The sequence below is a fragment of the Heloderma suspectum genome, chromosome 5, assembly GCF_057233095.1.
Source record: "Heloderma suspectum isolate Gila_16-S chromosome 5, 16-S_ref, whole genome shotgun sequence".
NCBI classification, from domain to species: domain Eukaryota; kingdom Metazoa; phylum Chordata; class Lepidosauria; order Squamata; family Helodermatidae; genus Heloderma; species Heloderma suspectum.
The window spans coordinates 13,605,078-13,677,166 of record NC_139462.1 but is presented as its reverse complement, the minus strand read 5'-3'; the positions used below and the strand labels follow the sequence as shown (position 1 = coordinate 13,677,166).

At 46.8% G+C, this 72,089-nt stretch overlaps 1 long non-coding RNA gene across 1 annotated transcript; it reads left to right on the top strand.

The window, feature by feature from the left end:
• The first annotated feature begins 13,857 nt into the window (after nt 1-13,857).
• Nucleotides 13,858-39,960, top strand: LOC146343595 (uncharacterized). The gene is made up of 3 exons (XR_014792559.1): nt 13,858-14,017; nt 17,142-17,271; nt 38,312-39,960. It is a non-coding gene; the product is annotated as an uncharacterized LOC146343595 (long non-coding RNA).
• Nucleotides 39,961-72,089: the final 32,129 nt, after the last annotated feature.

The window sequence follows — 72,089 nt, the reverse complement described above, 5'->3', positions numbered from 1 at the left end:
CGAAGATCACAGCATTCTCAAGAAGACAGCCAGTCCATCCTCAAAAAGTGCTGATAAAGCAAGGCCTTAGATGGATCATGATCCAAGTCAAACATGGCAAGGGAAAGGCACCCTCCCTGGAGATGGTGAAAATTTAAGTTCAGTTCAGTTTTAATCAGACTTTACCAACAATTTGCAATGTTCTCAAGGCTTGGGACAAAAAGGACAAGAGATTTATTAAATTCAGTTGTGGGAGAAACTGAAACTGACAGATCTGGCCATCCAGGCCCAGGGTTTTGAGTGCTTTGCTCTTAAGTCTAGGTCTGAATCCCTGTGTGTCCAACCATGTTAATGCTTAATTAGGGTCACCACCTCTCCCCCCCCTTTCTAATAGGCAAATCATCTGTAACAACTGTATGGCAGGCAGGTATGTCATGAACCTCTCCATTCTAGGAAGAGCTGTACCTCTTGAATTTGGCTGGTGGAGATAGATGAGAATGTTATTGCAGTTCATTTTTTTATCAGACTTTTGAGGGAGGATGTGCACCCGATGCACTTGGAAATATTCTCATAGGGTGATGAAAAGACCTCTTCTTAAACTGGGCACCAAGCAAGGATTTATGGGAGAGATTAGAGTTTTGCAACTCACTGGAAGTTTCACCTGCCAAACCTTCATTGTCTCCAAAGGGCAAGGCCAACCCTTTGCAGAGCCTCACTTGATTTCTGGAAGAAGCCATGGATTCCTTGACATTTAGGACCCTTTTTCCTGTTACCTCAGTGGAGCTGAAGCTGCTTTTCTTAGGGATGGTGGAGAATTCTGCCACGGATTTCAGTGAGGCCGAATGCACTGGCATTTGGCCCCCCGAAATCCATGGCGGAATGGCCTCCTGCACCCCCCGCTGCCCCACGGATTCCCCCCAGGATGAGGCTTACCTGGGGCAGATGTTCCAGATGGCGGCGGCTCCGGCGGTGGCTCTGGCGGCAGCGGCTGGTCTTTCAACTGGCTGCTGCGGCCACCATTGTTGTCCTGGTCTTTGCCGTGATAGGCTACGTAAGTATTTACATAGCCTATCATGGCAAGCCAAGCAAAAACAAAAAAAAAACATCGTACGCAAATGGCGGCGGCTACGGCAGCCACCATTTGAGTTCCCTATTTTTCGCTGTTTTAGTCTACGTAAATATTTACGTAGGCTATTACAGCAAAAAAAAGGGGAACGCAAATAGCGTAGTGGGTGCTATTTCCATTCCTTTTTTTTCTTCGCCATTTTAGCCTATGTAAATATTTACATAGACTAAAACAGCAAAAAATAGGGAACATTGCGAAAAATAGGGAACGCAAATGGCGGCTGCCGTAGCCGCCGCCATTTGCATACGCTGTTGGTTTGTTGTTGTTTTGCCCAGCTGTGATAGGCTATGTAAATACTTACATAGCCTATCACGGCTGCCTGGCTGGATGCAAATGGTGGCCACTACGGCGGCTGCCATTTGCGTCTGCAGCAGCCCGTCCGTGGCTGGAACTCCGGCTGCTGACGAGCCTGGCTGGCTGTGGAGCAGAGCCAGCCAGGCAGGATTCCAGTGGGGAGGACCGGATTGCCTCCCCCCCTGTCGAGGATCCCAGAGGGAGGGATGGAGTGCCTCCTCCCCACCACGAACACAATCCACGAAAAGGTAAGTGACTTTCGTACATCCCTAGATCTTCTAAGATCCTATTTCAGGAGTGGACAACCTGTGGTCTTCAAACTAATTTCAGAAGCTCTCAGAAAGCAATCAGTTTAGATCTTGGGGAAGAGTGTTCCATCCCTTCCTAGGAAGCCTGCTGGATAGGGAAGATGAGGGAGGGAGAGAGAGAGGGAGAGAGAGAGAGAAGGGGTGATCCCACCCACTTTTGTATCTACCATGTCCACTTTGGCTATGGCCCCACCTACCACTGGCATGGAGGCCCCAATAGATTATCAACTATGAAATGCAGCCCTCAACAGAAAAACAAAAACAAAAAACAAGTTTGCTCAAGCTTGTCCTTCATCATTACAGTAACTATCTGTCTAAGAAAACCCACCCAAGAAGATGTTCAGCATCTGAGTGGGGAAACCCCATGAAATTGGTCCCACCCACAACATCATGATATGCATGCCACAGTCCCATGAGTTCTCATAGTGAGGTAACAGCTCCCATGCACCTTACATGTGATGGAGCGAGTAGAGTAAGGCTGGACTCAAACACTCAGTAGATCACCATTTTCTCTGGTCCTCTTAAATGCAACTGCCTTCAAAAACTCACTGAGACCTGTGGGGCTGTTAATCTAACCTTTGGTCTCAATGGCTTAACTATGTCTTATGCAGGGAAATTCCATCATGTTAGAACAAGTCCTTAAGAAGCATCTGTGGCTGATGTGGTGTTACAACATGATTTGGCACTCAAACAACATCATGTCAAGTTAAGTTATATCAAGAGGTGGATGTTAAACCTAATGCCGGAAGGAATGAACGTTCAAAGCTCAGTTGAACATGGACTGGAGTTCGGAGTTCTTGAGCACAAATTAAAAATTGACATAGCATTTGCAAATTTGTAGAGGTGCAAGTTAAGGTCCTTCTGCGCTAGGATCAAAGGAAAAAAAACTCTGTGTGTGTGTGCACATGATGTGATTCCTTGTATGCCACATGGGATTACGGATGGGCAAATTTACCATGGTCCAGGTTGTGCACCACTCTCCTTACCCCCACTGGCCAGCCACCCCTTCTTGCTGTGCACAGGGGTCGTGAGCAGGGGCTCCTACCCAATCCCTCGTGGCTGCCTGTTCCTTTGCTGAGCTGCCATTTTGCATAAAAATGGCAGCTTGGCCTCTTTTGTAAAGGCCAATTTTACACAAATTGTATCCGCAAAGCCGCCATTTACACAAGATTACAGCTGTAAATGGCCTTTTACAGAAGATTACAGGTATAAATGGCTGAGTTGGGGCAAGTGTGGGGATCTGTGGGGTGGCATCTGGGGGGCCGATCTGGCGATTTGTTGCCAGGCCTCAAGACCCAGTTGGAAGCCTGCAACATCCCTATATGGGATGTTCACCTTCTAAGAAGGAGGCTGCTACTGCTTAAGCTGCTAACAAACCATAAACAAGAAAGCTGTACATTGAATACATGAATATTCATGGAATATTCACAGGACATTTGGTATCTGTATTTGACAGCCAATTATGGGAAAACAGTAGGGCTGTGCAGGGACCCCCTGATCAGACTTGGAAGCCGTTTTGCGGCTTGTGAGATGGGCCTGATCCTGCTTGGGCAGATTCAGGGGGCAACCTTCCTTGGCCCCGAACCCAAAGCAGGGTTCACCATGCAAACCCTGCTTCAGGCCCCCCTGATGCCCTGACACCCCACGCACCCCCTTGCTCCTTACCTGGGCCACACATCCAGGCCTCAGGAGCTGGCGGAGGTTAGTGGGGATGGTGGTGGGCGGTGGTGGCGTGCTGCTCCTGCTTTTGCCACTGCCGCCATCGTCACCACCATCTCCTGAGGCCTGAACCATGGCGACTCTTCTTGCATGGAGTCGACATTTTTAAAATGGCAACTTCCTGGAACTTCCAGGAAGTTGCCATTTTAAAAATGGTGATGCCCCGGAAGAAGACCAGTCATCGTGTGTCCAGGCCTCAGGAGGCAGTGGTGGTGGCAGTGGCAGCGAAGAAGACAACGACAGCAGCAGCAGGCAGTGGTGGCACAATGGAGAAGGCAGTGGTGCAGTGACAGAGGCAGTAGCAGAGGAGGTGTAAGCCCAGGTAAGGAGCTGAGGGGTTCTGTGGGGGTGTCGGGCAGGGGGTCTGGGCTGGAGGCTGAAGCTCCAAAGCGCACCAAGCTTGGTGAGCCCACAACCCACTCCAGACTGCTTCGTGCCCCCTCTGTTTCACCTCAGAAGGGGCACAAAGTGGCCTGCTTTGACTCAGGGTTTGGGCCTCAGGCCGAAGTGGTGCACAGTCCTAGAAAATACCTCAGTGGTAGAGTGTCTGCTTTGAATGCACAAGCTCCAGGTTCAGTCCCTGGCATTTATTTTATTTTATTTATTTATTTCATTTCTATACTGCCCAATAGCTGAAGCTCTCTGGGCGGTTCACAAAAATTAAAACCGAACAACACACAATAAAACAATTTAAAATATATAGAACATTAAAACCACAATATAACAATACAACCACAATAAAACCTAGCAGCAGTGCAGGAGTTTAAAATACAGATTTAAAACAACAAAGATAAAAATTTAGAAAGCTAAAATGCTAAAATGCCTGGGAAAATAAAAAGGTCTTCACCTGGCGCCAAAAGGAATACAATGTAGGTGCCAGGCGAACCTCATTAGGGAGCTCATTCCAGAGCCGGGGTTCCACAACAGAAAAAGCCCTCCTCCTAGTAGCCACCCGCCTCACTTCCTTTGGCAGGGGCTAAGATGGACAACTAAGTTGTCCTGGGCAAGATGGACCATGAGGTTGACAACTAGGTTGGCTTGCTTCTTGTGATGTTTGTTTTCAATATCTTACATTTGATTTCTGTTTTTGATCTCATGTCTGATACTTGACAATGCAGCTGACATCCAAAGGCATTTGATATACAATAGGGTTTTTTTGATAGCTGAGATGCAACAGTGTCTAATATTTAGCAGGACCTTATGAGATTTCATTAAGGATGGCCAAGAATTCTGCCACAAACCCCAATGAGGCTGGATTATAAAGAATCCAGCCCCCTGGAGTCTCCCTGCGGAATCCTCTTCATCCGGATCCTCCGGCTCCAGAGCACCAGCGATACGGCCACCATGCTGTATCGCTGGCTGAGGGGGGATTGACTGCAGACACAAATGACTAGGACACCATTTACAGCCCTGTTTCTTCACGCAATAGGCTACGCAAATATTTGCATAGCCTATCCCATGAAAAAATAGCAGGGACGCAAATGGCATCCAGAATGCCATTTACGGCTGTAAAGGTCTTAGTTTAAGCAAAATGCAGCCATTTATGGCTGCATTTACCTTAAACTAAGACCTTTACAACCGCAAATGGTGTCCTGGATGCCATTTGTGGCTGCAGTCAATACCCCTCAGCCAGCGATACATCATGTTGGCCGAATTGCTGGTGCTTCGGAGCCAGCCAAAGAGGATTCCCAGGGGAGGAATGGATTGCCTCTCCCCAAGGGTGGATTCCTGGCCGGACCAGCAGGCAGGGAATCTGCCCATCCCTAGATATCATCTTTGATATCTGGCAAATTGATCCAAAGATTCCAACCAGTCTAAAGCATATACCTTTTGAGGGAGAGAGACCAAGACAGAGAATCATTCAAAATGCAAAAAGAAACATTCACACTCAAAATTTGGGTGAGGGACAATGGGAAATGGCAGCAAATTTTGAATGTTTGGAAATATTCATTTCAGTACTATTGGTGGGCTCAATTCCCACTAGGGATGGCGGAGAATTTCTCCCTGAATCTTCGGGGGGCCGAGCGCCAACGCATTCAGCCCCCCAAAATCGGCAGTGAAATTCTCCACCCCCCCACCCCCCCGGGATGGGACTTATCTTTGGCGAATGTCCCTCCCGGCAGCGGGTCCCGGCGGCGGTTCGGCGGCAGTTCATCGCAGGTGGGGCAGCGGCCGGTCTCCTGACCGGCTGCCCCCGCCGACATTGCAAAAAAAACACACTAAAGTAAAAAAAAAAACAAACACCCGTGCATAGGCTATGTAACGATTTACGTAGCCTATGACAGCTAGATTTCCAAAGTCAGCCGTGATAGGCTACGTAAATCGTCACGTAGCCTATTATGGGTGACTTTGGGGAAAAAAAAGCGCGTACACAAATGGCGGAGGCCCATGGGCGCCGCCATTTGCGTTCTTTATTTTGGCATGTCTAGTCTACGTAAAGATTTACGTAGACTACGGCGAAAATAAGGGCACACTATTTGCGTTGCCCTTATTTTTGCCGTAGTCTACATAAATCTTTATGTAGACTAGACGTGCCAAAATAAGGAACGCAAATGGCGGTGCCCATGGGCCGCCGCCATTTGCGTACGCACTTTTTTCCCCCCCCAAAATCACCCGTGATAGGCTACGTAAATCGTCACGTAGCCTATCACGGGGTCTTTTTTTTTTTTACTTTTTGCTTCACGGCCGGGGAGACAGGGCACTTCTCCCCGGCCTGAATTTCGGCCGGGTGAGGCGGGAAGCCTCCCCCCCAGCCTGAATTTTGGCCGGGCGAGGCGGGAAGCCTCCCCCCCTTCGCCTGAACTTTGGGGGGGAAAGCGAAGCGCCTCCCCCCCACCACGAAGCCAAGCTGCAAAAAGGTAAGTGACTTTCGTACATCCCTAATTCCCACCCCCAAGCTGGGGGGACGACGACAACAACAACAACATAGAATAGAGTTCTTCCTGTGGGTTTTGCCCATAACTTCTCTACTTCTTCTGGAATTTTGTTTGCAATATCCAGACATAAGCCGCACTGCATATGCGACCTCCAAATGCAAGTTCATAGAAGTGCTGTCGCTAGCAGGCTAAGGAAGCAATGAACATTCACTTGCAAAACTCTGCAGAATCTAGGGATGTACGAAAGTCACTTACCGTTTCGCGGATCTGCTTCATGCTGGGGGGGCGCTCCGTCCCTCCCTCCGGAGTCCTGCCCGGCCGGCTCCGCTCTGCGGGGATTCCGCGGAGCCGCCTCACCTTCCGCTGCCACCCCTGCCCCTGCCGCCCCCACCGCCACCCCCGCCCCCGCCACACCTTCCACCACCCCTGCTGCCACCACCCCAGCCACTGCACCTTCCACCACCGCCACACTACCGCCGCATCTGCTGCCGCATCCGCCCCAGGTGGACTTCGTCCCGCGGGGTTCCGCAGGGCGGGGGGGCAGGAGGCCGTTCCACCACGGATTCTGGGGGGCTGAATGCCAGTGCATTTGGCCTCACTGGAATCTGTGGCAGAACTCTCCGCCATCCCTAGCAGAATCATTTCTCTGCATTTGTCTGTGTAACTTGTATCACTTGAATGATCTCCCCTCTCTATTCTGTAGTATCCCATTTTATGTTTCTTCCTATCTTGTAAGCATCCAGCAAAACAGAGGTAGATGGTACTTTCAATTCTGAGGAGTACAGTTAAGTGCCTTCTTTGAAATCCAATTGCAAATCAGTCATATGTTCTGGAAATAAAATATTGGATAGGTATTTTCTTTAAAAAGTCTTCTGCTTACAAAAAAGCAACAACTAGCTGACACCAATATCTTTTTTGAAGCTTCCACATAAGCTCACCAGGGGTACAGAAAAGCTGGAGTATTCTGAGATGCCAGCACAGCACCTTTAAGAGAGGGGGAAGACTGTTAACCACAGGCTAACCACAGTTGCTCCTGTCTCTGGCTAAGACTGAAGAGCTGAGACTAGAAGTCCCACATATTTGGAGGGGTTTTATGAGGGGGCGGGGAGCCTTCCTACCTTTCCATTCATAATTTATCCAGGAAATAAAATACTGATTCATTACTGGACATCCAGGGGTATGTGACCTATAAGTATGAATCAGATCTGGGGGAGGCAGGCCCACCCTTGACTAGTATGGTAAATAAATAGAGTCTGTCCCACTCTGTCCTGCTTCAACTAAGTTATGCTCTTTGCTATGCAAACACAAATCTAATTGCAATAGAGAAGTCAAAGCGCGGGGGGGGCGACACACACACACACACACACAACAAAAAAAACAAGCACAGTTTACCAGACAAACATGGATTTTCCAGAGAAGTCAGAGGCATACCCAAAGTCAAACTCATGAGATATCAGTCAAGTATAATCAGAGTTCCAAAAGGCAGCATCAGGAAGAAATCCAAAGGTCAATAACACAGAGGACCAAACACAAATCAAGGCCAGCATACAAGAAACAGAAGCTGCAGAACCAACGTTGTTTCCAGCAAAGGCTAGACTAGGCATACAGGCTTATGTTACCAGAGCCTCCTGAGCCCCACCAAAGGCTCAGCTGTAGTACATTGCAATCTGTGCTCCTGGGGAGTTCCCTCCTCTTCAGGAATCCTTCTTGGAGTTGGGTGCTTCTTCTTACAGCAGCCCTAGTGATTTGTCTCTTAAGGTGGCAATTCTCTCTGGGACTGGGTGGTCATTCAGCCTCTGAAGTAGAACTCCCCTCTTCCTGTGGGGATGGGCCAGTGGTCCTCTCCCATGAGGGCCCAGGCTCCCCCAGATCTCCTGATATAGGTGGTTCCATGGTGTTACCTGTCTCTAGGAGCTCTAGATCCTTGGAGGACAAGGATTCTTCCTGCCAGGGCATGACACAATCTGGTCATTCTCAGTCAATTTTACTGGAATACTTCTCCCCTTGGGAGTTGCAGGAGGACTTTAAGGGGTAAGCTGCATGCTATGGGAGGGAAGTGGGAGGGAGAATCCATGCGAGGGGGGTGGGGAGTGGGAGGCCGTTCCAACATGGATTTTGGGGGGCTGAATGCCAGTGCATTCGGCCTCACTGAAATCTGTGGTGGAATTCTCCTCCATCCCTAATGGGGACTGTTCCAAATGTTGTAATGAACATGCAATCCCATCCCCACCCCACCCACCATAAGTGTTCACCTAAAGCCTTATTAGCTCTCAGATCTACCAAATCTTTAATAAAGTGAGGGATGGGATTAGGGATGTCAGAGAATTTCTCCACGAATCTCTGGGAGGCCGAATGCCAACGCATTCGCCCCCCGAAATTGGTGGAGAAACGGTCCGCTCCCCCGCCCCCCCGGCATGGGACTTACCTTGAGCGAATGTCCCTGGCGGAAGCGGCTCCCGGCGGCTCCCGGCGGCGGTTTGGCGGTGGCGGCGGCCGGTCTTCCGACCAGCTGCCGCCGCCGCCATTTCCAAGTAAAAAAACAAACAAACAACAAACGTGATAGGCTATGTAAAGATTTATGTAGCCTATCATGGCTAGATTTTCAAAAAACACCGTGATAGGCTATGTAAATGTTTACATAGCCTATCACGGCTGACTTTGAAAAAAAAAAAGCGCGCATGCAAATGGCGGCGCCCATGGGGGCCGCCATTTGCGTTCCTTATTTTGGCATGTGTAGTCTATGTAAATATTTACGTAGACTACGGCTATTTGTGTTGCCCTTATTTTCGCCGTAATCTACGTAAATATTTACATAGACTACCCAGGCCAAAATAAGGAATGCAAATGGCGGCGCCCATGGGCGCCGCCATTTGAGTATGCGCTTTTTTTTCCTCCCAAAGTCATCTGTGATAGGCTATGTAAAGATTTTCATAGCCTATCACGGCTGACTGCAGGCCAGGGACGCAAACGGAGGCGGCTACGGCCGCCGCCATTTGCGTCCCGGCAGGAGAAGAGGTTTCGTGGCCGGAGAGATGGGGCGCTACCCTCTGGTCAGAATTTCGGTGGGGAGGAATGGGGCGCCTCCCCCCTGGCCAGAATTTTAGGGGGAGGGATGGAGCACCTCCCCCCCACCGTGAAGCAAGCTTCGGGATCAGGTAAGTGACTTTCGTCCATCCCTAGATGGGATACTAGAGATGTACGAAAGTCCCTCACCTTTGACGAAAGCTGATTCGCGGTGGGGCGGAGGCGCTCCATCCCTCCCCCCAAAATTCTGATCATGGGGGGAGGCGCCCTGTCCCTCCCCCCCAAAATTCTGGCCAGGGAGGAGGCGCCCTGTCCCTCCCACCATGAATCCTTGCCGGCCAGGACGCAAACGGCGGCAGCTGTAGCCGCTGCCGTTTGCATCCCTGCATTCAGCCATGATAGGCTACATAAATGTTTACATAGCCTATCACGGCTGAGTGAAAAAACAAACAAACCACATGTACGAAAATGGTGTTGCCCATGGGTGCCGCGATTTGCGTTCCTTATTTTGGCACGTGTAGTCTATGTAAACATTTACATAGATGACGGCGAAAATAAGGGGAACGCTATTTGCGTACGTGCGTTGTTGTTGTTTTTTTCACTCAGCCGTGATAGGCTATGTAAACATTTACGTAGCCTATCACAGTGTTTTTTTAAAATCTAGCCATGATAGGCTACATAAATGTTTACGTAGCCTATCACGGCTTTTGGTTTTTGTTTTTTTTTACTGGAAATGGCAGCGGCGGCAGCCGGTCGGAAGACCGGCCGCCACAGCTGCCACTGCTGAACCATCGCCGAACCGCCGCCGGAACCGCCGCCGGAACCGCTGCCACCAGGGACATTCGCACAAGGTAAGTCCCATCCTGGGGGTGATGGGGGAGTGGCAGACTGTTTCGCCACCAATTTCGGGGGGCCGAATGTGCTGGCATTCGGCCTCCCTGACATTCGTGGCAAAATACTCTGACATCCCTATGGGATATAGCTTAAAGTACAAAAGTGGGGGTGCTGAAATCTGCCTCTCAAAATCACCCCCCCACACACACACACATAGATACACAACCCTTATACCAGGGTTTTCAGACCTCATCTGGGTGATATTACTTTGGGAGACTGTGAGGAGAGAATGATGGGTTGAAGGAGGGATCAGTACCCCCACATGCTTTAAATAATTCCCACCCCACACAAATTTTGCACCTGATTGGGGCAGACACTGCAGTCACATGCAGTTTGGCCCTCAAAGTTGATACATTTTTTCATGCTCCTGCAATATTCACAAGGAACATCAGAAGAACTATGTGTCATGGGGTGGGGGGTGGATAGGATCAAGATTATTTAGTTCTTTACTCTTCTGCATCTTTATCGCTCTCCATCTTTAACAGATTTTTCATCATTTTGACATTTTCATGTTCACCCTTGTAGGCAGCTGCTGTAAGTGGCTCATTCACACAGATAACCTTGAACAATTACATGGTTATAAAAAAGTCTCCCTTCCGTGCAGGTTGCAAAGCGTGAGGCTTTGCCTGCAAACTGCCATATGGGTATTTATTTTTGTTGGCACTCTCTGCTTGCTTCAGTTTAGATCTTATAAACTCAGCAATAATTGCATTACGAAGTCAGAAAACTAATTCAGCAGTGCTCTCTCTTTCTCCCTCATACACACTCTTTCATTCTGCCTCCCTCAGATGTAGCTCCCTGAATACAAATTCCGGAAAGGAGCCTTGTTGTTTGCAGAAGAAGGATGCATTGGCATGAACATGGTTGATGTAAAAGAGGGGCAGGTAACCTGGTGTCCCCCAGATGTTTTGGACCATACCTTCCATTATCCCCAGCCAGTCAATGGCGAAGTATTATAGGATATGTAGTCCGAAACATCTGAAGACCACCAGGTTGCCTACTTTTTGTCTAAAACCATACTTCTCTTAGGACTCCTCCTGTCAGGGTGGACACTGAGCCCATAGACTCCCAGAGTAGTTTTGATTCTGAGAAAGAGCAGTCACTCCTGGGAGAGGAGTGCGCTCCTCTTTCCCAGGGTCAACAGCTGACAGAGATTCCTTCCACCCTCATTCCTAGCTTAGATAGCAGTCCAGGGAGTGACAGAGTGCGGATAGCAGACTTGGTGGACGCGCAACGCCGATGCAGAGAGCGGCGCCAAATGGAGGGCACAGAAAGGAGGCGTAGTGCCCGGTTGGAGTGCAAACAACGGCTGCGCCCAGAGGAATCAAGGGAAAAGGGGAGGGACTCTCCCTAGTCCTTAAGTTCAGGGGTCTGCCAGTAATTCCCTTTCAAATGGGGACCAACTGTTCCAACTTAGAGCAGCGGTACTGTGCTGCTCAGATCTAGTTGCAAACGGTAGAGTTGTTAAGTTGTAAAAGAAGAATAAAGCTTTGAAAGGAATCCCTTTGTCTGTGTCTGGACTTGGCTACTGGATTAGACTGAGAGAGGCCTCCAAGGAGCCCTTGACACCTCCCTGCCCCAAAATTAACCTTATGGCAATGGCCTTGTATGATATGCTGTAATTAGGGATGTCACAAGAGTCTGGTTGGGGCTCAAGTCTCAGTGATTTCTCACTGACTCAACCTCCTGGATGCCAGCGCATGCTGAGTCAGGCAAGTGCAGGGATCTCCGTTTGTTCATGAGATGCCATTTTGCGAAAAATTGTCAACTCAGCTATTCACATAAGTAGATAGACCATTTATACCTGTAATTTTGTATAAGTGGGCTATTCACAGCCACCATTTTATGCAAATGGTGACTTACGTAAATAGGGTAAATAGCGGAGCCACCATTTTTATGCAAATGGTGGCTCGCAGACAACTGGGGATTCCCAGGCTTGCCTGACTCAATGCATACCCACGGACCATCCAGCAACTTGTGTGGCATGCCGAACAGGGGTAGGCAGCTGACATGGGTCTGGCAAGCAGTGCCTGAAGCAGGATCTGGTGGTGAGCGTGCCCATACCTAGCTGTGACACTATTTTTCTTCTGTTAAAACTAAAATAAAACAACACAAAAATAAAATGCTTGATACGCAGTTTCATTTGAATTCTGAAAAAAAAGTGGCCACTTTGCAAACAGATGTGAAATTCTGTTTCACGCTCTTTCCCTACTGATTTTCCTTGTCTATCACATTTCAATTAATTCCTCACCCCCTTTAAATCTTCTGGATTGAGTGTGAGTCACAAAAAAATGGGCAAATAGAGAGTTGTCCCTCTAGCCCACCCTACCTGTACCAAGATTCTGATGATTACAGAAATGAATATTCTCAGCAGCAAATATTACAGACCACGCTGCCAGGTCACAATCCACATCTCTCTTTTGAGCAGTGGCCACAAATGAAGATATAACTACTACTACTACTACTCCCAAACCCTTTACCTACTCTCTCCTCCTGTCTGCAGAACAAGAAGCAGCACCCTTGTGCAGAACACCAGGTGGGAGGGGGGATCAGGCAAAAAGTGGGGGGGGGGAGAAGAAGCCCAGTGAGAATCTTATTTGGGGGATCCAGGGAAGATACACAGACAGGGGAGCTCTACAAGTTACAAACTAATAAAACCATTGCTACCAGAACTACAACCTCCTCCTTGACTCCCTTCCCCAGACCACCTCAAACTGCCCTTTTATTGCAAGAGATGAGGATGGATGCTTGTGCATAAGTAACAGATGGGAGCAAAGGTTCAACCTGCCTGTTTTTAGAGTCACCCTACAAGGGGGTGACTCCACTTTGTCCAATACAAGTATTAAGCAATAGATCCAGGGTGCAGTAACTCTTCCACCTTGAGGGCTGAATTACAATTTGGAAAAGCTGCTGTGTGTGCTTGTGGGGGCGGTGATGCCAGTGGTGGGAGGGGCTGAAAGAAAAAGCGGTGAGGACAAAATACCAAAAATAACAACTTGTTTTATCTTAAAGCTCTTTCTGCTACTAACTAAACCTTCGGAGAGGCATTTCAACCTTGGAAAATGGGGGGGGGCAGAAAAGGGGGGAAACCACGGAATGATTTCTGGTTGGGGAAAATGGGGTGTGGCTAGTGGAAGGGGTGTGACTTTCTAGTGAAACCCCAAGGGCCAGATTTTCCCCCTATGCCTGAAGTTTTGCATCCTTGTAATAGGTACAGCCCATTCAATCTTCCTGGTCCCTGTCCAGGCCATCTGGCACTAGGGTTGGCGGAGAATTTCTCCCCGAAACTTCGGGGGGCCGAGCGCCAACGTGTTCGACCCCCCGAACAAGTTTCGGGGAGAAATTCTCTGCACCCCCCCACCCCCCGCACCACCCCGGGACGGGACTTACCTTCGCCGAATGTCCCTCCCGGCGGTGGGTCCGGCCAGCGGTTCGGCGGGTGTTCGCCCGGGGCGGGACGGCCATTCCAATCAAAGAAAAAAAAAACACGCCCCCGTGATAGGCTACGTGACGATTAACATAGCCTATCACAGCAAGATTCGCAAAGTCAGCCATGATAGGCTACGTTAATCGTCACGTAGCCTATCATGGGGGTGTTGTTTTTTTTTTAACTTTTGAGTTCATGGCCAGGCGAGGCGCCTCCTCCCCGGCCTGAATTTTGGCCGGGCGAGGCGGGAAGCCTCCCCCCCCAGCCTGAATTTCGGCCAGGCGAGGCGGGAAGCCTCCCCCCCGGCCTGAACTTTGCGGGGGGAGCAGCGAAGCGCCTCCCCCCCACCGCGAACAAGCTTCGAGGACAGGTAAGTGACTTTCATCCATCCCTATCTGGCACTAGCAATAAAGGTTAGCTGTTGCCATGGTCCAAAAAGTTCTGAAAAGTCTCTGGCTGGCCTCACTAGGGATGTATGTTGCTGGGAAATCCAGTTCTTTTTTGACTCAACAGAGTTCCACAGTGTGTATATCACTGACTTTGCATATGCGAGCCAGGCTGTGGGCTGTTCCCCAAACTCTGAAAACTTTTTTGTGCATTGTTTTTGCAAATAAGGTTCTACAATTTGCACAAATTTGCACATTAATTTTTGTGAACCACCCAGAGAGCTTCGGCTATTGGGCGGTATAGAAATGAAATAAATACATACATACATTAATTTCTGAGCAATTTGCAGAAATTACTGCTGTATTTGCACAAATTATGCAAATTTGGCCGTAATTTCTGCAAAGTTGGTTGTAATTTGAACAAATTGCTTAAAAATGTACACAAATTGCAGAACCTGCCCCAATAAATCTGCAAAATTCCTGGAAAAAAACAAGAATGGGCCCAACTTAATGCTGATTGAGTTGGTGCGACAGTGGGAACTGAAAAAAAAAGTTTTTTGGGGGGTTGAGTCTAGGAAAAGTGATTGCACTCCACTCCCCAGACAGATTTCTCCAACATCTCTAGGCCTCACTTCTTCTTTCTGCCCCACTGTTTTGGGTAGCGATGGTTCAGCACCAAGAAAACACTGGTACAGTGACCTTGCACTTCTTTTGGGGGCCAAGACTGAATTCCCCATTCCATCAGTTGCTGGCCAGTTCCATCAGGGGTGTAGAACCTCAGGCATGGGTCCCAGGTCTAACCATCCAGGAGTCCCAGCCTGTCCTTCTGGGGTTACAGAAGGGCACACTGTCTTCCTTTGGCTCCACCCCCTTTAGCCCAACCTCTAATCATGGTGGCTTTCCAGTTTTTGTGCAGTTCGTTCCCCATTCTTAAGAGGCTGAAATGCCTCTCCTAAAGCTTAGCTTCCATCAGCTAGAGCAGTCTCGGCAATTCATCCCTGGCATGGACTTGCACCATTAAGTGTGAAGGAGAATTTTCAGGACTCTGTAATTCCCTAATCCAATTAAGCCTTCAGCCTACACAGACATTGAACGGGATCCTCTCTTTCTTGCAATGACTTATTGTTCAGTATCTCATGGAGGTACAAGTCCTCTTTCCTTATCTGAACTCCCCCCGCCCACACTGATATTACTACTAGGATCTAGAAAGGGATCTACACATACTCCCTTGACCCACTGAAAACATTATATTTACACACACACACACATATGCAGATGTACACATATATACTTTGTTAATTACACACAGACAATTGCACAGGTGTTGAAGGCAACAGGGCAAAGAGATGGTGTCCCTCTGCCCTCTTGTACCAGTTCCCCCCACATATAGAGAAGCCCACAAGAATCCTTCTGCCAATCCATGCCCTTAGCTCACCTCTTTTCACCTCTGTTTCTCTCTCTCCCTCCCCCTCCACCTGCTTTCTCATTACCCCTGTCTCCCTCCATCAGGGATGGGAAGGAGGGCAGATGGGGCAGGAACTTCAGGCCAAGCAGACCTGTCAATCAAACCCCCAATATATCAGAAAACCCTGTATGTGCCCCTCTGAATGCTCCTTTCAGCATTCCAGAGACTTTCCCCCATATGCCTCCAATAGATGAATTTTGGCAGATATTTACTAGGAGCAGGGCCTTTTCAGTTGTTGCACCAACCTTATAGAATACTCTCTTTACAGAGGTTTGCTGACCCCCAACACTTTGGTCAGGTTAAGATCTGGCTCTTTAGGAGGTAGGGATGTATGAGAATTCATTTTTTGCTGGCAAAACATGCAAGCATGCACCACTCAAAGCTCTGAACATGAGCACGAACATATGTCCATCGAAAATGTTTGTGAATTGTCGAACACATGCTCATGTTCATCTTGTTTCCACTTCCCAGTTAGATTTGTGAAAATTTCCTGATTTGCACAAATTTCCTCAGTAGACTGAATCAGCCCCGCTGTTGTCTGTTGAGGAAATTTACACAAATTAGGAAATTTGCTCAAATTTGGGGGAGATTTGCACAAATCTCGCATTCAATCTCTGCTCGATTTGAACAGTTTTCCCATTTGCAGAGAGCAAGCAGTGATCCCAAACACAAATGGGAATTGGGCACGAGATGTAGGAATGGACAGACTCATCTCCATCCAGGGCATGGGGGAGCTCGACGAGCTGCACCCCCTCTTGTATGGCCCAGACCCGCTCGACGAGCCTCCCTGGTTGCCCCACCTGCTGAGCTGCACAAGCCGCCCCTCTATGGCACCAAGGACTCAGGCAATCAAACCCTTGTGCATTATACGCACAAGGGCTTAACTGCTGGTGTCCTCAGCATGGTGCATCCCGTAGCACTCTAGCCTTCTCCTCCTCCCGAGGAGGACAGGACTAGAGTACTTGGGCGCCACCATGGCCCCTCTTGCCCACCCCAGTTGTCAAGGGCTTCCTTGACAGTCAACAGAAGCAGGATGAGTCCTCAGCTCACCCCCAGCCTCTTGCTGAGCTCCAGGGTGCTCGGTGGCAGGGCCTGTCACTGCCCCAAGGCTCAGCTAGCAGGGTCTGGGAGGCTGGATGGGGGGAAGTCTGTCAGAGTCGACCCTCGCCTTGGACTCCTGCACCCTAACGAGAAGAGTGACGAGGCGATAGTTGGAGGATCCCTGTGATCTCAAACATCACTTGTTCCCCCAAACCTATTTGAGAGACCAGTGGGCCTGATCAGTGGGATGCAGCTTGGTCTTTCTGTGAGCTGGAATTTTGTTTTGTGTTGTTCCCAACCCTTTGTTTACTTTTATTTATTTGTGCTTTCTATTGTTGCTGTTCCTCTTCTACTTTTAAACTGGATTTGGCTATGGTAATTTAAAGGTAAAAAAGGTAAAGGTGTCCCCAACCAGTCGTGTCTGACCCTAGGGTGCGGCGCTCATCCCCATTTCTAAGCCAAAGAGCCAGCGCTGTCCGAAGACGCTTCCGTGGTCATGTGGCCGGCATGACTGAACACCGAGGTGCACGGAACGCTGTCACCTTTCCCGCCGAGGCAGTGCCTATTTATCTACTTGCAATTTCTTGCTTTCGAACTGCTAGGTTGGCAGGAGCTGGGACTGAAGACGGGAGCTCACTCCATCACGCAGCACTCGGGTCTTGAACTGCTGACCTGCCGACCTTCCAGTCTACAGTTCAGAGTCTTAACCACTAAGCCACCGCAGCCCCTATGGTAATTTACTTTCTATTTATTGTCGGATATTTCTCAATTTCAACCACTTTGTTTCATGCCATCAGAAAAGTGGGATAGGGTTAAAAATAAATGAATGACTAAATAAACAAACCTAGCATATTATGCTCAGATGTTCCTGAAAAGGGGAACTAGGTGGTAGGAGGTAATTTGACCATCCCCACATCCCCCCCGAAGGGCAACAACAGAGACCATTTTATCCTTGGCTATCGAATTGTGGACCGACAGAGTTTGGAAACAGGTTATAGTTATAGAATTTAATATGATATATAGCATTTAATATAATATATATAATTTCATATATTCCAGTGTATCTTTGGGGACATGGAGATGCAGGCTTTAGGCCCCACTTTCATTTTCATGTCAGCAAAAGATGTAGAAACCTAAAGTTGCATGCTTTGACAGATTCCACTGCCCACAGAGTTCTCTTGGTTTTCCCAGTAATAGATGATCCATGACTCTAGTTTGTTTGGGTATGAAAACAATTGCACAATTAGCTGCATGAAGTCTCTTAATTGGACCCAAGGGTTTCATTAGTTATAGTATGCCATACCTTTGCAACAAGAAGGGAGTTGAAAATAAAATAAAATAAAATGAAAGAGTGAACACCTGATAAAATATTCTTGTGCAACGTCTCTTTGCACATAGATACTTTCTCTTACAGTGCGTGAAAGTCCTCTGGGCCAAATAATGATGCCTCAAATCAAAGCTAATCATAATGAATGCTAAATTATTAAAGGGGGTAGAGAAGATGAACCAAGGACTTCTGTGTCATGTAGGAATGTATGAGAATTTCATTCATGATCACAAATCATGTGAACACGTTCGTTTCCAAACCCGAATGCGTGCAGGAATATAATGGTTGGGAAATGTTTGCAGTTTCCCAAGCTGTGATCTCCCACTTCTGAAAATGCCCCCCCCCCCGCACAAATAGTACTTTCACACTTTAGCCTATGGGGGGTGAACATCTGGTGTGTGTGCTTGGAAAAGCATGCATTTTTCATGTTCAAAAATGCACATGTTCCTTGTGAAAAGAAAAGAAAAGAAAAGAAAAGAAAGAAGGACACTTGCATTCAGGAGTGAGAACAAGGTGAGATGAGCACTGAGGTAAAAAATGAGGAACTTCAATCAGTTTGAACATCACTCATTCTCCCATTCCTAGTTTCCAGATCAATGGAGGACATTCAGAGTTAGGGAATCTCTGGAAGATGGCTGTCCACCTTCTACTCGAAGAGAGGGAAAAGCCCACCACCCTCTTGGTCAGAGGTCGGCAACTTTGGGGGATCTCCCCCCATCCCAATGCAGGCTGCACTCCTGTCACTGCCATATGGTTCGTGCAGCCTGGAGACCATATGTTGTCTGCCCCTGCCCTTGGCCATTGCTGAGCATTGTCAAACTGCTGTTACCATCAATAAGTTTCTCCTAATATTCAACCAAAATATACCCCCTCCCCCTTTATCTTAAGACCATTACATGTATTCCTGACCTCTGGAGCAGAAGATAACAAGCCTTTGCTCTCTTCTATGTAACAACCCTTCAGGTATTTGAAGAGTATAGTCTGAAAGGGATAAGGGTATGTTGGAAATAGTGTTGTCAGCCTTGAACCAGGGAGGCTACACTTAAAGTCCCTGCTCAGCTATGGAGCTTCTTGGGTCGGGTGACCTTAGGCAATCATATTCTCTCAACCTAATCTACCTCCAATGGTTGTGAGGAGGTAAAATTGGTTGTCACTGTCCTGAGCTCCTCGGAGGAAGGCTGCATTACAAGTATAATATAGAAACATAATATTATCCTACAGTTTTGGAAAGTATTATGATCGGTCATTTCTACATGGGTTTACAATCTTATCCCTCCTGAACAGAACTGGTAGTAGAGCGGGTTAAGTAGGATATGGACTTTTAGACACACTCACAGGTCAGACAGACTGCTCCAAATTCTCACAGCTCAGACAGACTGCTCTTAGTTCGAGCTTTGGGCCTGCTTTGTTATTTTACTGACCACTATTGGAAACAGAAAACTGGACTTCATGGGATTTGGCCTGATACATCAAGGCACTTTTGTATGGCCCAATATCTCCCCTGGGAGTACTTCCCAGTTGAAGAATGTATGACATAGAGCCAACACTGCAGTTGCACAGCAGCTTTTCATTGATGGGTTATTTTATTCTTTTAAAAGTTTTGTCTGTCAGCCCGTAAGCAAGAGGACCGAATCAAAAGGAGCACCAGCTTATTTTTCTGCATTTAGTTGCATATCACAGCAGCAACTCAAATAGTCAAGGTGGGAAGGGCACATTAAATGTCCAGCAATAGAAAAGGATGGATGGTGGGTTATTCTCAGAGAAGCCAGGAAATCTCCCGTGGACACTCCCTTCTGTTGGATAAGAGAGGCCCAGGGCTGTGTGTGGGCAACAAGAGCCTGAAACACAGTACAGAAACATGCCCAGCTGTGCTCTTTGAATAAAATGGTGCTCATTACTCTTCAGCACCAAAGGATTTCCTCCTCCATGCTCTTCACTACTCTTTTCATTTCAGCTTGGTCAGCAAAAGATCACTTCAGTACCAGGTTGCAGTGGAAGGTGTCAGAATCAGGGGGTGCTGAGCCCAAATCTAGGCCTTGAGGATATGTCCTGCAGCCCAGGTTTCCTGAGAACTTGTGCTAGTGGATCGAAAGCCTGAAGTTCAGCCAGCCAAACACACTGAACTGTTAACAAGGCAATCACAGAAGATGAGGCAGGGCCAGCTCCAGGTATCAGGGGTCTCTTCCTAGAAGGGTCCATGCAGAAGGTTGCAAGTTCAAACCCTGGCATCTCCAGGCAGGGCTGAGACAGACCCTTGTCTGAGAGAGTTATGGTCTGTCAGCACAGTCAGTACTAATTTACATCGACCAATGTGACTATATATCTCTAAGTTGTGGACTTGGAGACAAGCTTGATGGATAACAGTGTGGGGTAGCTACAGTTCTTCATTTTAAAATACCCACAGTGCCCCAGAGCAAGAATATATCAGGAACATGGTAGGGAATTTAAAATGGTGGCTCACAGGCCTGCTTGTTCAGTGTGTGTGTGTGGGGGGGGGGACTCAAGAAAACAATACCTCTAAGGGATTGGTAACTGATCACACACACACACACACACACACACACAGCAAAAAGAGAAACCAGAGAGTAGGAGCAAACAGACAGCATAGAACAATAAACAGTAAAGCTTCTTTGGAATATGTATTGGAACTAGTGCTACTCAGGCATATGTATATATAACTATATTCTCACATTATTTGGAGTCAAGAATGAACAATGAGGTAGCCAGGTTTGCAGATGACACCAAAGTATTCAGGGTGATGAAATCTCTGTCAAAAGTGGGAGAGTTACTGCTTAAGGTTAGCACAGTGTAACAGCAGAAGTATTCTGCTCTGTTCAAAAGCTGGCACACTCCAAAAATGGGAAACATTTCTGGGAAATTCCAGAAAGTTAGTTTAGAGCAAGGATCCCTGTTTGGTTGGGATATGATCCTATTGTGCACTTAGAATATTTGGCAACCCATACACTCTACAAACCTTAGGCAGTTGCAGAGATGAATTCTGAAACAAGTAGGGATGTACGAAAGTCACTTACCTTTTCGACGGGGTGATTCACAACGGGGGGGAGGTGCTCTGCACCTCCCCCTGAAGTCCTAACCTGGCCGGCTCCGCTCCGCGGCGACTCCGCAGAACCACTGGCCGGGGCCACCCGCAGCCGGACATCCGGCTGCTGGGCAGCCTGCACAGGGATGCAAATGCTGGCCACCATAGCCACTGCCATTTATTTCCCTGTATTTTGCCATGATAGGCTACATAAATATTTACGTAGCCTATCACTGCAAAAAAACCCACAGCGAACGCAAATGGTGGAGGCTACAGTGGCTGCCATTTGTGTTCCCTTTTTTCCCCGCCATGATAGGCTATGTAAATATTTACGTAGCCTATTATGGCAAAACAGAGGGGCGCAATTGGCAGCCACTACGCCATTTGTGCCCCTCTGTTTTGCCGTGATAGGCTACGTAAATATTTACGTAGCCTATCACAGGAGGAAAAAAGGGAATGCAAATGGAGGCCGCCATAGCTGCCATTTGCGTTTGCTGTTTGTTTGGGTTTTTTTGCCGTGATAGGCTATGTAAATACTTACGTAGCCTATCACGGCTTCAGCAGGGATGCAAATGGCATCCCCGCATTAGCCGTGATAGGCTACATAAGTATTTACGTAGCCTATCATGGCTATATGGAAGAAGTGAATGGCAGCCGCAGATGCGGCCGCCATTCTCATTGCAGCGCGAATGGCAGCAGATAGGTGCTCTGTTCCAGGCCCATTTCGTGGGGTGGGGGGGCGGGGGGTCTTTGTTCCACCACAGATTTCAGGGGGCCAAATGCACTGGCATTCTGCCTCACTGAGATCCATGGCGGAATTCTCTGACATCCCTAGAAACAAGTTTGTCTATCTGATATTTCTCCAGGGCCACTTCTCTCCATCCCTTTGTCCAGCTCAGATTCCAGTGATCATCAAACTATCACACTGGAGAGCCTTGTAAATATAGCAAACAATACAGACTAGGCCCTTTGAGAAGTAGGAGGATTAAATACAAATATAGTTCAACTTTTGGGGGAAAACAAAAGAAAACAAAAACCTTGAAGTTGCCTTTGCACTGTTGTTCAGCAGCGATGGAAAGGAAAATACATATCCTTTTTTCTGTGTATCATTGCATTTCTTTTGGTTCCCTCTGCAGATTTTTTATCACATAGCCATGGGGCTAATAAGATGTTTAACATGCACCAGTTGCAGTGTAGATTATAGATGACTTTATCATAGGGATGGTATGACATACTGAAGTGGAGCTAATTATTTTTCATAATTCAGCTGGGGAATACACCAAGACTTAGCCCATGCAAGTTTGGCTCTAGGGTTTTCTCTAAAAGAAAATATAGGGATTCTGGATTAGGGATGGATGGACTCACACCAGCCTGCCTCATGTGCCACTTGCCAGACCCCTGCCTGCCAGCTACTCCTGTTTGCCCTGCTGCGTGAGCTACTGAACAGTAGGCAAGCACCCAGTGTGGGGCGCATGGCTGCCTTTTCCCTCAGTGAACCACCATTTTGCATTAAAATAGCAGCTTATTCTTTTATGTGAAGGACCTTTTACACAAAAAGAGGCCATAAAATGGCCATTTACACAGGATTACAGGTGTAAATGGTCCATTTACCCCTGTAATCTTGTGTAAATAGCTGCTTCACAGCTGCCATTTGCATAAAAGGTCCTATTCATAAAAGAACGAGCCACCATTTTTAGGCAACATAGTGGCTCTGCAGACCAGTGGGGACTGCCGTGCTTGCCCAACTCAGTGCTCACCAGCTCCAGCAAGCATGGCAGTCTACAGACCGGAGTCTGGAAGCCTGAGCAGGGGATAGCCCTCCTGCAACATCCCTATTGTGGATGACATTGCTTTGATGTTTGTCAGTAGTGCTGTGTTGAATATTTCTCCCACATTTCCCCCCCCAATCATTCTCATTCAATAAATTGCTTGCAGAAAGAAATTCAAAGGAGAAGAAAAAATTGGAGAACTTCTCGTGGGCTGGGTTTAGATTTCTTGTGCTTACCTTACTTAGGAGGTGGGCAAAACATGTGAACAAGTGTCCTGTCCTTACTTGTACAATCTTTTCTCCAGCCAACCATAGCCACCTCAGATTCCCAGAATTCAATTAAAGCCCAGCAGAAGGCATCATGTGGGAATTCTTCCCTCTGGGATTTTTCAGCTCAGGAGGTACAGGCTGACCAGGGAGGGAATTTCATCTCCATTATCCAGTTACTTCCCAGTCTCAATTCCTGCAAATCAGGCAACAATTTTGGTAAATGGGATGGGCAGGGGGTGGATCTTGAAATATGCACAAATGGGGTTGTATTTTGTTTTAAATCCCCCTAGTCTTTCACAAATGTGCAAGAGAACAGATTCAGCTGACAGATACTTGCAGTCTTGCCTTGTTAATTCCCTTGTATGTTTCATATGTCAATGGGAGCCCTGAGATGGAGTAGGTAGCTGTGACTATCATCCATCCACCACCTGTGATTATATCATCACCACACCTCATACATATTTTTACAACACCAACTACTGATTCAAGCTCCAGAATTTCAGTACCTCTATATTCTCTTAACCTCTCCCTTGAGGTAAGACCTTAGAGCAAGTGTGTGTGGAAGGAACCCATCAACTATAACCTCAGCAACTACTACTGTTGTGTTTGTCCCCATTTAAAAAATAAATAAATAGAAAACCTTTTTATAAAACATTATTAGGATGCTGCCACAACCCTCCTTCTCATGAAGAGAGAAGCTTCCATTTTGGGGTGTGAGAGTGGATGTAAATTCATAGACTATGGGTTATTTCTTCCACAGTTTCGTCTAACTCTCTTTCTGGTAACAAACAAGACTGGGAATGGCATGGTTTGAAAGAACAAATAAAAAATGAACATTTATTTACAAGGTATAAGATGTTTCAATGTGGTTTTAGTTTTATGTGGTAAAATTCTTATTTCAAGTTTTTATTAATTCCTTACCTACTCTACCCCTTCTAATAATAAAGCTTTAAAATAATAAATATACCTTCCTCCACCTCCCAGGGGTATCTAACCACCCACAAAGCCAGAACCCAGTGCCAAGGAAACCAAGTTCCTCTTATTCTGTCACTCTCCCAACTGAAAAAGTAACTGCCATTCAAGACACACCATTTAAAATCTGAACATTCCAACTCCTCCCTCTTCCCTGCTTACCATAGCCTTTAGGAGAAAGGATATGTTAGCATACATCAATCATGCAAGCAAACTTTCAAACATGCAATGAAATAACAAAGCCAGATACCATTTCATCACAGTAACATGCAAAGAAACTGACAAGTTGAGACTGCATTTAGGCTTATTTGCACACAATTGTGAAGGCCCAGGGTCGGCGGGCAGGGATTACTCTAAAACAAAGGAGGAACCCATTTGTGCAATTCAGAAGCACCAAAAAGGGGAGGAAAAAATGCAGACAAAGAAAATGCACCTAAGATGGGGGCAATATCTCCCACTTGCCAATACATTTTAGTATATTCCCCCCCCCCATTCCCCTGGCCTTTCACAACTGTGCAAATTAGCCTATAGGCAGTCTTGCCTTCTCAGTTTCCTTATATGTTACTGTGACAAAATGTTTTGTTTTGTTCATCCCTCTCCTCTCTTCAGTAGAAAAGGATGCTCTGATGATGAGGTGGAGTGCCTGCTGACACCTTTGCCACTGCTGCCTCCCACTTCTCCTGCCCTGGGTAATTTGTTGAGGCCTCTGGGGTGGATGCAGGAGAAGGGGAAGCAGTAAGGGAGGATGCAGAGGGAGCCAGGGTTGTCTGTCACATGGAAATCCATCCCTTTTTGAGGCCCAGTGGATCCCCGCGATGATCCCGGCTTGCCTTGCATTTGCAAGCTGAGCAGGCGGTCAGTTCCTGAAACTCAGGAACTTTGCGAGCTGTTTAAAATGTATTTGTGAGTCACAATTTGTGTAAAATCATCGCTGTAAATAATTATGAAAATCATGATTTGTGCAAAATCACAGCTGTGAATAGTGCAATATTTGCAAAATTGCAGGTGTAAATAGTCTAATTAGACCTAATGTGCAAATTTCACTATTTATGGCTGCAATTTTGAACTAATTGCAATTTCCGTAAATATTTACACCCATGATTTTGTGAAAATAGCAATTTGTGGAAATCCCCCCCCCCCGAAAAACTGCAAGCTGGCCTGACTCATTGCACAATGAGCTGGGCCACCTCACGGATGAGTGCAACAGAGTCCAGGGGGGCAAGGTTGTGAAAACCTGCTGAGCTCTACCCCCAAACATATGCCTCCGACATCACTACTTTGAGCACTCCTGAGTCTTTTGGACATGCTTCCTTGGAGCAAGTGCAAAAGATCAGCTACTTACATGTGTACACGTGCAAAGGATCAAGCCCCTGTGACAAGGGCTTGATCACATGAATCCCAGGCCTGTGTGCCAAATGTGGCCCACCTGGGGTCCAAATCTGGAGGGTCTTTCACAGTTCCCTCTTCTCAACATGCCGCCTTCCCAACACCCCACACCATTTTGCCCAACCTTGGATTGTTTGGTGGTGTCCCAGCTGTTGTATGTTTTCACCCCATTCTAAAAGGTAGAAATGCCTCTCCTAAGGTGTAGTTACTGGCAGTACGAGCTTTAAGCTAAATATGTTGGTATTGGGGGTATTTTTCTTTGTATGTTGGCCCTGCCGATTTTTGCTTTGGCCCTGCCCCTCTTGATTTCAACCCTATCCACTACTGGAATGTGGCCCCAAAGATCTTCTCTAAAATGGAATTTGGCTCTTCAACTGAAAAGTATTAAAGACTCCTGCCCTATGGGGTAAGCAGAGTGATACCTTTGCATTCCTATACAGGAAAAACAATCAAACAAACTTCATAGCTCAGCTAGGGTGGTCTGTCACTGGGAAATATGGCTGTTTGGGGCCCAATGGATCCCTGTGGTGCCCCTCACTCAGCTTGCATTTGTGAGCCCAGATGGAGATTTGTTTTAGAAATCCAGGAACTTTTTTCGATATTTTTCCCTGTAAAAAGCAAATTGGGCAAATTGCAACAGCAATTTGTTCACATCATTCAAGTTATGGATTCAAATTGCATAATATGTGCAAGTTGCAGCCATGATTTGCGCAAATTGCCTCACACAAATAATAATAAAAAAATCTGTTAGATGGCCTGACTCAGTGGAGATCAAATTGGGCCAGCTTGTGGGAAGTGAGCCAAATTCCGGGGGGCTGAGCTGACTAAAGCTCGATGAGCTTCACCCCCTGGGTAGTTTCCTCTGACATCCCTAACCTCAGCATCCCTGTGTTTGGCATGCAGTGACTATTTTATGTTAGTTGAGATGGAGATAGGTGTGCATGTATGTGCGTTTGTGTGCGTGTGTGTGTGCACACCCTCTGTGTCACAGCAATGGTGGTCAAGTGTCTCCTTCAATTTCCACCACTGTGCCTGAAATAAATGGAACCAAAGCAAAGTTGGTGTAGCAAATTAAAAGTCCCTCCAAGGTTGTGTGGATTCCATTTCAAGTGTTTCCCCAAAGGAATCAGATTTTCACATTTGCTTTCCTGGGTTTGAAGAGCTTTGTTTTATTTCAGTCATGTCTATTTGAAAGTAAGGCAGTTTGGGAGTTTAGGACGTTAAAAGCAATGTCTCTGGCAGTGTTTATCATGATTGCTCCATATGAAAATAGCTGCACAGGGTAGAGCCTGAGACAAATATCTGCTGGTGTCAAAGGGCTCTAAGGACTTTCATGAAGTCATGAATCTCACAGCTAGTGTTTTAACAGGAGGCTTTTTTGAACCAAGGAAGGGCTGCGGGGCCAGAAAACTTGGCTCTGCCTAATCACTCAGGCCTCGTTCTCTCTGAGATAGAAAACCTGGGTCTGAACTGCACCAGTTGAAGCTGCAATTTGGAGGCTCACATGATGGAGTGCTCACCTGAGTCCGTACTTAAAATCAGTGCCATTGCCAGGTTATTGAGGGCTCTTGAGCAAGACACCCTCCATGGGCCCACTCCCTCGGTAAGTCTAACTTCTCACCACCATCGTCAACAGCTGCTGTTGCTCCTCCTCCTCTTTCTCAGTGTGGCTTCCACTTGCTTGATTGACAGGAAGAGAACCAATAAGTGAATAAGCGCCTAGCGCACCTCCTTTTATCACTGCCATTGTCTGGGCCAGAGCAAGAGGCAGTTGAACAAGCAGATGCAATAGTGAAGAGGAGGAACAGCTCCAGGAGGTTCTTGTCAGTGGGCCCCTGCTGGGATTTCAGCCCTCAGCAAGTGCCCAACCATGCTGACCTTTGACAAGGCCCCTGCTTCAAATCCCTCCCCATAGGCAATGCACATGTCAGAAAGAAGGATATTAGCCTAGCCTTGATGACCAGAGCTGTTCTCCTCCGTGCCAATCACCATTTTCTTTTTTTAAAAAAGGCGATCGGCAGGATGTGCCCATAGACATATATGCAAAATAGAGCTGTGAATCTTGTGTATAAGCCTATGGACACATAGACTTATATGCAAGATTCACAGCTCTATTTTGCATATAAGTCTATGGGCACATCCTGCTGATAGCCATTTTTTTTTTTTTAAATGGCGATTGACACAGGGGAGAATGGCTCCAGTGGAACAAGCAGCCAAGTGCCATCCCATGCAGAATCCTCCTGGAGAAGAGGTAAGTGGGGCAGATCTGCCATGGATTCCAGAGGCTGGATTCCAAAGAATCATTTGAATCCTTGGCGGATTTCTCTAACCTCCCTATATGGAAGTAGCAAGGGAGGAAGGGGTTATTTGGGCATAGAATCATAGAATAATAGGGTTGGAAGGGACCTACAAGACCATGGAGTCTTGTAGGCCCCCTGTTCAGTGCAGGAAGCCTGATTCCCAGGCGGTCTCCCATCCAAGTACTAACCAGGGCTGACCCTGCTTAGCTTCCTAGATCAGACGAAATCAGGCATATCCAGTAGGGGTGAATGAATCTCTTGTAGGGATGTACGAATCATTTACCTGGTTCTGGTTGGGGTATCCGCTGGGGTGGGGAGGCGCTCCATCCCTCCCCCCAGAATCCTCAACAGGGGGGGAGGCGATCCGGTCCTCCCCCCCGGAATCCTGCCCAGCCGGCTCTGCTCCATGGCGGTTCCTCGGAGCAGCTGGCCAGGGCCGTCCACAGCCGGACTTCCAGCCACGGACAGGCTGCTGCAGACGCAAATGGTTGCCGCTGTAGCAGCTGCCATTTGCGTCCTTCCAGGCTGCCTTGATAGGCTACGTAAGTATTTACATAGCCTATCACAGCATGCCCCCCCAAAAAAGGCATATGCAAATGGCGCCTGCTATAGCGGCCATAATTTGCGTTCCCTATTTTTCGCCGTTCTAGCCTACGTAAATAGGCTAGAACAGCGAAAAATAGGGAACGCAAATGGTGGCCGCCGTAGCTGCCGCCATTTGCATACACTGGTTTTGGGGGGGGGGGTTAGCTGTGATAGGCTACGTAAATTCTTATGTAGCCTATCACAGCTCGAAGGATGGCAATGGTGGCCACAGCAGCCCGGCCACAGCAGGCCAGGAGACCAGCCGCCGCTGGAGCTGCTGCCGGAGCTACTGGAACCGCCACCGCTGGAACCGCCGCATCTGCCCCAGGTAAGTTCCATCCCGGGGGATTCCGTGGGGGGGGACGGGGGGGCAGGAGGGGGGGCAGGAGGCAGTTCCGCCACGGATTCTAGGGGGGTGGATTCTAAAGAATCCGGCCTCACTGGAATCCATGGCGGAATTCTCTGCCATCCCTCTCAGTTTGGATTCCTGTAACCTTCAAAAATGTCTAAGTACAAATTCATTTCTGTAAACATTTACAAATATGCCTGAAGTTTTGTTTTTTTGTTATTTTTTACACTTTCAGGCACATTTCTCCCTAATATTCACAGTTTTGCAAGCATTTGCCATGAATGTGCACTGTTTTGTATGCAAGTTTCCTAAACTGAATTGAATTTTGTCATGCAGTTTTGATCTGAAACTGCTTTGCAGAACTTGGAGAAGTGAGAAAACCAAACAGTCATTGTATTCCAGTTTGTGGATAGTTTGGGAAGTGCAAATTATGTCGGTTCATTGTATATTAAAACATGAACCAAATTAATTCTTCAAGGAAGAAAGAAGGGGCATGGCAAGGGTGGAAAGAGCAGTGGGACCCAGAGAAGGAAGATATTTGGTGTTCAATAGAAAGTCTGAAGTAACTATGAGAAGAAAGAAGGCATTGATGCAGCGAACAAAAAAGAGTGACACAATCATAAACCTGAGTCGTATGGATCAAGTGAGCTCAGAGTTGAAGTCAGTGGTTCAGGTTTGAAAGAACAGGAAAGAAACCCAAGGAAGAGAGTGTTTACAAATGCAAGAAATGATGAGCTCTCACTCTCTCTTCTTTTTACCCCACCTTCTCTAATTTTAGGTATTTCTACAACACTACAATTCTAATCATTCTACAGAAATATCTAACACTTCCCCAACTTTCTTGTTATGATGGGCAAGGGATGCAACAGGAGAGGAAAAAAGTGAAACTCCGCCAGTCTTTCAGTCATGTGTTCTGTCAATGGCACCTTGGGTAGCTCCCTGGTCATCTATTAAACCAGTGGTCTTCTATTCAATAAATCCTGGCAGTTAATTAAGCCATCAATTTTAGCAGTGTCAACTGTCCCTTGCTGCCCTTGTGATTTCTGTTGTGAAAAACCATCTTGGGGTGTGTGCATGTGTGTCAAATAATAATAATGTGTTAACTCCTAAATATTCCTAGATAAGGGCGATGCTCATGTCATTATGATTCCTTAAGGTGTCCTTTCCCTTATCATTTTCCTTCCATGCCAAGGCATACCCTGTTTTGTGCATGCAGTTGATCATCCCCCAAAGATTCAAGAGTGGTTTATCTACTTACATTTTGTCCAGAATTCCATTTGTCTACCAGAGAACATTGTCACTTGCGGGTTGAGTTATGGCAACAGTTTGACAGGACTTTGCACACTGCCAACAAGGTTCACTTGAACAATTACTACTATCGGGGACATTAGACTTACTCATTTTTTTAAATTCCTAGCTGGATCCCCCCAAAGGACCATAGCCAATCAGTGTCAACTAAACTGCTCCATCTTGAGTTTAATCTAATGGCGTTTCCATAATTAAAGACACTTGCTAAGGAATTGCTGGAGAAACTGTGGCCTCCCAAATGTTGTAGGACTCTGACCACCATCAGCCCCAGTCATCAAGACCAGTGATTGGGAATCATGGGAGTTGTAATCTAATGATATCTGCAGGGTCACAGGTTTCTCATCCATGTTCTAAGGCCAGTGTTCCACAAGAGCCATCCCACTGCAGCCCCTGCCACCCCCACTGCACCACTGAATTTGACAGTGATTTTTCTAGGCACCCCATAGAGTGTGCTGCATGGGTGGTGGTTCCAGGGGTAAACATGGCCCCTAGTCCCAGCCCCCTCCCCAAACAAATCTGTCCATCCCTGTGTTAAGGGCTGTTTGGTGAATACATGTTCAACACTTGAAGACTGCAGCATGAAGTGATGACTTCCATTTGGAAATGGGCCAACCAGTGGGAGGACGTTTATATCTCAAACACACTTCTTTTCAACGGGGTCTGTTCAGACATTCAGTTGCTGTTCTTCCATGTGGGGGCACAGCTCAATGGTAGAGCAAATAGTTTGTATGCAGAAGGCCCTGGGTTCAATCCTAGGCATCTCCAGATAAAAAAGGATCAGGTGATGCAAAAGACATTGTTCTGTGTGAGACCCCAGAGAGCTGCTGCCAGTCTGAGTACACAACACTGGGTTAGATGGGCAAACAGTTATACATGGTATGAAGTAGGTACGTATATTCCTAATTACAGAATTGAAACTATGGGCAGCCTCCCCGTCCTGTTTTCCTTCCCAAACTTGTAGACACAATTGCATCATGACAGCAATGTCTCGGGTGCATGTGTTGCAAAACATAGACAGAACCCTGTTATTGCTGCCCTGAAAGAAGATATATATATATATATATATATATATATATATGAATTCAGCACAAAACTAAGAGGAACCTTCCACTCAAGAAAAAGCCAAAAGCAGTCACATTTATATATTATGCAGATTCAGTAACTTCGTATGCATTTTGTTTTCTGGCTTGGCACAATTAATTTTGCATCTGCTGGCCTAGCAGAGGGTCACTGTCTCTGGGGAACTGAAAATCCTGCTCAGCTCCTCATTCTTACCCATCTTCTCAGCCTTAAGGACTTGAAACGTTTGTTTCTCTCCAAAGAAATTATTCTGAGATCCTCAGAATGTTGAATTTGGCAATATGTGCCCATTTCTGCACAGGCACCATGTGATTATGGAAGCACAGAATAGACACAAATATAAGAACATAATAAGAGCCGTTTGATCAAGCCAAGAGTCTATTGAGTCCAGCAGCCTGTTTCCCCACAGTAAAATATAATTAATAAAACAATTAGTAAGTTAAGTATGTGTGAGCCTCATATGAAGGCTGACCTTTTTATTTTTTCCTCCTCCCTTTCTCCTTGCATCCTGCTTTCTTGTTCTCTTTCCAGGCAGCAAGCAATCTTGTTAGCATTCATACAGATGTCCAGTTCTGAGGAAAGAAAGTATTTAGCAGACTCCACGAATCTTTGAATTGCAAATAGAGAACACAAAGGTCACAGTGAAGTCTTGATCAAATTCATCCTGCTTCTCCAGCCATCTCATTAGGCTATCTGCACTCTCACTGATTTGATGGAGGAAGGGATATTTCCCTCAAAATGTATGGAGGGAAGAGAGATAAATCAATGGTATTTTTGTATTCTGCCATCAATATGAGTGATATTTTCAAGTCAGCATAACTTCGATCCCTCATGTCGAATATAGGTGAAAGAGACTGATATTTCAATTTTCCCTGCTACTTTTGCCACTTGCTGCTCTATCTGTAACATTTGTTTGTTTGTTCATTTGTCTGTTTAATAGCCTGCTGCTCCACCATACAGAGTGCCCAAGATAGCTAACAATAATAAAATATAGGTTAGAAACAAAATCATAACTAAAACATAACATAAAAATTGATCCATAAAATCACACAGCACATAGTTAAACTATGGAATTTGCTACCACAGGATGTAGTGATGGCCACCAATTTGGATGGCTTTAAAAGGGGGTTGGACAAATTCCTAGAGGAGAAGGCTATTGGTGGCTGCTAGTCCTGATGGCTATGTGCCCCCTCCAGTACCAGAGGCAGTATAGCTATATACTCCAGTTGCTGGGGAACATGGGTGGGAGGGTGCTGATGCACTCATGCCCTGCTAGTGGGTTCCTGGTCGACAGCTGGCTGGCCACTGTGTGAACAGGATGCTGGACTACATGGACCCTTGGTCTGATCCAGCAGGGCTCTTCTGGTGTTCTCATGGACTTATCGCAATTAAAAACACAAAAATAAAAGAAATAGCACACAACCAATGAAAACCACCTTCAGCAACATACCAGCTTACAGTACATGCCAAAGTCCTACCTGAACAAATACATTTTGGCTGACACCAGAATGACAGCAGAGTGGGGGCCAGACTTATCTCATCAGGGAGTTCCAGAGCCTAAGAGCAGCCACCAAAAAGGCCCTCTCTTGTGTCCCCTCAGGACATATCTCCAATGGTGGCAGGACTAGGGATGTGATGTGTGGATTATGTAAAATCCATGCCGTCTGTGTTTCGCAGATTGTCAGACGCCTTTCATTCCATCATCCACCCATTGACAGAATCAGAGCTTTTTCCATTTCTGAAGTTGTGCAAATTTGCATGTCCAAAAATGCATGAATTCCCCCCCCTCCCAATATGTGAATTCCCCAAAATGTGCATTTTTACATTTTAGCTTATGGGGGAAATTCACATTTATTGGCTGGTTTTTTTTTTTTTTTTGCATATTTTTCTATGGCAAAATTTGTTTTTAAAATTCCAGAAGATTTTTTTTTTTTTTAAGCCAGTTCTCAAGTCTGCAGAATCTGCCCATTGGGGAAAAGCTGGTCTGTAGTGGAATCCATGGGTCAGATTCATAAAAAATCTGAACTCATGTGGTTCTATTGCAGATTTATCTGGCATCCCTAGGCAGGACTGAGAGAAGGGTCTCCTCTAGAGATCTTCGTATCTGGACAGGCATGTATGGGAGAAGGTGGTGTTTCATATAGCCTGGTCCCAAGTGGGATAGGGCTTGACAGGTAGGGATGTCAGACAATTCCGCCACAGACTGAAATGGGATCGAATTCCCTTCTCTGCACATGCTCAGGGAAGAATATAATGGAAGAATATAGAATACATAATGGAAGAATACAGTTCTTCATATTCCCTGGTATGTTTATTCCTCATTTTGTCCATTCCCTGAGCATGTGCAGAGTGTGCTTTTTCTTCAAACAAAGAGAAGGTTGCTGATCTTTCCCTTCATGCTGCATTTGTACAAGGGTGACTGCTTCAGAAAGAACTTTCCATTATACTGTCTCTTTTTCTTCATGAGTTTCATAACAGAAGTGTGGTGTAGTGGTTAGAGTCCAGCCCAAAGTCACCCAGTGAGATAACTAACAGGAGATTTGATTCATGAGCTGGATGTGGAAATACAAAGCTGAGCTGGGGGCAAGTGGGGTGCTGACATGTGTAAGAGTAAGTCACATTGAACTCAATAAGGCTTACTTCTGAGTAGGCATGCACAGAGTTGGTTCCCCTCTCTGCTCAGCTTTGTATTTCCACATCCAGCTCATTATCAAACCTCCTGTTAGTTATCTCAGAAGACCCTTGGGTGAATGGGGGAGGGGTTTCCAGGGAACAGCTGGATTGAGGGAGATTCCACACACACACACACACACACACACACACACAAACACACGAAGAATATAGTTCTTCATATTCCCTGGTATGTTTATTCCTCATTTTGTCCATTCCCTGAGCATGTGCAGGGTGTGCTTTTTCTTCAAACAAAGAGAAGGTTGTTGATCTTTCCCTTAATGCTGCATTTGTACAAGTGTGACTGCTTCAGAAAGAAAAAGGGATGTACAAAAGTCACTTAACTTTCCGCGAATTATGTTGATGGTGGGGGGGGAGGCGTTCCGTCCCTCCCCCCGGAATCCTCGACGGTGGGGGAGGCGATCCGTTCCTCCCCCCCGGAATCCTCTATGGCCGGCTGTGCTCTGAGGCAGCTCCACGGAGCAGCCGGCCAGGCCCAGCCCAGCCCAGAGCCGTCCACAGCAGGATTACCGGCTGCGGAGGGCTCTGGGAAAAACAACAACAACCGCATATGCAAATGGCAGCAGCTATGGCCGCCGCCATTTGCGTTCCTTATTTTTGGCTGTCTTAATCTACGTAAATATTTACGTAGGCTATAGGGATAGACAAAAGTCCCTTACCTGTCCTCGAAGCTTGCTTCACGGTGGGGGGGAGGTGCTTCGGTTCTCCCCCCGAAGTTCATGAGAGGGGGGGAGGCGCCCCGCCTCGCCCGGCCAAAATTCAGGCCGGGGGGGAGGCGCCCCATCCCTCGCCGGTGAAATTCAGGCCGGGTAGAAGCGCCCCGTCTACCCGGCCGTGAAAACAAACAAACAAACCACCCCCGTGATAGGCTACGTAACGATTTACGTAGCCTATCACGGCTAGATTTCCAAAGTCAGCCGTGATAGGCTACGTAAATCGTCACGTAGCCTATCACAGGTGACTTTGAAAAAAAAAAGCACGTATGCAAATGGCGGGCCCCATAGGGTGCCGCCATTTGCGTTCCTTATTTGGTCCCTGTATTCTACGTAAAGATTTATGTAGACTACAGTGAAAATAAGGGCAATGCTATTTGTGCTGCCCTTATTTTCGCCGTAGTCTACGTAAATCTTTACGTAGACTACAGGGACCAAATAAGGAACGCAAATGGCAGCGCCCTATGGGGGCCGCCATTTGCGTACGCGCTTTATTTTTTTTTTCAAAGTCACCCATGATAGGCTACGTGACGATTAACATAGCCTATCACGGCTGACTTTGGAGATCTAGCCGTGATAGGCGACGTTAATCGTTACGTAGCCTATCACGGGTTTTTTTTTTTTTGTACTTTCCTTGTAATGGCGGCGGCAGCAGCCGGTCAAAAGACCGGCTGCCTCCCCCGCCCCTGAGTAAGACCCGACGAACCGCCACCAGGACCCGCCGCCGGGTGGGACATTCGTGAAAGGTAAGTCCCATCCCGGGGGGGTGGCGGAGAATTTCACTGCCGATTTCGGGGGGCCAAATGTGTTGGCACTCGGCCCCCTGAAGTTTCGGGGAGAAATTCTCCCCCATCCCTAGTAGGCTATGACGGCGAAAATAAAGGGGAACGCAAATAGCGTTAGGGATGTCAGAGAATTTCGCCATAAATCTTGGGGACACCAAATGCCAGCGCATTCGGCCCGCCGAAATCGGTGACGAAATGGTCTGCCCCCCCCGCCCCCCCCCCGGGACGGGACTTACCTTGGGCGAATCCTCCTGGCGGCGGCGGCGGCGGTGGCTGGGCTTCCGACCGGCTGCCACCGCCACCATTTCCAGTAAAAACAAAAAAACAACGAAAAACGTGATAGGCTACATAAAGATTTATGTAGCCTATCACTGCTGATTTGAAAGAAAAAGACAACGCATGTACGCAAATGGCGGCGCCGATGGGCGCCGCCATTTGCGTTCCTTATTTTGACACGTCTTAGTCTAGGTAAATATTTATGTAGGCTATGATGGTGAAAATAAAGGGGAACGCAAATAATGTAGCGGGCGCTATTTGTGTCCCTTTTTTATTCACCGTTTTTAGCCTACGTAAATATTTAAATATTCAATAGATATTTAAATAAAATCCATCCACCGAAATCCATCGTGGAACGAAGCCCCCCCCCCACGAAAGGTGCACGGGACAAAGTCCCCACTGCCTCCACCCCACGAAAGGCGCACGAAATGGAGCACTTACCTGCTCCCGTCTGCGCTGCTTTGCGAATGGCGGCCGTCCTGCGGCCACCATTCGCTTCGTCTTCATAGCTGTGATAGGCTATGTAACTACTTATGTAGCTTATCACGGCTAATGCAGGGACGCCATTTGCATCCCTGCGGAGGCTGTGATAGGCTATGTAAGTATTTACATAGTCTATCATGGCAGGGGGGAAATCCCCTAGCGTACGCAAATGGTGCTGGCTACTGCCATTTGCATATGCTGGGGTTTTCCCCCCTGCCATGATAGGCTATGTAAATATTTACGTAGCCTATCACGGCTCAATACAGGGATGCAAATGGCAGCAGCTACAACAGCTGCCATTTCTGTCCCTGCAGGGCTGCCCAGCGGCCAGATGTCCGGCTGCTGGTGGCCGAAGCCAGCCGGCGGTTCCGTGGCTTGGCCACGGAGCAGAGCCGGCTGGGCAGGATTCCAGGAGGGAGGACCAGATCGCCTCGCCCCCGTCAAGGATTCTGGGGGGAGAAACGGAGTGCCTCCCCCCCACTGCAGATTGCCTGGCGCAGAGCCAGGTATGTGTTTTGTACATCCCTAGTTGCTTTAAACAAAGAGTGCATTGCTCAGGCACACCTAGGGCAGCCTTGTTTTGGGAAGCCCTGGGGAGGAGGAAGTGTTTTGGCTGAAAGTAATTACTGCACGTCTCAGGGCAGGTGAAAAAATACGTAAATATCTACGAAAAATAGCCTTTCTTACAGACGTTATACAGGCTCATGGAGATGGCTGGGCACCGGAATTACAGCTGTCAGTATGGATTTATCCTCATAATTTTCAGAGCGGAAAAAAAAGAGGAGAATCCCAAGGGCTTGCAAAAGATGGTACGGAGCACTGGCTGCAAACTGTGGAGGTCAACCGGCATGGAAGGTACACAGTTCGTCCCCCCTATTGACAGGTCATTAGGGATGACACAAGCACCTGATTTAGTATAGGAGACTGGTGAAGCCTCCCATGCCCAGCCCCCAAGCCCCTGCTCCCTGAGCTCCGGGGCACTGATGGACCTGGGCCATCAGCGCCCTCGAGCTTGACAAGCAGCCAGGAACAGCCTGGAGTTGTTGCTGCGTGTGCCCCGATGACAAGAGCAGCTGGGGCATGCACAGCACCTCCTCCTCCTCCTCCTCCCTCCAGGTTGGCTGTCAGGAAGCTTCCTTGATAGACAACTGGGCAGGACAGGGCCTCAGCCGTTGCACATGCTGCTAGCCATGTCCTGCTCGCAAAAAGGAGACAGGGAGCAGCCAGGGCACTGGCCGAGGCCCCATTCTGCCCAGCCGGCTGTCAAGAAAGCCCTTGACAACTGATCTGGGCAGGAGGGCCTTGGTGGCAGCCCATTGCTCTAGCCCTGTCCTCCTCCCAAGGAGGCCAGTGTGAGAGTCCTGGGGTGGTGGTGGCTGTGCCAGAACCTGTCTTGCCTCTGCCAGCTGTCAAGGAAGCATTAGACATTCAGCGCTGGCAGGAGGGGCCTGGCGGTGCCCCAGTACTCTTACCCTGGCTTCCTTGGGAGGAGGACCGGGCTAGAGCGCTTGGGGGTGCACCATGCTGAGGATTCCAGCAGTAAGCCTTTGTGCACATAAAGCACAAGTCTTGACTGCCAGAGTCCTTGGTGCATAGAGGAGGGGCAGCTTGGTGGGCTGGGTGAGCAGGGAGGCTTGCCGAGCGAGTCTGGGCCATGCAAGCAGGGGCCGGGGGGGGCTCGTCGAGTTCCCCCATTTTCAAATGGAGATGGGTCCATCCATCCCTACAGGTCATAACCAGCACTTTTAATTATACTCTGAAATAGAATGGTATCTACTCAAGTTTTGTAACAAGGGAGTCGCATGCTCCCTGTAACTGGTCCCAGTCAATGTGGATGTGGAACTCCAGCTTGGCGAGCAGCAGTTGAAAGAAGAAAGCAATGCAGGGAGACAGAATTAGACACCTGTCATCCCAGCTGAAAATCATTTCTTCCCAAGGCTTATTTGCAGAGGAGAATTAATCTGTATCTCCGAATTCAAAGCAAAAGTGTCAAAATGTATAGTACTATCTAGTCTACCAATTCCATAATAGTGTGAGAACAATACACTTCCCCAAACACTCTTCCCTTCAAATAGCCTATTGTATATCCTAGTAAGTACTCATCAGAAGACATGAAAAATACAAATATATAATACCTCCTTAAAAAAAAAAAATCCAATGAACAACCCTTTTCATTTCTGCTCTAGAAATGAGTGGCAAAGCAAACTGTCCATACTCAACCCAATGACTTCTCTTTGTGCAATAGGTTTGCTTTCTTGTTTCATTCTATTTTATTTGCTTTAGGAGATATCACCAGGATGCTGTAAAAATACACCTGCTTTTATCCAAGCAACATATTAGGTCACCTCTGATTGAAGCTAACATTAGTCCTCTTTCTTTTCTGTGATCCAGTGTTCCATTGATTTAAACTGTGATCTTTTCTTGATTGCTTTCCTCCAGGGCTTGGAAACTGGACAGCATCGAGACACATAGTGTGGATGGAGGAGATTTCATTATTTAACTTGATGATCCATTTGATCTGCTGGCCCTGAAGCGTTTGTTATCACTTCTAGAATGCTTATACTCCCTTTTGATTCCTATCTGCCATCACAGCTCCACTCCTAATTGAATTGTTTTACAGTATGTCACACTTTCAGTTCTTGCTTTTGTCAAACTACCTATCTGGGGGTTTTAATGCCTTTTTTTTTTTTTTTGCTTCTGTTTCATATAAACACCACAGTAGTTTTCATTCTATAGAAAGAACACTTTTTTTATAAGGGCATATTTGCACCTACCTTTCCAACAGCAGTAGTTCAGCACATGCTTGACTGATAGGTTTGGCTGTAAGTGATGTCTTCACTGCAGCCAAATACATGAAAGAAAGAAAAAAGCCCTCACCTCATCCAGCATCCAAACTTAGGGATGTGCGAACTCACATTCATCTGGGTTCTCTGGACTCCTCCCAGCCACTGCCCCAGTTTGCCAGTCCCTGGACTACACTCAAGCCTCTCCCACTCGCGGCAAGCAGCCCACATTCACCTCAGTTGCCTCTCAAGCTCTGCAGTTGCCATTTCTAAAAAAGAAAAGAAAAGTCGATCGCAAAAATGCACATGTTTTTGTATGCGCAAAAATGCACATTTTGCGAATGCGCATATTCTCGTGTGTGAAATGCACATTTCTGCAAGGGCACACAGTGTGTGTACGAAAATGTGCACTTTCGTAAAATACAATTTTTGCGCACATGCGAAGGTGTGCATTCACAAAATGTGCATTTTTGCATGTGCGCAAATTCACACATTTTTGCAATCGCCATTTTATTTCCCAGAAAATGGTGACCACGGAGCTCGACAAGGCTGCCAGGGTGAGTGCAGGCCATTCACGAAGGGAGTGGGCAGGGGGCGAGCAGGGGGAGGGGCTTGGCAAGTGGGGCTCGGGGGTGCAGGCAGGAGCAGATCCACTGGATACTTGGACTGAATCAGGTACCCGTACCATCCCAATCCAAACTGGGTTATTTTTTTTTTCTTTTCCTGTAGGTGTGCTTTGTTTTGGGAAAGCTTTCCCAGGGGAAATCTCTTCTGCTCCACCTTACTTGCTTTCTAACAGACAGTTACAGAAATCAATTTATTTCACCAGGTCTTGATTTTTGACTGGTCACTGCATTCGACCTACATTTTAACTGATTAAGACTCAGAGATTGACACTGCTGTCTATATTTGGCTTTGTTTAGAGATGCTGATATGGTCTGATATGGACCAACCTTATCTGCACTTGCTGGACTAATTTGCAGGTTGGAACTTTGTCATCAACTGGCTTTCATATTGTCTAAATGTTCTGATGTAATTCTCAGCTTTCAGGACAAACAAATATACCCAAAATACTAAAACGGAGTTTAAAATGCATACCAAAATAGAGTTTGACATGCATATTTTGAGAGAAACTATGTTTATAAAAATACACATGCAGATGATTATTTTCATGCAGATTTAAACAGAAAGAGAAAGAAATAAACAAACCAAGGTAGATTAATGCTGAAATTGATCAGAGCATACTTATGAGTAAACGCATTTGAAAATGACATGGACCACAATTAAACTGATTTTGTTATGATGTTTTAATGTGAAGGTTTTCATGCTTTTAAAGGTTTGTGTCAGCTGATGGGAGTATTTTTGATCACAAAAGGGGGTTAAATATATTAATTGATTCATTCATTCATAATACTTCTATACTATTTAAAATATTTATTTAAAAAAATCTCTAAGGGATCAATCCTATGGCCGCTAGTCAGCAGCAAGATGGCCATAGGATATGTCAGGTTCTGGGGACCAACCTCGGAGCCATGCTCCAAGGTTGGTTCCCTGAGAACCAACCTTCCTTTCCCCCTTCCGTGCTGCCTCACAGGCAGCTCAGAACAGCCCCTTGCTCCGTGCTCGGAATAGGAGTGCAGAGCAGCAGAAATGGGGCGTTCGGGGGGGCTCTGGGGGGCAGGGAAGGCGTAAATGCTGGTACAATGCATCTTATGTGTTGTACCAGCAGCCGCCTCCCCCTCTCTAACTTCCTGTGTCTAGACAGCCAAAATCATCTGTCTAGCCGCAAATGTAGGGCAGCTGAAGAGTGGAGGGGACTGCATTGGGTAGGCAGCCACCTCCGAGTTCGGAGGCAGCCGCCTATCCCCATAAGATTGTACCCTAAGTGACTTACATATAAAAAGATTTAACAATAACATTTAAAATAAACCAGTAAAAATGCATTTTTTTATTTATTTCTATAATACCCAGTAGCCGAAGCTCTCTGGGTGGTTCACAAACACTAAAACCACAGAGTGCAACATAAAACAATATAAAATATAAAAGCTTAATGCCACAATATAACAATACAACCAGAATAAAACTTAGTAGCAATGCAGAGATTTGAAATACAAATTTCAAACACCAGAGCTAAAAGATTAAGGAGCTCAATGCTAAAATACTGGGAGAAGAAAAAGGTCTTCACCTGGCCTGGAAAGAGAACAACATAGGCACGAGGCAAACCTCTCTAGGGAGCTCATTCCACATCTGGGGGGTCACAGCAGAAAAGGCCCTCTTCCTGGTAGCCACCAACCTCACATCCTTTGACGGGGGCTCACGGAGAAGGACCTCTGAGGATGATCTTAGGGTCCGGGCAGGCATATATGGGAGGAGGCGATCTTTCAGATAACCTAGCCCCAAAGAAGTTTAGGTCTTTGAATGTTAATACCAGCACCTTGAATTGGGCCCAGAAATGGACTGGCAGCCAGTGCAGCTGGAAAAGTACAACAGCAAAAAGAATAACAAGAAGAAAAAGCAGTGCAAATAGTAAAATAGAGCAGTAGCATGAATGACTACAGTTAATTACCAGCCAGAAGAAGCCTCCGTAAACAAGTGCATTTTTAGGAAGCGGTTCAAACATACCACATTTTCTTCCTCCCAAACTGTTTGGGGAGGGTGTCTTGGGGCCACTACTGAGAAGGCCCATTTCCATGATTGTTGTTGTTCAGTCGTTCAGTCGTGTCCGACTCTTCGTGACCCCATGGACCATAGCACGCCAGGCCTTCCTGTCCTGCGCTCTCTCCCGGAGCATGCTCAAGTTCATATTCATTGCATCGGTGATGCTATCTAGCCATCTCATCCTCTGCCGTCCCCTTCTCCTTTTGCCTTCAGTCTTTCCCAGCATCAGGGTCTTTTCCAGGGAGTTTTCTCTTCGCATTAGGTGGCCAAAATATTGGAGCTTCAGCTTCATTATCTGTCCTTCCAATGAGCACTCAGGGTTGATTTCCTTTAGGATGGACTGATTTGACCTCCTTGCAGTCCAGGGGACTCGTAAGAGTCTTCTCCAGCACCACAGTTCGAAAGCATCAATTCTTCGGCACTCAGCCTTCCTTATAGTCCAGCTCTCACAGCCTATTTAACAAAGAAAGCGCATCCTAATTCATTTTACTAGGGAACAGTGTGGTGCCCCCATTTGCTCACAAGTGCTGTTCCTTGAAATAGTTTGAAGGGAAACAGGCAATTGCATGACATTCAGTTGTTAACCATTTCCATGATGTTATGTGGCAAATACAAGAACTATATAAACAAAGAAACAAATGAACATTCACATTTTGATGCTGTTCAGTGTCCTTTCCTTCCTGTAGCTGCTTCTATATCCTCAGCACCTTTCCTTCTCCTCCTCTGTCTTCCCTCACTATCCTCACTCTCATTGGCTCATGCTGCCCTTTGATCTCATTGACTCTAGTGACCCACATGGTTTTCCTCCATATCATTCACTGTGTCATCACATGAGATATAGTTTAGTGATACCATTGCCAAAATCACATAGAGTGCCGCAGCTGGGATTGTATGAGGAAATTGTTTCTGTTCATTTTTGATCAGGATTTACCCAGTTTGCATCTTTCAAACCAAACACGGACTAAGATGCAATCTGCAAAGTCCATACAGTCCTGAGCTTGCACTATGATTTGCAGACCCTCCAAAACATTTGTTTGACAGCATGTGTACTTTTGAAAAATGCACACAACTTTGCTGTAATCAGTGGGAGAAGAATGTGTACATTTCAAAGGTGCACACAACTGGTCTGTACATTTGGGAAAATATGCATGGATTTTCATGCCAAAAGAAACAAAACAAAGCTCACAAGCTGATACCGACTTCAGTTGGAATGAGCTTCAAGTTGGAATCTGGAGAAGTTTGGCAAGCTTGAGTTTTGATGATTCATGCATCCTACAGCTAATAATGACTAAATTTCAGCATGGGCAAAAGGTGCTTAGGGCAGTGAGAACAATGAAGAAAGAAATCAGCACTGGGCAGAAGAACATGAAAACAATACAAGCTCAGAAAGTTGCTGAAAATTAGGGATGTACAAAAGGCACTTACCTGCTCCCGCAGCTTGCTTCGCGGTGGGGGGGAGGCGCTTTGGTTCTCCCCCCGAAGTTCAGGCCGGGGGGGGAGGCGCCCCGCCTCACCCAGCTGAAATTCAGGCCAGAGAGAAGCGCCCCGTCTCCCCGGCCGTGAAATACGAAAGTGAAAAAAAACAACAACACACCCATGATAGGCTACGTAACGATTTACGTAGCCTATCACGGCTGACTTTGGAAATCTAGCCATGATAGGCTACGTAAATCGTTACGTAGCCTATCACGTGTTTTGTTTTTTTTACTTCATTTTGTAATGGCGGCGGCGGCAGCAGGTCAGAAGACCGGCCGCCGCCCCCGCCCCCGCCGAACCGCCGCTGGGACCCGCCGCCGAGAGGGACATTCGCTGAAGGTAAGTCCGATCCCGGGGAGGGTGGCGGAGAATTTCACCGCCAATTTTGGGGGGCCGAATATGTTGGCATTCAGCCTCCCTGAGATTTGTGGAGAAATTCTCCACCATCCCTACAATGGAAGACAATTTTCAATTCACCAGGCATGAAAATGAACACGAAGGATGGTAAATAGTTTTGGATCTGGCAGAAACCCATTGAGTGTTTTTTCAAGTTCCACATTTCAAGGTTCAGATTCAATATTCAAGTCACATTCCCATGTAGGCATTCTCTAAACATATTTTCTTAGAAAATCTGAGCTTGTATTTGGGGTGGGGGTGGGGTGGGGGGAGAAATATGTTCTTCCTAATAACACAAATTTACGAGACCCAAAAGAAATGCATACTGCATAATATACAGTTGTTTTGATTGCTTCAACTTTACAGCCCCATGGGATAGGTTAAAATGTTTTGCAGTTTATACAGTACGAAAATGGGTGACATTAACCCCATAGTTCTAAATGAGAGAAGAAGGGAGTTGATGTATTACATACACAGGGTGAGTTCACACAGTCAAAAATTCATGGGAAAGGATACCCCTTATTGGTATCCCGAATGAGCCTTTGATCATTTGAACTGAAGCTGTTTTCAACAGTAGATTTAAGCACATATAAATATTTCCAAAAATAAATTATTAAGGGAGCAATCCTATGGCTGCTAGAAAGCGGCTAGACTGCCATAAGATATGTTGTTTTCCGGGAACTGACCTCGGAGCCCGCACTCTGAGGTCAGTTCCTGGAGAACTGACCTCCTCCCAATTACACGGTGCCTCTGAGGCTGCCATGTCCTCTGCGCTCACAAGAGGAGCACAGAGCAGCCGAAAAGGGGCGTGGCTGGGGCTTTCTGGGGTGGGGAGGGCAGAAATGCTGGAATAACACCTCCTATGTGTCGTACAGCAGCCTGCTTCCCGCTCCATCCTCCTGCAGCTAGACAGCCGCAATCGGCTGTCTAACCGAAAAAGCAGGGCAGGAGAAGCATGGAGGGAATGATCCCCTCTGTGCTTCTCCTGCCCTGCTTTGGATATGTGGTTGCCTCTGAGTTCAGAGGTGGCTACCTATCTAGATAGGATTGCTCCTTTAAGATGCTTAACATTGCAACCCAATACAATCTGTAATCAAAAGTAAGCCATGTAGAGTTCAATGGGACTCACTCACAGGTAAGTGCATATAATATTGCATCCTAAAATGCTTGGCTTTGTCTGGATCATGTCCACTATTCTTCCAAACATAGGGCTGGGTTCTAGGGATATACGAAACACCTACCTGGCTCCGTGCCAGGCAATCCGCGGTGGAGGGAAGGCACTCCATCCCTCCCCCCGGAATCCTCGATGGTGGGGAGGAGATCCGGTCCTCCCCCCTGGAATCCTGCCTAGCCGGCTCCACTCCGCAGCCAAGCCGCGGAGCTGCCGGCCAGCTCCGGCTGCCTGCAGCCGGACATCCAGCCACTGGGCAGCCCTGCAGGGATGCAAATGGCAGCTGTCGTAGCCGCTGCCATTTGCGTCCCTGTATTGAGCCATGGTAGGCTACATAAATATTTATGTAGCCTATCACAGCAGGGGTAAAAACCCCAGCGTACACAAATGGCGGTAGCCGCCGTCATTTGTGTATGCTGGGTTCCCCCCACACACCGTGATAGGCTACGTAAAGACTTACGTAGCCTATCCCAGCCTATCACAGCTATGAAGAGGAGGAAGCGAATGGTGGCCGCAGGACGGCCGCCATTTGCAAAGCAGCGTGGATGGAAGCTGGTAAGTGCTCCATTTTGCGCACCTTTTGTGGGTTTGGGGCAGTGGGGACTTCGTCCTGTGTGCCTTTTGTGGGTTGGGGGGGGCAGGGGCTTCGTTCCGTGACAGATTTCAGGGGGGCGAATGCACTGGCATTCGGCCTTAACGAGATCCATCACAGAATTCTCTGACATCCCTACTGGGTTCAGGCTAAGTTAGTCATAACTAACTTGGGCCCTGTTGATTTCAAGGGGACTGAAGTGAAACTAATTTAGTCTCGATCAAACCCATTGGAGGAAGCAAGGGCAGAGGAGTGCAGAGCAGCCACCAATGAGAAATAAGGAAATCCAGGGGAATCCATCAAATATGCTGCAGTTTATGCAGTTTAGTCCATAGGGTATTTCATCACTGTGGAATTCTTGGGATTTTTTTTTTCCATGTGAGATTTTAATCCTTTCATACCACAAGTTCGACCATCTGTGCAGCATTATGGTACAAAACCAAGGGTGAATGCGAGTGAAATACGCACATGTGAACAATAATTCATGGTGTCTAGGTGAAGCAAGCCAGAATGAATCGAATGGACCTTGAAAGCACAGAAAGATTTTCTGCAGAACCTCACCATGAAATACCTTACCCGCCGCAAATGGGATTGGGCCATGAAGTTTCTCCTGCAGACTTTCCACACATCCCTTTTAGGGAGTTATAATAAAGACTAAAGGATATCTAGACAGGAATCAGAACCTTCTGCCCAATCCTTCACATCGGGGATTACGAGACAAGATTTTTAGATCAGATGTCATGGCTTCCACACAAGTTTGAGAAATTGATCTTCAGTATTAACTGCTGTCTTGAGTTGTATTCAGAAGTAGCTTGACAAGTTGTGGAGGAAGTAGGGCATAAAATCCAGGGTTTGATCCCCCTTGGGTCTGACCAATTTTACTGCTGACAGAGTATGTAAAACCACTGCTTATTTACTGACTTGCCTGATCTTAAAAAGGCATCCCTGCTACAGACAGCAAATTATTAACACTGTTGAAAAGGACCAAAGGGGAGATTGCCTCCCCTTGAAATAATGAGAATACTAAAGTCGGTAATCTTCGAAAGACCAGCCTGTAATTAAGTGGGTGATGTTATCGCACTGGTAATGTATCTCTAATTTACACCTCTTTTATCCTAATGAGTCAATCATGTAGTTCAGTGCAAGATGAAGAGATCTAACAAGAGAATCTGATCAAGATTTGTCCCAAACTGGAAACATACTTTGTAACAAGGCAGCAGTGATGGAAAGTTCTATGAAAGTTGTAAAGAAGTTTAGGGGAAAGGAAGTCACCATCCTTTAGAGCCATCATTTTGCAAAGCAAGAACATGGTACACATTATGAGGGCAACCTGTTTCTCCCTGGTAACATCTAGTAAAGGAAGAACTGAAAAAGAACCATGCTGAATCAATCCAAAGTCTTTTCTAGTCCAGCATTCTCTTCACACAGTGGCCAACCAAATGCTGATATGAAGCTCACAAATAGGACACAAGTGTAACAACCCACTGGCACTGTTCTTCCCCAGCAACTGATATTCAGAGGCATACTGCCTCCAATACTGGTTGTTTCATGTAGCAGTCATTGATAGCCTGTCTAATCTCCTTTTAAATGTTGTCCAAGTTGGTGGTCACTGGGAGAGGGACAGGGGGAGTGCAACCCTGTTGATTCTCCTGGATCTCTCAGCAGCTTTCGATACCATCGACCATGGTACCCTTCTGGATAGGTTGTCTTGATTGGGAGTTGGAGGCACTGCACTGCCATGGTTCCGCTCCTACTTGGATGGCCAATTCCAGGGCCGCACGAACACCCGCCGAACCGCCAGCTGGACCCGCCGCCAGGAGGGACATTCGGCAAAGGTAAGTCCCGTCCCGGGGGGGGGTGCGGGGGGGGTGCAGAGGATTTCTCCCCAAAACTTGTTCGGGGGGCCCCCTGAAGTTTTGGGGAGAAATTCTCCGCCATCCCTAACTTTAAATCCCTGCACTGCTGCTAGGTTGTATTCTGGTTTTATTTTTTACTGTGGTTTTACTGTTTTATATATTTTGTATTGTTTTATTGTGTGCTCTTTGGTTTTAAGTTTTGTGAATTGCCCAGAGAGCTTCGGCTATTGGGCGGTATAGAAATGAAATAAATAAATTGTGAATTTTTACAAAACAAAACAATCTGAAAAAATTACAAAACCTAAAAAAGAAGAATGAAATGAAAATAAAAATACAACAACATGTTCAAAATCCCCCGTTTCTAACATTACAATATTCAAGAAAAAAGCAGCGGGGGGGAGGTTACACATAAACTTCAGTAAAAGCAGACCAAAGATCTGCATATAAGTCCATTTGCGTGTTATGCCTATATACCACTCTTTCAATTGTTGCTAGTGTTGTTAAGTCTTCAGTCCATTGTGTTATAGGCAGTGAGCTTTTATCCTTCCAGTATTGCAGTATCAGTCTTTTAGAAATCAAAAGGGTGTAAAAAATCCATTTACGCTGACCATGTGTTACATTCCAAGAAGCAGGTAAGAAGTTTAAAATAACATTTACATCAGTAAATATTAAAGAGCTTCCTAATACAACTTTTATCCGTACAATAACTTCCTCCCAAAAGGAGGTGGCTATTGGGCATTTCCAAAACATATGAATAAAAGAAGCATTGACTACATTACACGTCCAACAATTAGCTGAATTTGACAAGCCTTTACTAAAAAGATGTTGTGGCATGACATCCAATAGACCTGAAACAAGAGCCTTTGCTGAATAAGGCATAACCAAAGATCCATTGAAATGTCCAATACAGATGCCAAAACTGCAGTCCTTGATTAAGCAAAATAGGACATTCTAATTCCCTGTTCCATTCCTGCTGTAAACCACTTGTGTCATATTTATTCATTATTAATTGATAATAAATGGTTATAAACATGAATCGTAGGTCAATACATCTGATCAGCTTCAATAAGTATTTCCAATAGCAAAGGCAACTCGGAGGCAGTAAAAACATCAGGACCGAACCTAGATACCCACAAATGTTTCAATTATAAATACTGCCATTCCACTGAAGCCAGCAGATCAAATTGATCTCACAAAATTGAAAATATCAAAAACCCATCATCAACCCCCACTAACTGATCTAAAGTAAAGATCGTCTTATCTGTCCAGGTCTGCCATAAAAAACATTTTCTTGCCTATTCTTAAATCTGGATTTCCCCATACAGTCACCTTTCCTTCTCCTCCTCTGCCTTCCCTCACTGTCTCCACTCTCATTGGCTCATGCTGCCCTTTGATCTCAAATAATCACTCATAGCCTGTCTAATCCCCTTTTAAATGTTGTCCAAGTTGGTGGCTACCAGGATGCATGACGTGATGTTATTGTGTTTAGTTCATATCTGCCTACACTTCACTTGATATTTGTGGGTGGTGAGAAAACTCAGAGGAAAATGATGTCACACCATGTGCCTTCTTTTACAAGCAGACAAGCCGAGGAAACACAGGATGACTGCTCTTGGCAGTAGCCATACACCCCACATTAGGATGGTTTGGCCCACAGTAACCAAATTTTCGACATAGCCCTAAATAAGAGTGACTGAGTCAGGGCCACCTGGGAAGCTCTAGGGCAGTTCAGAAGGCAATTTTAAAACTAATGTCTGCTGGAACTGAGTGAAATTCATGGGATTCCTCTTAAGAATCTGTCTCAGGCACATTTGGGTGCCATGGGTCTCACTGAGTGAGTTCCTCTGGTCCAAAAAAAGCAGCATTGGAAGGACCTGGGCATGTTCAGCCTTGAGAAGAGAAGACTGAGGGGAGATAGGATAGTGCTCTACAAGTACTTGAAAGGTTGTCACAGAGAGGAAGGCCAGGATCTCTTCTCTATCATCCCAGAGTGCAGGACATGGAATAATGGGCTCAAGTTACAGGAAGCCAGATTCCGGCTGAACATCAGGAAAACCTGCCTGACTGTTAGAGCAATACGACAATGGAACCAATTACCTAGGGAGGTGGGGGGTAGGGATGTCAGAGAATTTCACCATGAATCTCAGGGAGGCTGAATGCCAGCGTATTTGGCCCCCTGAAATCGATAGCGAAACGGTCTGCCTCCCGCCCCCCCCCAGGACGGGACTTACCTTCGGCGAATCTCCCTGGTGGCGGCGGCTCTGGTGGCAGCGGCGGCGGCCGGTCTTCTGACCGGCTGCTGCCGCCACCATTTCCAAGTTAAAAAAACAAACAAACCTGATAGGCTACGTAAAGATTTACGTAGCTTATCACGGCTAGATTTTTTTAAAAGTATCGTGATAGGCTATGTAAATGTTTACGTAGCCTATCACGGCTGAGTTAAAAAAACAAACAAACAAACGTGCGTATGCAAATGGCGGCGCCCATGGGCGCCGCCATTTGCATTCCTTATTTTGGCACGTCTAGTCTACGTAAACATTTACATAGACTACAGCGAAAATAAGGGGAATGCAAATAGCGTAGCATCTATGCTATTTGCGTTCCCCTTATTTTTGCCGTTGTCTACATAAATGTTTATGTAGACTAGACATGCTAAAATAAGGAATGCAAATGGCGGCGCCCACGGGCGTGTCATTTGCATATGTGCAGTTGTTGTTGTTGTTTTTAACTCAGCCGTGATAGGCTACGTAAACATTTACGTAGCCTATCACGGCTGATTGCAGGGACGCAAACGGCAGCGGCTACGGCCGCTGCCATTTGCTGTCCCAGCAGGACAGGATTTGTGGCAGGAGGGATGGGGCGCCTCCCCCCAGCCAGAATTTTGGGAAGGAGGGACGGGGCGCCTCCCCCCCACTGCGAATCAACTTTTGTAAAAGGTGAGTGACATTCGTACATCCCTAGTGGTGGGCTCTCCCACACTGGAGGTGTTCAAGACGAGGCTGGACAGCCATCTGTCAGGGATGCTCTGGCTTGGATTACTGCATTGAGTGGGGGGTTGGACTCGATGGCATTGTAGGCCCCTTCCAACCCTACTATTCTATGATTCTATGATTCTATGATTCTATGATTCTATGATTCTATGATTCTATGATTCTATGATTCTATGACCCAGGGGTAGGATCTTGAAAGAAGGTGGCATGTTTAGATGTTCCATCACAGAACCAATGGCAGCTAGCATGTCAAGGAGAAAACTAGCATGTCAAGGGGAAGGGGTCACTCTAGCCTTCTCCCTGACCTGAAATTGTTTCTCTAGGGAGAGTGTGCCCCTGACCCTGCTTCAGGAGAAAACTCAAGTATGTACAGTAGGAATGGATGAATCTATCAATTCTGGTTTCTCATTTTTCCAATCTTAATTTCATTTAATCCCAGACTTTCAGAATTAAATGCAATACATGAAAATGCAAAACATTTTTCTGTACATTTCTCTTTCTACAAGCATTTCTGCACACAAATGTTGCCCACATAGAGATTTTTGCAAGTATTTAGTATTTTTGTATAATACCTTTTAAACTTTATTTTCATCAATATATGCATTTTAGGTGCATATTTTTGGATTGGTGAATTCCACTGCAAAATTCAGGGAAGTGTGGAGTTCAAACTTAGTTCGCATATTGGTTCAAAAGTGCAAAATTTGCTAAATTCATATCAAAATGTAGACCTAACTAATTTCTCCCTGCCCTCCATCCCTAACACACACACACACACACACACAACCCCATCTGCAGCCTGACGTGGTGTAGCCCAGGAAAATTGTACTACTTAAGTCTGCTGATTGTATACACTGGGCCCTAGTATCCTAATTTCAAGCCACATGAAATATTCAGAGTGAGTGACATACCAAGTTCTGTTGTGCTGCCTTCCTTTGTTTGATAACTACACTGACATCTTGAACTATCTATTGGTATTTTCCCCTTGGCAACACTCCTGTTTCCCTGTAGTGTCTTCATATGTAGCAAATTCAACTAGTAATATTTTTTCAAGCTCATACTGGTCTTGGGAATGTATCATCCTTATCGGCTTCCTGTCCAATTCTATATTGATTTCAAAATCACAGTTTTAAGCATGCGTCACTTACCTGCCTCTTACCTCTATGTCTGGGAAGTAGAAAGCCAAGGAGCAATGTTTAGCATCCCTGGGAACTCTGATGGTTATACAAGCATCTCTCTGGCTTTCTTGGTCCTTAGCTGACACCTTTATGAAGTACAATCAAGGGAACTAGAATCACTATCTCTGGCACAAAAGAAAATGATTCTTGTGATTTGAAATATGCATTATGATAATAGATCTGTATGCTTAAACATAGACCTGTCTCAATCACATGAAAACTTGGAGGGGGTTATAATTGTCCCCCTCCCTCCTCCTCCTCCTTCTCCTGTGGTATCCCACCTTTCTTAAAAATGGTCCAAGATGAATATTTAACACCAAGAAGAGTAAACTGTGGCCCTCTAGATGTCATTGGATTCCAACTCCTATCATCCCTCATCACTGGATATGCTGGCTATGGCTGATGGGAGTTGAATTCCAATAACATGGAGGGCATCAGTTTTTTTGAGAGAGGTGATATACAGCCCAAATTGATACAGCCCACAATTGCCAAGGGGTGTACGGATTACTCACCCCATTCCAGGTGGGACCGTCCACTGGAGGGGGAGGTGATCCATCCCTCCCCTCCGGAACTGTCCCCGGCCGGCTCTGCTCTTCCGTCCACTGCTGGGCTGCAGCCACAAATGGCGGCTGCAATAGCAGCCACCATTTGTATCCCTACATTAGCAGTGATAGAATCATAGAATCATAGAATAGTAGGGATGGAAGGGGCCTACAAGGCCATCAAGTCCAACCCCCTGCTCAATGCAGGAATCCAAGTCAGAGCATCCCTGACAAATGGCTGTCCAGCCTCGTCTTGAAGGCCTCCAGTGTGAGAGAGCCCACCACCTCCCCAGGTAATTGGTTCCATTGTCGTATAGCTCTTACAGTCAGGACGTTTTTCCTGATATTCAGCCGGAATCTGGCTTCCTGTAACTTGAGCCCATTATTCCGTGTCCTGCACTCTGGGATGATCAAGAAGAGATCCTGGCCTTCCTCTCTGTGACAACCCTTCAAGTACTTGAAGAGTGCTATCCTATCTCCCCTCAGTCTTCTCTTCTCAAGGCTAAACATGCCCAGTTCTTTCAATCTCTCTTCATAGGGCTTTGTTTCCAGTCCCCTGATCATCTTTGTTGCCCTCCTCTGAACCCTCTCCAGTTTGTCTGCATCCTTCTTAAAGTGTGGTGCCCAGAACTGCACACAGTACTCTAGATGAGGCCTAACCAGTGCTGAGTAGAGGGGAACTAGTACTTCCCAGGATTTGGAAGCTATGCTTATATGAATGCAGCCCAAAAGAGCATTTGCCTTTTTTGCAGCCACATCACATTGTTGGCTCATATTCAGCTTGTGATCGACAACAATTCCAAGATCCTTCTCGCTTGTAGTGTGGTTGAGCCACGTATCCCCCATCTTGTAACTGTGCATTTGGTTTCTTTTTCCTAGGTGCAGAACTTGGCATTTATCCCTATTCAATGTCATTCTGTTGTTTTCTGTCCAGTGCTCCAGTCTATCCAGATCACTTTGAATTTTGTTTCTGTCTTCCAAAGTATTAGCTATCCCGCCCAGTTTTGTGTCATCTGCAAATTTGATCAGCATTCCCTGCACCTCCTCCTCCAAGTCATCAATAAAAATGTTGAAGAGCACTGGGCCCAGGCCCTGCGGTACCCCACTCATTACCTCTCCCCAGTTTGAGAAGGTCCCATTGATAAGCACTCTTTGAGTCCGATTCTGTAGCCAACTGTGGACCCACCGGATCGTTGTTTCATCTAGCCCCCATTGAGCTAGTTTGCTCATCAGGATATCATGGGGCACTTTGTTGAAAGCTTTGCTGAAGTTGAGGTATATGATGTCTACAGCATTCCCATGGTCTACAGGGGAGGTTACTTGATCAAAAAATGAGATCAGATTTGTCTGGCAGGACTTGTTTTTGACAAATGTTGGCTTCGAGTAATCACGGCATTGTTGTCAAGGTGCTTCCAGATGGATTGCTTTATCATCTGCTCCAGAATTTTCCCAGGGATAGATGTCAGACTGACTGGTCTGTAGTTCCCAGGTTCCTCCTTTTTACCCTTTTTGAAGATAGGGACAACATTAGCCCTCCTCCAGTCATCTGGCACTTCCCCCATCCTCCATGATTTCTCAAAGAGAATAGACAGTGGTTCTGAGAGTTCTTCTGCCAGTTCCTTTATTACTCTAGCATGCAGTTCATCTGGCCCTGGAGATTTGAACTCATTCCAAGTAATTAGGTGTTCCTTGACCATATGCCTATCGATCTCAAGCTGCAATCCTGCCCCTTCAGCCTGTACTTCGCCTTTGCCAGGGGAGTCATAGACCCTCTTTTGGGAGAAGACTGAGCCAAAGTAGGAATTGAGCATCTCTGCCTTTTCTTTGTCATCTGTTATCGTTTTGCCATCCTTATTTAATAGCTGAACCACCATTTCTTTCCTCTGCCTTTTACTATGCATGTAGCTGAAGAAAGCCTTTTTGTTGTTTTTCGCATCCCTTGCTAACCTCAGCTCATTCTCAGCTTTAGCCTTCCTGACACCATCCCTGCAATTCTGTGCTATCTGCCTGTACTCTTCCTTTGTTACTTGGCCTTCTTTCCACTTCCTATATGTGTCCTTTTTTTGTTTTCAGGTCCTCCCTAAGCTTTTTGTGAAGCCACATTGGCTTCTTCTGTTGTCTTCCACCTTTTCTTCTTGTTGGAATTGTTTGTGATTGTGCCTTGAGAATTTCCTTTTTTTAAAAGCTCCCACCCATCTTGGACTCCTTTTCTTGTTAGCGTCGCTTGCCATGGGACCTTACTGATCATTGTTCTGAGTTTATTAAAATCAGCTTTCCTAAAATCCAGGGTACGTGTTTGACTACACTTGGCTTTTGCTTCCCTTAGAACCAAGAACTCAAGTATAACATGGTCGCTTTCCCCCAGAGTTCCTGTAACTGCTACTTTATCCACTAAGTCATCTCTGTTGGTTGGGATGAAGTCAAGGATAGCCGATCCTCTAGTTCCTTCCTCTACTTTCTGTAGGAGGAAGTTATCTGCCACACAAGTCAGGAATTTCCTGGAGGGGCCATGTTTTGCAGAATTTGTCTCCCAACAAATATCGGGGAAATTGAAGTCCCCCATTACTACTACATCATGCTTCCTTAAAACATTGGCTATTTGCTTTTCAAAAGTTTCATCCTTGTCTTCTCCTTGATTGGGTGGCCGGTAGTAGACTCCGACCACCAGGTTCCTTTTATTCTTTGCTCCATTTATTTTGATCCAGATGCTCTTATAGCCTCATAGCCTCTTTTCCCTTTTTGTGTCTAGCTTTGTGATTGTTCTAGACTAGCCTGTGCCTGTTCCTCTACTCAGTAGAGGTTAAAAGCAGAGTCCCACTGGTGTGGAAGTGTGTGTTACAAGACAAATAAATGGAAAAAAGTTAGTTAAAAATAAAATAAAATAAAAAATGAAAAAAATATGTTAGGGGCCTCCCCCTTGACCTCCCCTGCCAAACTCCCCTGGCCAACTCCTGTTTGCTCCCCCTGTCTGCTCGCTCTGGTCGCTCGCTCTCTGGGAGCTTGCTTGCTTCTGTAGTCCCTGGACCAGCTGGAGCAGCTTGCTCTGCTCTGCTCTGCTCTGCTCTGCTCAGCTGGGAGGTGGGAAACCGACTGAAGCTTCCCACCCACTCAGCTGCTGGGAGTACTCAGGCCACACCCACCCAATTCAGTTGGAGCTCTCAGAAGCACCTGGTGAGCTCACAGCCAATCAGAAGGATAAAGGGTGACTCCCCCAGGCTTCCTGCAGCCACTTACCTCTTAGCCTCTGTCTCTTTTGTCTCCTTTGTCTCTTCAACCACTGCAACTCCCCTGGCCAACTCCTGTTTGCTCCCCCTGTTCACTTGCTCTGGTTGCTCACTCTCTGGGAGCTTGCTTGCTTCTGTAGTCCCTGGACCAGCTGGAGCAGCTTGCTCTGCTCTGTTCTGCTCAGCTGGGAGGCAGGAAAATAAAATAAATATTTTTTTAGAAAATGCTTGTTTCATCTTTATGCTCATGCTTTTTAACTTTTTTTGTGTATGTTTTATAATGCGCATAATATATCAGTACAGTAGTACATGTATATAATTTATAAATAAATACATAAATAAATATATATACGTACACACATTGGGGGTGCATGCTCAAGAAATGTTTCCTGATAGTGGTGCATGATCAAAAAGGGTTGGAGAACACTGTGTTAAGGCCTCAGCCTTAGTTTCCTGTGTCTGGGTTTTGTGGAGATTAATCCAACATCAGATAGCCTTAACTCCAGTTGTAAACTATCATGTTTTTGTTGTTGTTCAGTCGTTCAGTCGTGTCCGACTCTTTGTGACCCCATGGACCATAGCACGCCAGGCCTTCCTGTCCTGCGCTCTCTCCCGGAGCGTGCTCAAGTTCATATTCATTGCATCCGTGATGCTATCTAGCCATCTCATCCTCTGCCGTCCCCTTCTCCTTTTGCCTTCAGTCTTTCCCAGCATCAGGGTCTTTTCCAGGGAGTTGTACAAAACCCACTCACCAGTCTGATGGGGGGTTCGCGGGGGGGGGGGTGATCCATCCCTCTCCCCGGAATCTTCCCTGGCCAGCTCTGCTCCGCAGTGAGTCCACAGAGCCACCGGCCGGGTCGATCTGCAGCCGGATTTCCACCCGCTGCCGGTCTGCAGATGCAAATGGCGTCCAGCGTAGTGGACGCCATTGGCGTCCTTGCTCTTTGCCATGATGGGCTATGTAAATCTTTATGTAGGATCCATTCTGGGGAAACTTCGCAGGGTGGCGGAGGTGGGTGGTCCATTCCGCCACAGACTATGAGGGGCCTCATTGGAGTCCGTGGTGGAATTCTCTGCCATCCCTACATCTTCTCCTTCTCCTTCTCCTTCTCCTTCTCCTTCTCCTTCTCCTTCTCCTTCTCCTTCTCCTCCTCCTCCTCCTCCTCCTCCTCCTCCTTCTTCTTCTTCTTCTTCTTTCATTTAATATATAATGAATGTGGCTGAAAAGGGTGAAGTTCTCCTAGAAGGTTCTGGGGCTAGTAGTCTCAAAGTAGCAGAATGAGGGGACTTTGGGAAACCAGTTAGGCAAGAGATGGATGGAAACTCTCACACCTATAGAAAAACCAAAGCATCAACTTGGCTCTTGAAATTAAAGAAAGAAACTCTGAAAAATGGTAGGAGTGGTGTATGATTCACCTTAGAACTGATTGAAAAAGTGCATTTTTGTGCCTTGAAGGGCTGAGTTTTGCTGGTGCGTTCATTTTCTGTTTGAGTGGCCATAAAGCATTCTGAAGAATATAAATTCTGGGAACCGTGTTTGTGGTGCTACTGCATTTAATAGTTTGTCAGCATTTCCCATATTTCCAAGAGGTTTATAACATGGCCATTAAAAAAAAAATAACTGAAAGATAGAACTTGGTAAGAGTTGATAAGGTCTCTTCCAGTGCCTTTGCTTGCATCAGATTTCTTTACCTTACCACCCTCATCCATTTATTTATTTATTTATGTATTTATTTATTTATTTATTCCAAAAGAAGCATGAATTCCACATGCTTTTGGAAATGAATAATAGGTAGCTAGTAATTCATAGAAATACAATTCATGCTGAATAATAGGAGATATCTGGAAGAGAGAAGGCGGTTGGTCTAGAAGCAAGTCCAGCCAATGAGGAACTATACTGACGACATGGAGAACTGGAGATAATGTTCCTGTGACTTGATGTGCAACGCGGAGAAGATATTACTCACTTGACTATCCAAGAGAACATGGTCAGGATACCATGGTCAATGGCTACAAGCTATGATGGCTCTATATTATGCCTCCAGTCTCAGACAAAGTATACCTCTATATAGGGCTGATAGGAAATTAGCGAACAAGCACACAACTGTGGATGGGTCAGGTTATACTGGTATAATGTTGTAACAATATGAAAACACACAATGCATGTAGTGGGTGTTAGTGATTATTCAAAATTGGATTGTTGTTGGAACAGTATGATTACACATATGAAAACAATGTGAATACAATTGTACATATATTGGGAGGTAACAGAAGCATCTGTATCACAGGTATATACATATTAATGTTATAGGTTGTACAAAGGATCTTAAAGTCCATTCAAAAAGTCTTTACAGGAATCTGGTGTAATCCTGTCTCGCATATGAGTTGCTTCTTCAGATAAATAATAACATCCTTAGACTCAACAAAAAATGCTGTGGCGGCACTGAACCGTTTTTGAATGAGGCTGCTTAATCTGCTGGCATAGCTTGCATTTGATGTCATAGAGCTTCACAGAGCTCAAACCACGGGCTGATAATTTCTCCTGCTCGAACACCAGTAAGTTGAGTCGCCAGCCACACATCGTTTTCATATGTATAATTCTATTGTTCCAACAACAATCCTATTTTGAAGAGATCGCTAACACCCACTACATTCATTGTGTGTTTTCATATTGTCACAACATTATACCAGTTTTACATGATTCATTCACAGTTGCGTGCTTATTCGTTAATTTCCTAACGGTTTTTACAACTGTTGCCCTTTTTTGTACTTTCTATATAGGGCTGTGCAGGAACCCCCCGATATGACTCGGATGCCACTTCATGGGTTTGGAGATGGGCTGATTCAGCTTGGGCTGATTCAGCCCCCCCCCCAACCTGACAATGCCCCAAATCTGAAGTTGGATTCATTTTTTTTACAACTGTGGGCCTTTTTTGTACTTTCTATATAGGGCTGTGCAAGAACCTCCCGATCTGACTCAGATGCCGCTTCGTGGTTTCGGAGATGGGCTGATTTGGCTTGGGCTGATTCAGGGGGCCCCCGACCCGACAATGCCCCAAATCCGAAGTGGGATTCGTTTTTTACAACTGTGGCCCTTTTTTGTACTTTCTATATAGGGCTGTGCAGGAACCTCCCAATCTGAGTTGGATGCTGCTTTGTGGGTTTGGAGATGGGCCAATTCAGCTTGGGGTGATTCAGGGCCCCCCCAATCTGACAGTCCCCCAAATCTGAAGTGGGATTCAGTTTTTACAACTGTGGGCCTTTTTTGTACTTTCTATATAGGGCTATGCAGGAACCTCCCAATATGACTCAAATGCCGCTTTGTGGGTTCGGAGATGGGCCGATTCAGCTTGGGCTGATTCAGGGCCCCCCTGACCTGACAGTGCCCCAAATTCAAAGTGGGATTCAGATGGCTCAATCCTGCTTTGCCCCCCAATGCCCCCACTCAAACCCCCAGCTCCTTACATAGGCTTCTGCCGCTGCTGCCGCTGCTGCCGCTGCTGCCACTGCCGCCACTGCTCCCTCCTCCACCACTGCTGCCTCCTCATCCACCATTGCCTCCTCCTCTGTCACCACCACGGTCTCTGTCGCCACCTCAACCATCATTGCCGCTGCCAGCTCCTGAGGCCTGGACGCGCACCGACTCTTCCTTCAGGAAGTCGCCATTTTTAAAATGGCAACCTCCTGGAAGGTCCTGGAGGTTGCCATTTTAAAAATGGCGACTCCTCGCAAGAACAGTGGGTGCATGACCAGGCCTCAGGAGCTGGCAGTAGCAATGATGGTGGCAGTGATAGTGGGGTCAGTAGCGGTGGTGGATGCAGGACCAGGGGTGGGGGCAGAGGCTGCTGGGATGGCGACGGAGACAGTGGCGATGGTAAGAGTGATGACAGCAGTGGAAGCAGTGTCGACGGAGGCAGCGGGGGCAGCAGCAGTGATGGCAACAGTGATGGTAGGCTCAGGTCAGAACCTGGAGACGCTGGCATGGGCCGAAGCTCTGGAGCACACTGAGGAACTTTGGAGAGCCCCCCGGCCTGCTCTGGGCCACTTTGTGCCCCTGATGCTTCACCTCGGAAGGCTCTCGAAGTGGCCTGAAGCAGCCTGCTTTGACTTGGGCTTCAGGCCTCGGGTCGAAGTGGTGCACAGCCCTACCCCTATACACCAGTTGCCAGGAACACGTGTAGGGGGGTGCTATAGTGGGTGTCCCATGGGCATCTGATTGGCCTCTGTGGGATCAAAATGAAAGACTAGATAGGGCTTTGGTATGATCCAGCATGGGTCTTCTTCCTTTTACCAACTTCAGGTGGTACATCAACTGAGCCCATTTCTGGACATTTAACCCCTGTGATCCCTTCATTGGTAACACTGAGACTAGACTACTTTAATGCTCCCTATGTGGAACTGCCATTGAGGCTGGTTCAGAAGATGTATGTAGTTAGTGCAGAATGCTGCAGCAAGGCTGTTGAATGGAGTGCCTTGCCATGTGCACCTAACACCTGTCCTGAGAGCTACACTGGCTGCCAGTTTGCTACCAACCCAGGTTCAAGGTATTATTATTTACATATAAAGCCCTAAACAAATTAGGACCAGGTTACCCAAAAGATTCTGTCTCCCTGTATAGTCCTGGTAGACCACTATGACGTTCAGGGGAGGCCTTGCTGTCCGTGCCACACCCTGCCAAATACTATCAGACAGCAACAGTGCAAGGATTCTTCTCTGTGGTGGCATCCTCCCTCTGGAATGACATTCTGTGAAGGGGAGTAGGAGGGTTAGGGGGGTTGCCCCCACACTCCCAACTCCCTGTGGTGTGGGCAGAGAGTAAACAAATTACCCAGTAGCCTGCCACCACCCCTTAACATCCAAACCCAGCCTGAGCCAGGGGATATTCAGACTTTTCAGGACATGCTTGGGTCACAGAAATAGGGTTCCCTGCCCATGTCCACTACTTCACAACCAAAGCCCAAAATTCTGAATAGTAAGACGACCAAAGCAGAAGGCTCTGAATTCAGTACTGTGGCTTAAGTGGAATAAAACACACACAAACTATGAAATAGATGTGAAGTTTATTAACAGTAAGGAAGGGGGGAAGGAGTAGAAAAGGTGTACAAATTAGGGCTGTTCACGGACCCCTCATTCTGCTTCTGATGTTGCTTCAGATACTCCTTAGTGACCCTATCTGCCTTGGACTGATTCGGACCCCCTCTGCTTCGACTCAGATATGAATCTGAAGTGAGATTCAGATATCCAGATCACCTGTTTTTTGGCGTTTTCCCATTGACTTGCAAGGGAAATCCCAAATAGTCATAACTTTTTCAGTCTTTACGATACAGACATGCCATATCTGGCTTGTGAGCTAGGTGCAGGTGAAATTTGACATTTTCCACCTAAACTCCCAAACCAAAGAGCTATCACTTCTCCTTGTGTGCACAGAATGTGCATGATACCTTGGCCCCTCCCAGCCCCCCTCGAGGGCATCCCACTTGCCAAATTCCAGGCCATTTGGCCCACTGGCTTGTGTGCTAAATGCAGTTTGAATCTGATATTCCCAGAAACTCAGACCAAACTCAGAGGGGCAAGTGTGTTGAAGCAGAGGTTACTATCCCTAATCTCTGCTGTAGGTTCCTTTGAAGTGCAAAACAACCTTTATTCAGAAGAATCACTGGCTCAGCCTCGCTATGACTGAATACACACATTACCTGGCAGGCAGGCTGGGAGAGGTTTGTTTTGTTTTGTTTTAATCTGCTTTTGTTTATTTCTAAAAGGTAAAAGGTAAAGGTGTCCCCAACCAGTTGTGTCCGACTCTAGGGTGCGGTGCTCATCCCTGTTTCTAAGCCGAAGAGCCAGCACTGTCCGAAGACGCTTCCGTGGTCATGTGGCCGGCATGACTGAACACCGAGGTACACGGAACGCTGTCACCTTTCCCTCCGAAGCGGTACCTATTTATCTACTTGCAATTTCTTGCTTTCGAACTGCTAGGTTGGCAGAAGCTGGGACTGAAGACGGGAGCTCACTGCATCACACAGCACTCGGGTCTTGAATTGCTGTCCTGCCGACCTTCCAGTCTGCAGTTCAGTGTCTTAACCACTAAGCCACTGCAGCCCCTTTGTTTATTTCTAGCACACCCTAAATGAGTATTTTGAATGTATCTTGAATGAACACAGTCAGTGCCTAGCCCGGAAAGGCCACTGATTTTTGAAAGCTGGAAACCTCCACCTGGTGGACCCATCCTTCCCCCACCCCATCTCCTGCCTTGCAGGATTTCCAGCAGCACTACCAGCCTTACGCTTGCCCCTGCTGCCGGCCTGCTGGGACGTGGGGGCCTCTTCCCCAAGCAAGACTGATTTGTGCTGCACGAGCAGGATGCTGGTGCTGTGCCCTGGCTGTTCCTCCCTGCTCAGGGACACCTTGCAGTGGCGGCAGATGGCAGTGCTGGGATCTGCTCCCAAGTCAGAGTGGTCCTACCCAATGCTGCCCAGACATTTTGGGGGAGGAGGAGACACAGACTGCCTGCCTTGAGACTGGGGGAGGGGGGAGACCACACAAGTGGGGGAAACAATGGAAGAGGGGTTGGGTGCTGGAGCCTCTGTCTGCAGGCCTCCTCCAACACATCCTGGAGGATCTCCTCCTCTTCACCCTCCACCATGCTGAAGATGTCAGAGACCTCTGACCTGATGTCCATCAGAGGGCTCCCCTCTTCCACTACAGAAGGAAATGTTGTTCCGCCTTGGGCAAGAGTGTGGCTACTGCACCTGCCCATGCCAGGCTTCTTCAACAGTGACCTCCGAGCACTGCAACTGGCCTCCGTGCTCTGCTGCCCTACTGCACCGGGACACACTATCTGGACTAGGGGACAGACAGCTGGCCTAACGGTGCTGCTGCTGACAGCAGCACCTTGCCCACCTCTGCCTCTGCCAACACCCCGAAGGTGCCTCATATTGTGCTGGATTGCTTTGCCACACAGTGGAGTGTTACTGGAATAAGAAGGTAATTAATATAAATACTATGTGTCTAGTGCTTTTTCAACACTGACTTGAAATTGGGAGCCAGTGTGGTGTAGTGGCAAGAGTGTTGGACTAGGAGCTGGGATATCCGGGTTCTAGTCCTCACTTGGCCATGGAAGCTCACTGGGTGACTTTGGGCCAGTCACACACTCTCAGCCCAACCCACCTCACAGGGTTGTTGTTGTGAGGATAAAATGGAGAGGAGGAGGATAATGTAAGTTGCCTTGGGTTCCTTGCAAGAGGAAAAAAGGTGGGGTATAAATGCAATAAATAATAATAATAATAATAATAATAATAATAATAATAATAATGTGTAGCATTGGTGGAACAATGACGTAGCATGCTCACACACATGGACACAGGCACAGAGCAAGACACACACACACACAAAAAAAGAAAAGAAAAGCAGAACTACCTAAGCAAATAATGGGTTTCTTTAATTTATTGCTATCATCAGGAGGTTTGGGGTGCAGTGTCATCAATATGTGGATGACACACGGCTCTACCTCTCATTTAAATCTTCACCAAGGTTGGCCATAGAATCCCTGTCCAAATGTTTGGAGATGGTGAGTGGCTGAATGGGGAGGAACAAGCTGAAGCTGAACCTTGAGAAGACCGAGGTACTTTTGGTGGGAGACAAGAGGAGGTTGGGGGATGTTGACTTAGTGCTGAATGGGGTATGGCTACCCTTGAAAGACCAGGTCCACAGCGTGGGGGTCATTTTAGACTCCCAGCTGTCCATAGAGGCTCAGGTGTCAGCTGTGAGCCGGACAACGCTGTACTAACTCCATCTGATATGGCGGCTGTGCCCCTTCCTTCCCAACCATCTGCTCCCATTGGTAGTACAGTACCTTCCTGGTCTCCTCTCGTTTAGACTACTGTAATGCGCTCTACATGGGGTTACTCTGGAAGACAGTTCAGAAGCTATAGCTGGTACAGAATGCGGCAGCTCTCCTGATTAAAGGCAGCCGCTGGCGAGATCACATCACTCCAGTGCTGAAGGATTTACACTAGTTACCAGTTGTTTTCTGGGCCAAATTCAAGGTGTTGGTTTTGTCCTTTAAAACCCTATATGGTTCTGGCCCAGCCTACCTCAAGGAGCACCTCCAGCAACACCAGATAGGCTGCTCAACAAGATCAGCCTTGCATGGCCTTCTCTCTATCCCATCAGCCAGGACAGCTAGGCTGCTGAGGATGAGGGAGAGGGCCTTTTCTGTTGTGGCCCCCACTCTGTAGAACTCCCTCCCTAGGTAACTCTGCCATGCCCCCTCTTTAATGAGCTTCCACCACACATCAAAAACACGGTTGTTCAGGCAGGCATTTGGGGAGGGTTAGGGTATTTTTAGAAATAAGATGTGTTTAATGTAGAATTTTATTGTTTTAAATTGTTCTTTTGTTGTACGTCACCCAGAGTGGCTGGGTGACCAGCCAGATGGGCGATTAATAAATAAAATAAATAAAATAAAAATAAATACAATATTGTTTAATATTTCATGTTCTTTTATGGAAGGCAGGTTAAGTTCAAGAAATACAGAAGGATGGTGGAGGCAATAAGAAAAGAGCCAAGAGCAAGCAAACAATAAAAAAACACCCTTCTACAATTTCTGTTTTGGGAGAATCAACACAGAAAAGAAACAACCAGTTCACTTCAGCATGGGGGGAATTGGGGATCCAAACACTAAACATGTAGGCTGCTATAATATGCCTTTCTTTAAGGATTTAAAAAGCAAGTAAACAACTAAATGGCTGAAAATGACGTAAGGGGGCGGGGGACATGTCCAGAAGTCAATGTTTGTTTTTAAAAATCAAAATAAGACTGGGTTTGTAAACATCTAAAAGAGACAGAGTTGAAAGATAAAAATGACAAGGAAATAGAATGGAGAATGCAGAAGTGAGGGTTGATGTTAAAAAACAAATGCAGCCTTTTCCGGAGAACATAAGCAATGTGAACAATGGAATGGTGGGGGATGGGGGAGCATAGCAGCAATGAGCGAAGAAAAGCTATGCTTGTTTGAAAAAACATATTGAAAGGAGAGATGAATATGAGTAATACACAGACCAAACGAGTCAGAGGAATACAGAAATAGGAGAAGGCGGCTCTAACAAGTGCAAAGACACAGTCCCAAAGGGGCAGCTCACACAAAGAATGGGGGAACGATCCCACTACAGCCTAGTTGTTTGTTTTAGGGTTGGCGGAGAATTTCTCCCCGAAACTTCGGGGGGCCGAGCGCCAACGTGTTCGGCCCCCCAAACAAGTTTCGGGGAGAAATCCTCCGCACCCCCCCCCGCACCCCACACCCCCCCAGGACGGGACTTACCTTCGCCGAATGTCCCTCCCGGCGGCGGGTCCGGCCAGCGGTTCGGTGGGTGTTGGAGCGGGGCGGGAGCAGCAGCTGATCTTTTGACCGGCTGCCACCGCCGCCATTGCAATCAAAGAAAAAAAAAACGCCCCCTGATAGGCTACGTAACGATTAACGTAGCCTATCACGGCTAGATTTGCAAAGTCAGCCGTGATAGGCTACGTCAATCGTCACGTAGCCTATCACGGGTGACTTTAAAAAAAAAAAAAGTGTGTACCACCATTTGTGTTCCTTATTTTGGCACATCTTAGTCTACATAAACATTTACGTAGACTAAGACAGCGAAAATAAGGGGAACGCAAATAGCGTAGACACTATGCTATTTGCATTCCCCTTATTTTCGCAGTCTTAGTCTACGTAAATGTTTATGTAGACTAAGACGTGCCAAAATAAAGAACACAAATGGTGGCGGCCATGGCCGCCACCATTTGTGTACGCGCGTTTTGTTTTTTAAATCAGCTGTGATAGGCTATGTAAACATTTATGTAACCTATCACAGCTGTCTGCAGGGACGCAAACGGCGGCGGCTATGGAGAACAGCCAGCAGGCCAGGATTCCGGGGGGGAGGAATGGAGCGCCTCCCCCCCCAGCCAGGATTCTGGGGGGAGGAACGGAACGCCTCCCCCCCCATCAACATAATCCGTGGAAAGGTGAGTCACTTTCGTACATCCCTAGCAGGGGGTTGGACTCGATGGCCTTGTAGGCCCCTTCCAACCCCTTCTATTCTATGATTCTACTATTCTATGATCCTATGATGACTGAAGATCAAAGCAAAGACGAGATTGAAGATCAACCAAAGACGAAGACCAGGCTGAAGAGCAAATGGCAATAGTAGCACCCCTAGCTTTATACCCCCACCCCAGCCCTTGAGATGTCTGAAGTGAGCTTCCATAGCCAATCACTGTCAGGTTGGATAAGCATCTCAGCTTCCAGGAGGGGAGAAGGAAGTGAAAGGCTCTCACTGCAATCAGTCAGTCTAATGTTGGCAGAGGTTCAGCCCCAAACTTGAAGGCCTGGAGACTAGAAACCCTTATGATAACATGCATAGGTGGTTTTAATCAGTGCATGCCAGCCCCTCCTCAAGAAATGGAGTTTGTTACAAGAAGCTAAATCTCAAAAAGAAAATGTATTTCTTGACACCTCCCACTGCAACAAACCAGGCACTGATGGTTAGGGTCCACCGTGGGGCAATTTGGGCTGCTTGGGGCCCCACGGAGTCCTCCAGAGCCCTGCCACATCGGTCGGGGTTCGCAGAGTGGCTCTCCAGCTTTTTAAAATATGCAGCAGGATAATGGCAGCAGCCATTAGCCTATCTCAGGAATATTTCTGCTATAAATTGAGTATTTTAGGCCATTTGTGGCAACAAAGCACTTACTTTTCCATACATTGCAGCTGTTTACGACTCTATTTATGTAAAAGTAAGTGCTTTACAGCTGCAAATGGCATACAATACATCATTTACAGCTGTATTTTTCCTGCGATAAGGTAATGGCAGCTGCCATTAGCAAGTCATGTTTATTAGAAAGCTGGAGAGCCGCCCTGAGGGAACTCTTGCAGACGTGGAAGTGAGCGTGGCTGGTCTGCTGCAGAATCCGGAGGTTGGATTCTTTGGAAGTCAGCCTCATGTGAGTCCATGGCGGATTTCTCAAGCTTCCCGACCACTGATCATGTGCTTTCGATGATTACTGAAAATCTATTTGTTTTCCCCAGCTTTTTACCAACCATTATCTAAATGCTGTTATGCTTTCAATGTAGGGATGTACGAAACTCACTTTTTCATGGAATCTTTTGCAGTGGGGGGCACACTGTCCCTCCCCCCAGAATCCTCGACAGCTGGTGGATGTGGCGGCGGCAGTTCTGGCGGCAGCTCTGGCGGCGGCGGATCTGGCGGCTGGTCTCCTTGCTGGCTGTGGCCGCGGCTATTTGCGTTCCTTTATTTTTTGCCATTCTAGCCTATGTAAATATTTACGTAGGCTAGAACAGTGAAAAATAAAGGAATGCAAATAGCTCCCAGTACACTATTCGTGTTCCCCTTTTTTTCGCCATTTTATCTTACATAAATATTTATGTCTCCAGCAAAGGAAATCGTTACCTTGTCATGGTGCTGGAGCTTGAGCACCTCAATGACATCATGAGCTAAACCGTGAAGGGACACCCAAGACGGGAAGGTCATGGCAGAGAGGTCAGACTAAATATGATCCCTGGGGAAGGAAACAGCAACCCACCCCAGTATTCTTGCCATGAACACTAAATAGGATCAGTACAACCAGAGATATGTTGGTATACCATTGGAAGATGGGACTCCCAGGTCGGAAGATGGTCAAAATGCTACTGGGGAGGAACAGAGGATAAGTTCAGCTAGCCCCAGATGTGATGACGCAGCTAGCTCAAAGCCAAAAGGATGGCTAGCGGCCGACAGTGCTGGTGGTGAACAACGAATCCCATGTTCTAAAGATCAACACACCATAGGAGCCTGGAATGTAAGGTCTATGAGCCAGGGCAAATTGGATGTGGTTACTGGGGAGATGTCAAGATTAAATATAGACATTCTGGGTGTCAGTGAACTGAAATGGACTGGAATGGGCCACTTCACATCAAATGACCATCAGATCTACTACTGTGGACAAGAGGATCACAGAAGAAATGGAGTAGCCTTCATAATTAATAATAAAGTGGCGAAAGCAGTGCTTGGATACAATCCAAAAAATGACAGAATGATCTCAATTTGAATTCAGGGTAAGCCATTTAACATCTCAGTGATCCAAATATATGCCCCAACCACAGATGCTGAAGAAGCAGAAGTAGATCAGTTCTATGAGGATCTGCAGCACCTACTGGATAGTACACTAGACAAAGATGTTATTTTCATTACAGGAGACTGGAATGCTAAGGTGGGTAGTCAAATGACACCTGGAATTACAGGCAAGCGAGGTCTGGGAGAACAAAATGAAGCAGGACATAGGCTGATAGAATTTTGCCAAGACAACTCACTGTGCATAACAAACGCTCTCTTCCAACAACCTAAGAGACAACTTTATACATGGACTTCACCAGATGGTCGACACTGAAATCAGATTGACTACATCCTTTGTAGCCAAAGGTGGCGGACATCTATGCAGTCGGTAAAAACAAGACCTGGAGCTGATTGTAGTTCAGAGATCACGAACTTCTTATTGCACAATTTAGAATCAGACTAAAGAGAATAGGGAAGACCCACAGATCAGTTAGATATGAGCTCATGAATATTCCTCATGAATATGCAGTGGAGGTGAAGAATAGATTTAAGGGACTAGATTTAGTAGATAGGGTCCTGGAAGAACTATGGACAGAAGTTCACAACATTGTTCAGGAGGCAGAAACAAAAAACATCCCAAAGAAAAAGAAAACCGAGAAGACAAGATGGCTGTCTGCTGAGACACTGGAAGTAGCCCAAGAAAGAAGGAAAGCAAAAGACAACAGTGATAGGGGGAGATATGCCCAATTAAATGCAAAATTCCAGAAGTTAGCCAGAAGAGATAAGGAATTATTTTTAAACAAGCAATGTGCGGAAGCAGAAGAAGATAATAGAATAGGAAGGACAAGAGACCTCTTCAGGAAAATTAGCAACATCGGAGGTAAATTCCAGGCAAAAATGGGTATGATCAGAAACAAAGATGGCAAGGACCTAACAGAAGCAGAAGAGATCACGAAAAGGTGGCAAGAATATAGGGAAGATCTGTATAAGAATAGGGGTGGACGAAAGTCACTTACCTTTTCTCGCAGCTTGTTCGCGGTGGGGGGGAGCGCTTCGCTGCTCCCCCTGCGAAGTTCAGGCCGGGGGGGGAGGCTTCCCACCTCGCCCGGCCGAAATTCAGGCCGGGGAGGAGGCTTCCCGCCTCGCCCGGCCGCGAACACGAAAGTTAAAAAAAAAAAAGTCCCCTGATAGGCTACGTGACGATTCACGTAGCCTATCATGGCTATATCTGGAAAGTCAGCCGTGATAGGCTACGTGAATCATCATGTAGCCTATCACGGGTGACTTAAAAAAAAAAAAGCGCGTACGCGAATGGCGGCCCCCATAGGGAGCCGCCATTCGCGTTCCTTATTTAGTTGCTGTAGTCTACGTAAATGTTTACGTAGACTACGGCGAAAATAAGGGCAACGCAAATAGCGTTGCCCTTATTTTTGCCGTAGTCTACGTAAACATTTACGTAGACTACAGCGACCAAATAAGGAACGGGAATGGCGGCTCCCTATGGGGGCCGCCATTATCCGTACACACTTTTTTTTTTAAAAGTCACCCGTGATAGGCTACGTGACGATTCACGTAGCCTATCACGGCTGACTTTGCAAATCTAGCCGTGATAGGCTACGTGAATCGTCACGTAGCCTATCAGGGAACTTTTTTTTTTTTCTTTGATTGCAGTGGCGGGGGTGGCAGCCGGTCGAAAGACCGGCTGCCGCTCCCGCCCCGCTCGAACACCAGACGAACCGCCAGCTGGACCCGCCGCCGGGAGGGACATTCAGGGAAGGTAAGTCCCGTCCCGGGGGGGGTGCGGGGTGCGGGGGGGGGTGCGGAGGATTTCTCCCCGAAACTTGTTCGGGGGGCCGAACACGTTGGCGCTCGGCCCCCCGAAGTTTCGGGGAGAAATTCTCCGCCATCCCTATATAGGAAGGATAATAATATTGGGGATAGATTTGACGGTGTGGTCAGTGAGCTAGAACCAAGACATCCTGAAAAGTGAGCTTGAATGGGCCATAAGAAGCTTTGCTAATAACAAGGCAGCAGGAGATGATGGTATCCCAGCTGAACTGTTTAAAATCTTGCAAGATGATGCTGTCAAGGTGATGCATGCCATATGCCAGCAAATTTGGGAAACACAAGACTGGACAACAGATTGGAAAAAATCAGCCTATATCCCCATACCAAAAAAGGGAAGCACCAAAGAATGTTCAAACTATCGAACAGTGGCACTTATTTTACATGCCAGTAAGGTAATGCTCAAGATCTTTTAAGGTAGACTCCAGCAATTTATGGAATGAGAATTGCCAGATGTACAAGCTGGGTTTAGAAAAGGCAGAGAAACTAGAGACCAAATTGCCAGTATATGCTGGATAATGGAGAAAGCCAGGGAGTTTCAGAAAAACATCTATTTCTGTTTTATTGACTATTCTAAAGCCTTTGATTGTATGGATCATCACAAATTGTGGCAAGTTCTTGGTGGTATGGGGATACAAAGTCATCTTGTCTGCCTCCTGAAGAATCTGTATAACGACCAAGTAGCAACGGTAAGAACAGACCACAGAACAACGGACTAGGGATGTCAGAGAATTCTGCCACGGATCTCGGGGAGGCCAAATGCCAGCTCATTCGTCCCCCCGAAATCGGTGGCGGAACGGTCTGCAACCCCCTGCCCCCCAACGGACGGGACTTACCTTGGGTGGATCTTTCTGGCGGCGGCGGTGGCTCCGGCGGCGGCGGCGGCCGGTCTTCCAACCGGCTGCCGCTGCTGCCATTTCCACTTTAAAACAAAAACAAAAACGTGATAGGCTACGTAAAGATTTATGTAGCCTATCATGGCTAGATTTTTTAAAAAACACCATGATAGGCTATGTAAATGTTTACATAGCCTATAACAGCTGATTTAAAAGAAAAAAAAAACATGGGTGCCCCCATTTGCGTACGTGCATTTTTTTTTCTTTTAAATCAGCTGTGATAGGCTACGTAAACATTTACGTAGCCTATCACGGCTGACTGCAGGGTCGCAAACGGCGGCATCTACGGCCACCACCATTTGCATCCCTGCTAGCCAGCGGCTGGATGTCCGGCTGCTGGCGGAGCCGACTGGCGGCTCCGCAGAATCCCTACTGAGCGGAGCCGGCCGACCAGGATTCCGGGGGGTGTGTGGAACGGAGCACCTCCCCCCCTTGCCAGAATTTCAGGAGGAGGGATGGAGTGCCTCCCCCCCACCGCGAATGTCACCCTTCAAAAAGGTAAGTGACTTTCGTACATCCCTACAACGGACTGGTTTAAGATTGGGAAAGAAGTACGGCAGGGTTGTATACTCTCACCCTACCTATTCAACCTGTATGCAGAATACATCATGCAATGTGCTGGGCTTGATGAAGCCAAGGCTGGAGTTAAAATTGCTGGAAGAAACATTGACAATCTCCGATATGCAGATGATACCACTTTGATGGCTGAAAGCGAGGAGGAGCTGAGGAACCTTATGACAAAGGTGAAAGAAGAAAGTGCAAAAGCTGGGTTGCAGTTCAACCTCAAAAAAACCAAGATTATGGCAACCAGCTTGATTGAGAACTGGCAAATAGTGGGAGAAAACTGGAAGCAGTGACAGACTTTGTCTTTCTAGGCACAAAGATTACTGCAGATGCTGACTGCAGCCAGGAAATCAGAAGATGTTTACTTCTTGGGAGGACAGCAATGACAAATCTGGATAAAATAGTGAAGAGCAGAGACATCACACTGACAACAAAGGTCCGCATAGTGAAAGCAATGGTATTCCCCATCGTAACCTATGGCTGCGAGAGCTGGACCATCAGGAAGGCTTAGCAAAGGAAGATCGATGCTTTTGAACTGTGGTGCTGGAGGAAAATTCTGAGAGTGCCTTGGACTGCCAGAAGATCAAACCAGTCCATACTCCAGGAAATCAAGCCAGACTGCTCACTTGAGGGAATGATATTAAAGGCAAAACTGAAGTACTTTGGCCACATCATGAGAAGACAGGATACCCTGGAGAAGATGCTGATGCTAGGGAAAGTGAAAGGCAAAAGGAAGAGGGGTTGACCAAGGGCAAGATGGATGGATGATATTCTGGAGGTGATGGACTCGACCTTGGGGGAGCTGGGGATGGCGACGGCTGACAGGAAACTCTGGCGTGGGCTGGTCCATGAAGTCACGAAGAGTCAGAAGCGACTGACTGAATAAACAACAACAAATATTTACGTAAATATTTACATAAGATAAATCAGCGAAAACTAGGGAACACAAATGGCGGCCGCCATAGCCACCACCATTTGCGTATGCTGGGTTTGTTTGTTTTTTTACCTAGCCATGATAGGCTACGTAAATTCTTATGTAGCCTATAATGGCTGCAAGGATGGAAATGGCAGCGGCGGCAGCAGCCTGGCCGCGGTTGGCCAGAAGACCAGCCACCGCCGCCACCACCAGTGGCGGACCCGCCCCAGGTAAGTACCGTCCTGGGGGATTCCGCGGGGGGTGGGGGGAGCAGTAGGCCGTTCCGCCATGGACTCCGTGGTGTCGTATTCTTTAGAATTGATAGGGATGGCAGAGAATTCTGCCACAGATTCCAGTGAGGCCAGATTCTTTAGAATCCGGCCTCACTGGAATCCATGGGAGAATTCTCTGCCATCCCTATCAATGACATATTGTTTTAACTATGTTGTGAACTGCTTTGGGATTTTTAAACATGGAAGCAGTGTATAAATGTTCTAAAATCAATAAGTCTCATAGTTTAGTATACTGAAGCTGATATTTGCTATTGCAGGAAAGCCCCCTTTGGTGTTAACAGTCCTGAGCTCATGCTATTTGCATTTTTAAAAAAACAACAACAACAAATAGACATGAATCACTCAGATGTATTTCATGGCTAGGGAGGGCTTGGGCATCTGGTTTGGGCTTGAAGCTCAGTGGATTACCACCAGTTTGGCCAGTGATGGGACTCCTACCCACACTGCCTCTAAGCCTCTCATGGTCTCCATCACAAGGAGATCATGAGGGGCTGAGTGGCTGTGGGGGCAGGAGTCCTATGCTGCCATCCAAGCCTTCATTCTCTCCTTGCAAAGAGGAGAGAATGAGGGGTTGGCGGATGGCGACAGGGACTCTGGCTACTGCTGTTTTGGACAAATGGTGGCCGCTGGAGCAGTGGGACACCTCACGCCACTCGCTGAGTTCCTGCAGACCATCTGGCATCTTATTGCATGCAGTGAACATGGTCGGACAGTCACAGGGGTGCTGACAAGCTGCATATGGAGCGAG